We start from the raw sequence: 68,376 nt of genomic DNA on the forward strand, positions 1-68,376 counted from the left end.
TCAGGTTCCGGGATTGTGCCCCTATTAAGACCAGTATTCAAGACAGACGAAGATTCCTCCCAAAGAAAAGGTGCCAGGACAGAAAACGATTGTCCCTTTTCTAGGGGTAATGGGGCCCCATCATTGGCACCTGAGAGCCCAAGGCTGCCGCCTTTTCCCTGTGTGGAAAGCTCGACGGTGCGTGCAAGCAGCGATTCTGGGAATGTGCCCCCTTTCAGCCCAGAATTCAAGATGGACTTAGATTCCTCCCAGGGAAAAGGTGCCAGGATAGAAAGCGAATGTTCCTTTTCTAGGTTTAATGGGGCCCCATCATCGGGACCTGAGAGCCCAAGGCTTCCACCTTTTCCCTGGGCGCAAAGCTCGATGGTGCGTGCCATCTGCGGTTCTGGGATTGTGCCCCCTTTCAGCCCAGAATTCCAGTCGGACGAAGATTCCTCCCAGGGGATAGTTGCCAGGACAGAAAGCAATTCTTCCTTTTCTAGGGTTAATGCGGCCCCATCATTGGCACCTGAGAGTCCAAGGCTCCAACGTTTTCCCTGGGCACAAAGCTCAACGGTGCGTGCCACCTGCGGTTCCGGGAATGTGCCCCTTTTCAGCCCAGAATTCAAGACGGACGAAGATTCCTCCCAGGGAAAACGTGCCGGGACAGAAAACGATTGTCCCTTTTCCAGTGTTAATGGGGCCCCATCACTGGTAGCTGTGATCCCAAGGCTGCCACCTTTTCCCTGGGTGCAAAGCTCGATGGTGCGTGCAACCAGCGGTTCCGAAAAAGTGCCCCCTTTCAGCCCAGAATTCAAGACGAACGAAGATTCCTCCCAGGGAAAAGGTGCAAGGACAGAAAGCGATTGTTCCTTTTCTAGGGTTAATGGGGCCCCATCATTGGCACCTGAGAGTCCAAGGCTGCCACCTTTTCCCTGGGCTGAATGCTCGACGGTACGTGCCACCTGCGGTTCCGGGAATGTGCCCCTTTTCAGCCCAGAGTTCAAGACGAAAGAAGATTCCTCCCAGGGAAAAGGTGCCAGGACAGAAAGCAATTGTTCCTTTTCTAGGGTCAATGGGGCCCCATCATTGGCACCTGAGAGCCCAAGGCTGCCACCTTTTCCCTGGGCGTAAAGCTCTATGGTGTGTGGAATGTCAGGTTCCGGGAATGTGCCCCTACTAAGACCAGTATTCAAGACGGACGAAGATTCCTCCCAAGGAAAAGGTGCCAGGAGAGAAAACGATTGTCCCTTTTCTAGGGGTAATGGGGCCCCATATTTGGCACCAGAGAGCCCAAGGCTTCCAGTTTTCCCTTGAGCGCAAAGCTCTATGGTGCGTGCAATGTCAGGTTCTAGAAAAGTGCCACTTCTCAGCCCAGAGTTCAAGACGGATGAAGATTCCTCCCAGGGGAAAGGTGCCAGGACAGAAAGGGTCTTTTCCTTTTCTAGGGGAAATTGGGCCCCATCATTGGCACCTGAGAGCCCAAGGCTTCCACCTTTTCCCTGGGCGCAAAGCTCGATGGTGCGTGCCACCTGTGCTTCCGGGATTGTGCCCCCTTTCAGACCAGAATTCCAGTCGGACGAAGATTCCTCCCAGGGGAAAGGTGCCAGGACAGAAAGCAATTTTTCCTTTTCTAGGGTTAATGGGGCCCCATCATTGGCACCTGAGAGCCCAAGGCTTCCAGTTTTCCCCTGAGCGCAAAGCTCTATGGTACGTGTAATGTCAGGTTCCAGGAAAGTGCCACTTTTCAGCCCAGAGTTCAAGACGGATGAAGATTCCTCCCAGGAAAAAGGTGCCAGGACAGAAAGGGATTGTTCCTTTTCTAGGGGAAATTGGGCCCCATCATTGGCACCTGAGAACCCAAGGCTGCCACCTTTTCCCTGGGCGCAAAGCTCGATGGTGCGTGCCACCTGCGGTTCCGGGAATCTGCCACTTTTCAGCCCAGAGTTCAAGACGGATTTAGATTCCTCCCAGGAAAAGGCGCCAGGACAGAAAGCGATTGTTCCTTTTCTAGGGGTAATGGGGCCCCATCACTGGCATTTGAGAGCCCAAGGCTGCCACCTTTTCCCTCTGCGCAGAGCTCTACGGTGCGTGCCACCTGCGGGTCCGGGAATGTGCCCCTTTTCAGCCCAGAATTCAAGACGAACGAAGATTCCTCCCAGGGAAAAGGTGCCAGGACAGAAAGCGATTGTTCCTTTTCTAGGGTTAATGGGGCCCCATCATTGGCAGCTGAGAGCCCAAGGCTGCCACCTTTTCCCTGGGCTCAATGCTCGACGGTGCGTGCCACCTGCGGTTCCGGGAATGTGCCCCTTTTCAGCCCAGAGTTCAAGACGAACGAAGATTCCTCCCAGGGAAAAGGTGCCAGGACAGAAAGCAATTGTTCCTTTTCCAGGGTTAATGGAGCCCCATCATTGCCACCAGAGAGTCCAAGGCTGCCACCTTTTCCCTGGGCGCTAAGCTCAACGGTGTGTGCCACCAGCGGTTTCGGGAATGTGACCAGTTTCAGCCCAGAATTCAAGACAGACGAAGATTCCTCCCAGGGAAAAGGTGTCAGGACAGAAAGCAATTGTTCCTTTTCTAGGTTTAATGGGGCCCCATCACTGGCACCTGAGAGCCCAAGGCTGCCATCTCTTCCCTGGACGTAAAGCTCTATGGTGCATGCAAGTCAGGTCCCGGAAATGTGCCCCTATTAAGCCCAGTATTCAAGACGGACGAAGATTCCTCCCAAGGAAAAGGTGCCAGGAAAGAAAGCGATTGTTCCTTTCCTAGGGTTAATGGGGCCCCATCATTGGCACTTTAGAGCCCAAGGTTGCCACATTTTCCCTGTGCGCAAAGCTCGACGGTGCGAGCAACCTGCGGGTCCGGGAATCTGCCACTTTTCAGCCCAGAATTCAAGATGGACGATGATTCCTTCCAGGGAAAAGGTGCCAGGACAGAAAGCAATTGTTCCTTTTCTAGGGTTAATGGGGCCCCATCATTGGCACCTGAGAGCCCAAGGCTGCCACCTTTTCCCTGGGCGTAGAGCTCTATGGTGCTTGCAAAGTCAGGTTCCGGGAATGTGCCCATTTTAAGACCAGTATTCAAGACGGACGAAGGTTCCTCCCAAGGAAAAGGTGCCAGGACAGAAAGCGATTGTCCCTTTTCTAGGGGTAATGGGGCCCCATCATTGGCACCTGAGAGCCCAAGGCTTCCACCTTTTCCCTGGGCGCAAAGCTCGATGGTGCGTGCCACCTGTGCTTCCGGGATTGTGCCCCCTTTCAGACCAGAATTCCAGTCGGACGAAGATTCCTCCCAGGGGAAAGGTGCCAGGACAGAAAGCGATTCTTCCTTTTCTAGGGTTAATCGGGCCCCATCATTGGCACCTGAGAGCCCAAGGCTTCCAGTTTTCCCCTGAGCGCAAAGCTCTATGGTGCGGGTAATGTCAGGTTCCAGGAAAGTGCCACTTTTCAGCCCAGAGTTCAAGACGGATGAAGATTCCTCCCAGGGAAAAGGTGCCAGGACAGAAAGCGATTGTTCCTTTTCTAGGGGAAATTGGGCCCCATCATTGGCACCTGAGAGCCCAAGGCTGCCACCTTTTCCCTGGGCGCAAAGCTCGATGGTGCGTGCAACCAGCGGTTCCGAGAAAGTGCCCCCTTTCAGCCCAGAGTTCAATACGGATTTAGATTCCTCCCAGGAAAAGGCGCCAGGACAGAAAGCGATTGTTCCTTTTCTAGGGGCAATGGGGCACCATCACTGGCATTTGAGAGCCCAAGGCTGCCACCTTTTCCCTCTGCGCAGAGCTCTATGGTGCGTGCCACCAGCGGTTTCGGGAATGTGCCCCTTTTCAGCCCAGAATTCAAGACGAACGAAGATTCCTCCCAGGGAAAAGGTGCCAGGACAGAAAGCGATTGTTCCTTTTCTAGGGTTAATGGGGCCCCATCACTGGCAGCTGAGAGCCCAAGGCTGCCACCTTTTCCCTGGGCTCAATGCTCGACGGTGCGTGCCACCTGCGGTTCCAGGAATGTGCCCCTTTTCAGCCCAGAGTTCAAGACGAACGAAGATTCCTCCCAGGGAAAAGGTGCCAGGACAGAAAGCAATTGTTCCTTTTCCAGGGTTAATGGGGCCCCATCATTGGCACCTGAGAGCCCAAGGCTGCCACCTTTTCCCTGGGCGTAAAGCTCTATGGTGTGTGCAATGTCAGGTTCCGGGAATGTGCCCCTATTAAGACCAGTATTCAAGACGGACGAAGATTCCTCCCAAGGAAAAGGTGCCTGGAGAGAAAACGATTGTCCCTTTTCTAGGGGTAATGGGGCCCCATCATTGGCACCTGAGAGCCCAAGGCTGCCACCTTTTCCCTGTGTGCAAAGCTCGACGATGCATGCAAGCTGCGGTTCTGGGAAAGTGCACCCTTTCGGCCCAGAATTCAAGATGGACTTATATTCCTCCCAGGGAAAAGCTGCCAGGACAGAAAGCGATTGTTCCTTTTCTAGGGTTAATCGGGCCCCATCATTGGCATCTGAGAGCCCAAGGCTTCCAGTTTTCCCCTGAGCGCAAAGCTCTATGGTGCGTGCAATGTCAGGTTCCAGGAAAGTGCCACTTCTCAGCCCAGAGTTCAAGACAGATGAAGATTCCTCCCAGAGCAAAGGTGCCAGGACAGAAAGGGATTGTTCCTTTTTTAGGGGAAATTGGGCCCCATCATTGGCACCTGAGAACCCAAGGCTGCCACCTTTTCCCTGGGCGCAAAGCTCAACGGTGCGTGCAACCTGCGGTTCCGGGAATCTGCCACTTTTCAGCCCAGAATTCAAGACGGATTTAGATTCCTCCTAGGGAAAAGGTGGCAGGACAGAAAGTGATTGTTCCTTTTCTAGGGTTAATGGGGCCCCATAATTAGCACCTGAGAGCCCAAGGCTGCAACCTTTTTTCCCTGGGCGTAAAGCTCTATGGTGCGTGCAAGTCAGGTTTTGGGAATGTGCCCCTATTAAGCCCAGTATTCAAGACGGACGAAGATTCCTCCAAGGAAAAGGTGCCAGGAAAGAAAGCGATTGTTCCTTTTCTAGGGTTAATGGGGCCACATCATTGGCAGCTGAGAGCCCAAGGCTGCCACATTTTCCCTGGGCGCAAAGCTCGAAAGTGCATGCTCGTGCGTTTCTGGGAATGTGCCGCATTCCAGCCCAGAATTCAAGATGGATTTAGATTCGTCCCAGGGAAAAGGTGCCGGGACAGAAAGCGATTGTCTAGTGTTAATGGGGCCCCATCACTGGTAGCTGAGATCCCAAGGCTGCAAGTTTTCCCTGGGTGCAGAGCTCGATGGTGCGTGCAACCAGCGGTTCTGGGAAAGTGCCCCCTTTCAGCGCAGCATTCAAGATGGATTTAGATTCCTCCTAGGAAAAGGCGTCAGGACTGAAAGCGATTGTCTTTTTTCTACTGTTAATGGTGCCCCATCATTGGCACCTGAGAGCCCAAGGCTGCCACCTTTTCCCTGGACGCAGCGCTCTACGGTGCGTGCCACCTGCGGGTCCGGGAATGTGCCCCTTTTCAGCCCAGAATTCAAGACGAACGAAGATTCCTCCCAGGGAAAAGGTGCCAGGACAGAAAGCAATTGTTCCTTTTCTAGGGTTAATGGGGCCCCATCACTGGCAGCTGAGAGCCCAAGGCTGCCACCTTTTCCCTGGGCTCAAAGCTCAACGGTGTGTGCCACCAGTGGTTTCGGGAATGTGACCAGTTTCAGCCCAGAATTCAAGACGAACGAAGATTCTTCCCAGGGAAAAGGTGCCAGGACAGAAAGCAATTGTTCTATTTCTAGGGTTAATGGGGCCCCATCATTGGCACCTGAGAGCCCAAGGCTGCCACCTTTTGCCTGGGTGCAAAGCTCGACGGTGCGAGCAACGTGCGGTTCCGGGTATCTGCCCCTTTTCAGCCCAGAATTCCAGTCGGACGAAGATTCCTCCCAAGGAAAAGGTGCCAGGACAGAAAACGATTGTTCCTTTTCTTGGGGTAATGGGGCCCCATCATTGGCACCTGAGAGCCCAAGGCTGCCACCGTTTCCCTGGGTGCAAAGCTCGATGGTGCGTGCAAGCTGTGGTTCTGGGAAAGTGCACCCTTTCAGCCCAGAATTCAAGATGGACTTAGAATCCTCTCAGGGAAAAGGTGCCAGGACAGAAAGCAATTGTTCCTTTTCTAGGGTTAATGGGGCCCCATCATTGGCACCTGAGAGCCCAAGGCTGCCACCTTTTGCCTGGGTGCAAAGCTCGACGGTGCGAGCAACGTGCGGTTCCGGGTATCTGCCCCTTTTCAGCCCAGAATTCAAGACGGACGAAGATTCCTCCCAGGGAAAAGGTGCCAGGACAGAAAGCAATTGTTCCTTTTCTAGGGGTAAGGGGCCCCATCATTGGCACCTGAGAGCCCAAGGCTGCCACCTTTTCCCTGGGCGTTAAGCTCTATGGTGTGCGCAATGTCAGGTTCCGGGAATGTGCCCCTATTAAGACCAGTATTCAAGACGGACAAAGATTCCTCCCAAGGAAAAGGTGCCAGGAGAGAAAACGATTGTCCCTTTTCTAGGGGTAATGTGGCCCCATCATTGGCACCTGAGAGCCCAAGGCTGCCACCTTTTCACTGTGTGCAAAGCTCGACGGTGCGTGCAAGCTGCGGTTCTGGGAAAATGCACCCTTACGGCCCAGAATTCAAGATGGACTTAGATTCCTCCCAGGGAAAAGGTGCCAGGATAGAAAGCGATTGTTCCTTTTCTATGTTTAATCGGGCCCCATCATTGGCACCTGAGAGCCCAAGGCTTCCACATTTTCCCTGGGCGCAAAGCTCGCAGGTGCGTGACACCTGTGCTTCCGGGATTGTGCCCCCTTTCAGACCAGAATTCCAGTCGGACGAAGATTCCTCCCAGGGGAAAGGTGCCAGGACAGAAAGCAATTCTTCCTTTTCTAGGGTTAATGGGGCCCTAACATTGGCACCTGAGAGTCCAAGGCTTCCAGTTTTCCCCTGAGCGCAAAGCTCTATGGTGCGTGCAATGTCAGGTTCCAGGAAAGTGCCACTTTTCAGCCCAGAGTTCAAGACGGATGAAGATTCCTCCCAGGGGAAAGGTGCCAGGACAGAAAGGGATTGTTCCTTTTCTAGGGTTAATGGGGCCCCATCATTGGCACCTGAGAGCTCAAGGCTGCCACCTTTTCCCTCAGCGCAATGCTCGATTGTGCGTGCCACCAGCGGGTTTCAGGAATGTGCTCCTTTTCAGCCCAGAATTCCAGACGGACGAAGATTCCTCCCAGGGAAAAGGTGTCAGGACAGAAAGCGATTCTTCCTTTTCCAGGGTTAATGGAGCCCCATCATTGGCAGCTGAGAGCCCAAGGCTGCCACCTTATCCCTGGGCGCAAAGCTCAACGGTGAGTGCCCCCAGCGGTTTCGGGAATGTGCCCCTTTTCAGCCCAGAATTCCAGACGAACGGAGATTCCTCCCAGGGAAAAGGTGCCAGGACAGAAAGTGATTGTTCCTTTTCTAGAGTTGATGGGACCCTATCATTGGCACCTGAGAGCCCATGGCTGCCACCTTTTCCTGGGCGAAAATCTTGACGGTGCGTGCCACCTGCGGTTGTGGGAATGTTCCCCTTTTCAGCCCAAAATTCAAGACGGACGAAGATTCCTCCCAGGGAAAAGGTGCCAGGACAGAAAACGATTGTTCTGCTTTTCGGGTTAATGAGGCCCCATCCTTGGAAGCTGAGAGCCCAAGGCTGCCACTATTTCCCTGGGCGCAAAGCTCGACAGTGCATGCCACGTGCGATTCTGGGAATGTGCCCCTATTCAGCCCAGAATTCAAGACGGATTTAGATTCCTTCCAGGGAAAAGGTGCCAGGACAGAAAACGATTGTCTCATGTTAATGGGGCCCCATCACTGGTAGCTGAGATCCCAAGGCTGCAAGTTTTCCCTGGGTGCAAAGGTCGATGGTGCGTGCAAGGTCAGGTTCCGGGAAAGTGCCCATTTTCAGCTCTGTATTCAAGACAGATTTAGATTCGTCCCAGGGAAAAAGTGCCAGGACAGAAAGCGATTGTCCCTTTTCTAGTGTTAATGGTGTCCCATCATTGGCACCTGAGAGCCCAAGGCTGCCACCTTTTCCCTGGGCGCAAAGCTCGATGGCGCGTGCCACCTGCGGTTCAGGGAATGTGCCCTCTTTCAGACCAGAATTCAAGACAGAGGAGGATTCCTCCCAGGGAAAAGGTGCCAGGTCAGAAAGTCCTTGTTCCTTTTCTAGGGGTAATGGGACCCTATTATTGGCAGATGAGAGCCCAAGGCTACCACCTTTTCCCTGGACGCAATGCTTGACGGTGCATGCCACGTGCAGTTCTGGGAATGTTCCGCTATTCAGACCAGTATTCAAGACAGACGAAGATTCCTCCCAGGGAAAAGGTGCCAGGACAGAACGCGATTGTTCTGTTGTAGGGGTAATTGGGCCCCATCATTGGTAGCTGAGAGCCCAAGGCTGCCACCTCTTCCCTGGGCGCAAATTTCGATGGTGCGTGCAAGGTCAGGTTCCGGAAAAGTGCCACTTTTCAGCCCTGTATTGAAGACAGATTTAGATTCCTCCCAGGGAAAAGATGCCAGGACAGAAAGTGATTGTTCCTTTTCTAGGGTTAATGGGACCCTATCATTGGCACCTGAGAGCCCAAGGCTGCCACCTTTTCCTGGGCGCAAATCTTGACGGTGCGTGCCACCTGCGGTTGTGGGAATGTTCCCCTTTTCAGCCCAAAATTCAAGACGGACAAAGATTCCTCCCAGGGAAAAGGTGCCAGGACAGAAAACGATTGTTCCGCTTTTAGGGTTAATGAGGCCCCATCCTTGGAAGCTGAGAGCCCAAGGCTGCCACCTTTTCCCTGGGCGCAAAGCTCGATGGTGCATACCACGTGAGATTCTGGGAATGTGCCCCTATTCAGCCCAGACTTCAAGACGGACAAAGATTCCTCCCAGGGAAAAGGTGCCAGGACAGAAAGCGATTGTTCCTTTTCTAGGGGTAATTGGATCCTATCATTGGCACCTGAGAGCCCAAGGCTGCCACCTTTTCCCTGGGCGCAAAGCTCGACAGTGCGTGTCACCTGCAGTTCCAGGCATATGCCCCTTTTCTGCCCAGAATTCCAGACAAACGAAGATTCCTCCCAGGGAAAAGGTGCCAGGACAGAAAGCGATTGTTCCTTTTCTAGGGGTAATGGGGCCCCATCATTGGCACCTGAGAGCCCAAGCCTGCCACCTTTTCCCGGGTGCAAAGCTCGACGGTGCGTGCCACGTGAGGTTCTAGAAATGTGCTCGAATTCATTCCTGTATTCAAGACGGATGAAGATTCCTCCCAGGGAAGAAATGCTAGGAGAGAAAGCGATTGTTTCTTTTCTAGGGGTAATGGGACCCTATCATTTGCAGCTGAGAGCCCAAGGCTGCCACCTCTTCCTTGGGCGAAAAGCTCGATGGTGCGTGTCACCTGCGGTTCCGGGAAAGTACCCCTTTTCTGCCCAGAATTCCAGACAAACGAAGATTCCTCCCAGGGAAAAGGTGCCAGGACAGAAAGCCAGTGTTCCTTTTCTAGGGGTAATGGGGCCCTATCATTGGCAACTGAGAGCCCAAGGCTGCCACCTCTTCCCTGGCACAAAGCTTGACCATGAGTTCCACGTGCGGTTCCAGAAATGTGCCCATATTCAGCCCTGTATTAAAGATGGACGGACATTCCTCCGAGGGAAAAGGTGCCAGGACAGAAAGCGATTGTTCCTTTTCTAAGGGTAATGGGGCGCCATCATTCGCAGTTGAGAGCCCAAGGCTGCCACCTCTTCCCTGGGCGAAAATCTCGATGGTGCATGTAATGTCAGGTTCCGGGAAAGTGCCCCTTTTCAGCCCAGATTTCAAGACGGACGAAGATTACTCCCAAAGAAAAGGTGCCAGGACAGAAAGCGATTGTTGCTTTTCTAGGGGTAATGGGGCCCCATCACTGGTAGCTGAGATCCCAAGGCTGCCACCTTTTCCCTGGGTGTAAAGCTTGACGGTGCGTGCCATGTGCGGGTTCGGGCAAGTGCCGCTATTCAGCCCATATTTCAAGACGGAAGAAGATTCCTCCCAAAGAAAAAATGCCAGGAGAGAAAGCGATTGTTCCTTTTCTAGGGTTAATGGGGCCCCATCATTGGCACCTGAGAGCCCAAGGCTGCCACCTTTTCCCTGGGCGCAAATCTCGTCGGTGCGTGCCACCTGCGGTTCTGGGAATGTGCCCCCTTTCAGACCAGAATTCAAGACGAACGAAAATTTCTCCCAGGGAAATGGTGCCAGGACAGAAAGGAATTGATACTTTCCTAGCTTTAATGGGGCCCCATCATTGGCAGCTTAGTGCCCAAGGCTGCCACCTTTTCCCTGGGCGCAAAGCTCGACGGTGTGTGCGACTTGACGATCCGGGAATGTGCCCCTATTCAGCCCAGTATTCAAGACGGACGAAGATTCCTCCCAAGGAAAAGGTGCCAGGACAGAAAACGATTGTCCCTTTTCGAGCGTTAATGGAGCTGCATCATTGGCAGCTGAGAGCCCAAGGCTGCCACCTTTTCCCTGGGCGCAGAGCTCGACGGTGTGTGCCAGCTGCGGTTCCGGGATTGTGCCCCTTCTCAGTCCAGAATTCAAGATGGACGAGGATTCCTCCAAGGAAAAAATGATGCCAGGACAGAAAGCGATTGTTCCTTTTTTAGGGTAAATGAAGCCCCATCATTGGCACCTGAGAGACCAAGGCTGCGACCGTTTCCCTGGGCGTAAAGCTCTATGGTGCGTGTAAATTCACGTTCCGGGAATGTGCCCCTATTAAGACCAGTATTTAAGACGGATTTAGATTCCTCCCAGAGAAAAGGTGCCAGGACAGAAAGCGATTGCTCCTTTTCTAAGGGTTAATGGGGCCCCATCATTGGCACCTGAGAGCCCAAGGCTGCCACCTTTTCTCTGGACGCAAAGCTCCATGGTGCGTGCTTGTGCGGTTCTGGGAATGTGCCCCATTTCAGCCCAGAATTCAAGACGGATTTAGATTTCTCCCAGGGAAATGCTGCCAGGACAGAAAGCGATTGTCCCTTTTCTAGGGGTAATGGGGCCCCATCATTGGTAGCTGGGAGTCCAAGGCTGCCACCTTTTCCCTGGGCGCAAAGCTAGACGGTGCGTTCCACCTGCGGTTCCGGGAAAGTGCCCCTTTTCAGCCCAGTATTCAAGACGGATTTAGATTCCTCCCAGGGAAAAGGTGCCAGGACAGAAAGCAATTTTTCCTTTTCTAGGGTTAATGGGGCCCAATCATTGGCACCTGAGAGCCCAAGGCTGCCACCTTTTCCCTGGGTGCAAAGCTTGACAGTGTGTGCCACCTGCGTTTCCAGGAATGTGCCACTTTTCTTCCCAGAATTCCAGACGGACGAAGATTCCTCCCAGGGAAAAGGTGTCAGGACAGAAAACGATTGTCCCTTTTCTAAGGGTAATGGGGACCCATCACTGGTAGCTGAGATCCCAAGTCTGCCACCTTTTCCCTGGGCGCAGAGCTCGACGGTGCGTGCAACCTGCGTTTCCGGGAAAGTGCCCCCTTCCAGCCCAGAGATCAAGATGGATTTAGATTCCTCCCAGGGGAAAGGCGCTAGGACAGAAAGCGATTGTCCCTTTTCTAGGGGTAATGGGGCCCCATCATTGGCACCTGAGATCCCAAGGCTGCCACCTTTTCCCTGGGCGCAGAGCTCGACGGTGCGTGCCACCTGCGGGTCTGGGAAAGTGCCGCTATTCAGCCCAGAGTTCCAGACAAACGAAGATTCCTCCCAGGGTAAAGGTGCCAGGTCAGAAAGCGATTGTCCCTCTTCTAGGGTTAATGGGGCCCCATCATTGGCACCTGAGAGCCCAAGGCTGCCACCTTTACTCTGGGCGCAAAGCTTGGCGGTGCGTGCAATGTCAGGTTCCGGGAAAGTGCCCATTCTCAGCCCAGAATTCAAGATGGACTTAGATTCCTCCCAGGGAAAGGTGCCAGGACAGAAAGCGATTGTTCCTTTTCTTGCGGTTCTGGGGCCCCATTATTGGCACCTGAGACCCCAAGGCTGCCACCTTTACCCTGGGCGCAAAGCTCAATCGTGCGTGCCACCCACGGTTCAGAGAATGTGCCCCTTTTCAGCCCAGAATTCCAGACGGACGATGATTCCTCCCATGGAAAAGGTGCCAGGACAGAAAGCAATTGTTCCTTTTCTAGGGTTAATGGGGCCCCATCATTGGCAGCTGAGAGCCCAAAGCTGCCACCTTTTCCCTGGGCGTAAAGCTCGATGGTGCGTGCAAGGTCAGGTTCCGGGAAAGTGCCCCTATTCAGCCCAGTATTCCAGACGGACGAAGATTCCTCCCAGCGAAAAGGTGCCAGGATAGAAAGCGATTGTTCCTTTTCTAGGGTTAATGGGGCCCCATCATTGGCACCTGAGAGCCCAAGGCTGCCACCTTTTCCCTGGGCGCAAATCTCGACGGTGTGTGCCACCTGCGGGTCCGGGAATCTGTCCCTTTTCAGCCCAGATTTCAAGACGGACGAAGATTCCTCCCAAGGGAAACGTGCCAGGACAGAAAGCGATTATTCCTTTTCTAGGGTTAATGGGGCCCCATCATTGGCACCTGAGAGCCCAAGTCTTCCACCTTTTCCCTTGGCGTAAAGCTCTATGGTGCGTGAAAGTCAGGTTCTGGGAATGTGCCCCTATTAAGCCCAGTATTCAAGACGGATGAAGATTCCTCCCAGGGAAAAGGTGCCAGGACAGAAAGCGATTGTTCTTTTTCTAGGGGTAATGGGGCCCCATCATTGGCACCTGAGAGTCCAAGGCTGCCACGTTTTCCCTGGGTGCAAAGCCTAACGGTGCGTGCAAAGTTCGGTTCCAGGAATGTTCCCCTTTTCAGCCCAGAATTCAAGACGGACGAAGATTCCTCCCAGGGAAAAGGTGCCAGGACAGAAAGCAATTGTTCCTTTTCTAGGGTTAATGGGGCCCCATCATTGGCACCTGAGAGCCCAAGCCTGCCACCTTTTCCCTGGGCACAAAGCTCAACGGTGCGTGCCACCTGCGCTTCTGGGAATGTGCCCCTTTTCAGCCCAGTATTCAAGACGGACGAAGATTCCTCCCAAGGAAAAGGTGCCAGGACAGAAAGCGATTCTTCCTTTGCTAGGGTTAATGGAGCCCCATCATTGGCACCTGAGAGTCCAAGGCTGTCACCTTTCCCCTGGGCGCAAAGCTCGATTATGCGTGCAATGTCAGGTTCCTGGAAAGTGCCACTTTTCAGCCCGGAGTTCAAGACGGACGAAGATTCCTCCCAGGGAAAGGGTGCCAAGACAGAAAGCGATTGTCCCGTTTCTAGGGGCAATAGGACCCTATCATTGGCACCTGAGAGCCCAAGGCTGCCACCTTTTCCCTGGGCGCAAAGCTCGACGGTGCGTGCCACCTGCGGTTCCGGGAATGTGCCGTTTTTCAGCCCAATATTCAAGACGGACGAAGATTCCTCCCAGGGAAAAGGTGCCAGGACAGAAAGTGATTCTTCCTTTGCTAGGGTTAATGGAGCCCCATGATTGGCACTTGAGAGCCTAAGGCTGTCACCTTTTCCCCGGGCGCAAAGCTCGACGTTGCGTCCCACGTGAGGTTCCTGGAAAGTGCCACTTTTCAGCCCAGAGTTCAAGACGGACGAAGATTCCTCCAAGGGAAAAGGTGGCAGGACAGAAAGCAATTGTCCCTTTTCTAGGGGGAATGGGGCCCCATGATTGGCACCTGAGAGCCCAAGGCTGCCACCTTTCCCTGGGCGCAAAGCTCGACGGTGCGTGCCACCTGCGGTTCCGGGAATGTGTTCCTATTCAGCCCAGAATTCAAGATGGACGAAGATTCCTCCCAGGGAAAAGGTGCCAGGACAGAAAGCGATTGTTCCTTTTCTAGGGGTAATGGGGCCCCATCATTTGCAGCTGAGAGCCCAAGGCTGCCACCTTTTCCCTGGGCGCAAATCTCGACGGTGCGTGCCACCTGCCGTTCCGGGAATATGACCCTTTGTGCTGGTTTAAAGGTGGACCAGCAGGGGAAATGAACTCACCACGAGAGAGATTATAAGTCAGACCTAAAATTTAATAATAATATTACAATAACGACACTGACACACAAGGGAAATTGCTTTCAACTCACAAAACCGCAGCAGTACAACTCAGTGTCCTGGGGCACAAACCCAAGGGGGTTTGTTTGCCCTTGTGTTGAGACCCCTGTGGTTCCCCCAAGTCCAGAGCAAAAGGAAAAGAAAAACCTGTTGGTGCAGGCGAGGGCTGTAGTCTGGGCGAGAGCAGTGATCTCCTCCTGTCAAGGTCCTGCTTCTGCTCTGGATCCGACAAGAAGTTCCTGAGGTCTTCTTACCCACCAATTATGTACCCTCAGGGAGCACCCAGTCCCTCCCCCTGGGTGGGGACTCACATAATGGGTGATTAACTCTGGGAGCCAGGGGGTGTTGAACTGTTGATGGCCCATTAGCAGCTCCGCCCCCCTCAGGCTGGGTGTGAAGGTGATAATGGCTCCCTGGGCAGCTGCCGCTAATGGCCCATTGACCTTGGGGAATGAATAGAGGGGGTAGAATACACAGCTTTGATCACCCACACACAGGGTTAGCTGGTCCCTCCTGCTGAACTAGGACATTATCCACCCCTTATTCTACTCCATCTAGTCATTCCCAAATTAATCCCCTTTTACCTACATATATATATATATACACATATATATACAATGAAACATTACAAACTCTTCTCGCTCAAAATTAGGTCCCCTTGTGGTACACAACGTGTTTCTCCAATTTTTTGCATTACCCAGCAAGTGCAACCAGGTCCTTGAGCAAAGACAATTCCTCGGGTGGGTTTGCCTTTGTTTGAGGTGGGACTAACCCAAACAGTCTTTCCTAACATACCTCTCATGTGGACCACAGGGACTTTATCTCCATCTACAGTATTCAAGAGTTCTGATTGGGCTGGGCCAGCTCGATTGATGGAGCCCCGGGTGTTGACCAACCAGGTGGCCTTTGCCAAATGCAGCTCCCAGTGTTTGAAAGTTCCCCCACCCAACGCCTTCAAGGTTGTTTTCAGCAGTCCATTACATCGCTCAACTTTCCCGGCAGCTGGAGCATGGTAGGGGATATGATACACCCACTCAATTCCCTATCCGGGTTCGCTGTGTGATCAGAGCGATCCATTTACTCCATGTGGCATCAGTGGCGTGATGGGTAGAAGGAGCTTTTCCTTTGAACATCCAGCCCAACACTGGTAGTCGGGGTGCCAGGATGAGCTGTGCCTCAGTGCCAATCACTTCTGAGGCAGCTCGAACTCCTTCATAAGCTGCCAGGATCTCTTTCTCAGTTGGGGTATAGCTGGCCTCAGATCCTTTGTATCCCCGACTCCAGAATCCCAGCGGTTGTCCTCGAGTCTCCCCAGGTACTTTCTGCCAGAGGCTCCAGGATGGGCCATTCTCCCCGGCTGCAGTGTAGAGCACATTCTTCACATCCTGTCCTGTCCTGACTGGCCCAAGGGCTACTGCATGGGTAATCTCCTGTTTAATCTGCTCAAAGGCTTGTTGTTGTTCAGGGCCCCACTGGAAATCATTTTTCTTCTGTGTCACAAGGTAGAGAGGGCTTACAATCTGACTGTACTCAGGGATATGCATCCTCCAAAAGCCCACGGCGCCTAGGAAAACCTGAGTTTCCTTCTTGCTGGTCGGTGGGGACATAGCTGCTATTTTGTTGATCACCTCTGTTGGAATCTGGCGACGCCCGTCTTGCCACTTCACTCCTAGGAACTGAATTTCCTGAGCAGGTCCCTTGACCTTACTTCATTTAATGGCAAAACCAGCTCTTAGGAGAATCTGGATTATCTTCTTTCCTTTCTCAAAAACCTCCCCTGCTGTGTTCCCCCATACAATGATGTCATCGATGTACTGTAGATGTTCCGGAGCCTCATCCTTTTCCAATGCAGTCTGGATCAGTCCATGGCAAATGGTGGGACTGTGTTTCCACCCCTGGGGCAGTCGATTCCAGGTGTACTGCACCCCCTTCCAGGTGAAAGCGAACTGCGGCCTGCACTCTGCTGCCAACGGAATGGAGAAAAAGGCATTGGCAATGTCGATGGTGGCATACCACTTGGCTGCCTTGGACTCCAGCTCATACTGAAGCTCCAGCATGTCTGGCACAGCGGCACTCGGGGGGGTGTGACCTCATTGAGACCACAGTAATCCACCGTCAGCCTCCACACTGTTCCTGATCCGGCCCAGGATGCTTTTGGCATTCTTGGCCACCTGGGCACACGCTGTTCATGTCCAGCTGCTGTCAATGAGCACCCCCAGTTCCCTTTCTGCCTGACTGCTCTCCAGCCACTGTCCAGCCTGTGCTGCTGCAGGGGGTTGTTGTGGTCAAAGGGCAGGACCCAGCACTTGCCTTGTTGAACCTCACACCCTTGGACTGGGCCCATCTTTGCAGCCTGTCCACATTCCTCTGCAGAGCCCTCCTGCCCTCCAGCACATCAAGCCTCCCCCCAGCTTGGTGTCATCTGCAAATTTGCTGATGGTGGTTTCAATCCCCTCATGCAGATCATCAGTAAAGACATTAAACAGGACTGGGCCCAGCACTGATCCCTGGGGACACCACCAGTGCCCAGATACCAACTGGATACAGCACCATTGCCAGAACTCTCTGGCCCTGGCCATCAGCTAGCTCTTAACCCAGCAGAGAGTGCTCCTGTCCAAGCCATGGGCTGCAGCTTTTCCAGACTGTGCCTTCAACATTTCTTTCTGGAAGTCTGTCCATCCTTCCTGGACCCCTTTGTTTTCAAGGGCTGCTTCCCAAGGTACTCTCTGAATCAGGCTCCTCATGAGGCCCAAGTCTTCCCTCCAGAAGTCCCAGGCAGAGATTTTGTTGATGCCCCTCTTTGTTTCACCAAGTATTGAAACTCTATCATTTCATGGTCACTGTATCCCAGATGGCCTCCGACCACCACATCTCCCCCTAGCCCTTCTCTGTTTGCAAGCAGCAGGTCCAGCAGGACCCCACCCCTGGCAGACTGCTCACCAGCTAAGACAAGAGAGTCCCCTGCAAACACTCCAGGAAGCTCCCAGATCTCTTCTCTGCTGGGTTGAGTTCCCAGCACACATCTGGCAGACGACAGTCACCCATAAGAACAAGGGCTGATGATCTTGAAACATCTATCAGCTGCTTGTAGAATAATTCCTCCACCTCTTCACTCTGACTGGGTGGTCTAGAACAGACTCCCACCAGGATGTTGGCCTTGTTGGCCTTGCCCTGATTCCCATCCACGGACACTCAACCTTATCAGTGCTGACCTCGAGTTCTAGAGTCAAGAGACTCCTCAACATACAGAGCCACCTGTGCTCCTGTCCCACCAACCGGCTGACCCAGAGCCTCAAAGCCCTTTTTAGTTACCGTGGTACTCCTGTTACCAACCTCACCACTGCCAGCCTGGACAACCAGCAGTGGGTAATAATCAGAGAGCTGAATTAGTTCAGGGGGTCTCCTGGTAATATCCCTCACCCAGATCCCAGGGAGGCAGCAAACCTCCCTGTTGGATGGGTCGAGTCAGCACACAGGGCCCTCAGTTCCCCTCAGAAGGGAGTCACAACTACAACTACCCTTCTTTTCTTCTTTACACCTGAGGCTGTGATCCATCTGACCGATGGATTGCAACTGGGAGACCCTGCAGACAGATTTTCTTCTTGAGTGCCATCTGCCTGACACCCTTGATCCAGGGCCTCGTACCTGTTCTGTAAGGGCCCCTGGGGAGGTGATGGGGGTCCAGCGGGGATTCTTTTACCTCCCCAAGCAGGGACCTGTTTCTGTTCCCCCCATCTACTTGTTCTCCCCCTTCTGCCTGATGGCAAGAGGGGCAGAACTTCTCTGACTCCTGCCGAGCTTCTCTCGGGGTTGGGAGGGTGTGACTCCACCAGTCTGTTTCCCTTTCTCTCTCCCTAATACTCCTCGGCCTTTCCAGTTCTTTCTTAAGCTCTGCCCCCAGACAGAGCAGCTCATTGTCCTGTTCACTGCACAAGGTGTCCTTTGCACTGTCTCCAGTACCAGCGCCAGGCTTAGACACTCCCTGTGCCTGTGCCTGGGACAGCGGCGTCCTTCGAGGGGCTCTGGCTGGGTAGGCACACTCCTACTGGAACCAGCACCAGCAGCTGTGGAGTGTTGGTAAGACATTGCTGGATCTGTTTGAGTTGGGGAACACACCAGAAACAACCCACCACATCCGGCACATCCATCACACCTATCACACCCATCACACCCCTCCCCGAGGAGCCGGGAGCTGCCCGCGCCTTCCCGCTCGCCCCGCGCCCTGCCGGGACACGCTCCTGTTCCCTGGCGTTCCCTGGAGCCCTTGGAATATCTGCGCGCTGTTCTCCCGATCGGCTCCAGGCGACGCGGGCTTGGCGATTTCCCGGGCGGTGCCACAGACAGGAACAAGGTCGGCACGGCGCAGCCAATAGAAAGTCTCAAAATTTTGACGTCATCAGTTGCCAGGCAGAAGAGGCGAGGGCGGGATCTGCCGGGGGCGGGGTGGTGGTCGCAAGTCGCGATCGGTCTCCGTCGATCCCAGCCCGGGGGTCTCCCCCCGGCGCGATGTTCTTCTGTGAGGCTCCAGCGAGGCCATGGTGGTGTCGAGTGAGTTCGGGGGCTCCTGGGGACAGTCCCACCCCTCCGCCAAACACTCCGGAAACGCCCGAACACCCCCCCACCCCAACTCCTGGAGACCCTCCAAAATTCCCTCTGAGATTCCTGGGTCCCCTCCCGGCCTTTCCACCCGAGACCCCTGGAGGATCGCCCCAGGCGCCTCCGAATCTTCGGCAACCCCCCAAGCCCCTCCCTAGAGACCCCCCCAAACACCCCTGGGAATGCTGGGCCCCTTCCAACCTCCCCCCAGCCCCTTCCTGGGGGGCTCCTCTCCATTTCCCCCCCGGGCTCCTCGTGGTCGCCTCAAACAAAAAAAAACCACTGGGACCCCCGCAATGCCCCCAAACTTCTCCTAAGGATCCCCCCGCCCCGGGATTCCTGGGGGTGTCAACATGCCCCACCAAACGCCATCCTGGTCCCAGCTCTCCCCGAGATTCCCGGGGGTTTCCCCGTGTCCCCCCCGGGATTTTGGGATGCTTTCCCTGACCCCTCTGTGCCTCTCCAGCTTTGTGCCCCAGCCCCCCGTAATGGTGGGGGGGCGAGTGCAGGTGATCCCTTGTCTGCAGCAGATCCACCAGGGATGGAAGCTCCTGGGGGAGCTCTGTGGGGGGTCCTTTGTGATTTGAGGTCTCCCGGGATCGGGGTGACCCCTTCGTCCCTCCAGGATATCCCTGAACATGCTGCCGCTGCGTGTTTGCAGCAAAAAAGTTTATACCTAGCACGGTGTCCCCATCTCTGTCACTGGCATCACACTGGACCCCAAAGACCCCCCCAGGACCCGAAAACCCCATCCCAGGAACCCCAAGCCGCAATCCGGCGACCCCCAAAACCACCCCCCGGGGATCCACTGCCGAAATGTAGGAGTGGAGTTGCCCTTTTAAAGGCAGTTATTGTGGGGAGCACTGAAAGGAGATGGTCTTAAAGCAGTGATTGTGTAGGGAACCCCAAAATTCACCCAGGGCGCAAAACACCCCTTAAAGGGGCTTGTGGTGTGGGGTCCCCCTAAAAATCCCCTTAAAGGGGTCAAGATGCCCCCTGAAAAAAGTCTTGTAATGGTGAGGGGACTCCCAAGCACCCTTAAAGGGGGCAAGACCCCCTTAAAAGGGGTTCGTGGGGTAGGCACTTCTGTGACCCCCTTTCACTGACACTGGGGACCCCTGGACCCCCTTTCCTGGGGACAGAAGCCCCTTGGACTGGAACTCCCACCTCCGCCAGTCCCCTTGGCTTGAAACTGGGACCCCTTGAACCTCCATTCTTGGGCACTGGGTACCACCTCTGCCTGCTTTCCATGGCACCGGGACGCCCTGCACCCCCTGATCCTGCACCAACACTCCTCCCTGCATCCTTTCCCGGCCTTCCCACCTCTCCCAGTCCCCAGAGCCTCATGTAAGCCTCTTTCCTCAACAGTGGGGAGACACCGAGTACCCCTGGGACCCCCATTCCATTTCATCCCTGTTCTCCCAGGCTCGTGACGCCCATTTCATTGGCACTGGGAACCCCTGGAGGGCCCTTTCCTGGGCACAAGGACCCCCTGTACTCCCATCCCACCTTTCCCAATCTCTGCATCCCCCTTTCCTTGACCCTCTTGAACTCCCTGGCTCTCCCAGCTCTGCCAGTTCCCTGTTTCCTTGACCTTTGGATCCCTCCAACCCTCCCGGAGGCAGCTCAGAGGTCGGGACCGGGCGGGGCCGCAGCAGAGCAGCGCGATGGCCCCAGTGCTGGGTCTGGGTGCGCTCCTGGGGCTCCTGGGGGCCCCGGGGAGGGCGATGGTGGGTAAGTGGGACCCTCGGAGCGGGGAACTCCTGAACTGGCATTCCTGGGCACCGGGATCCCCTTGAACTTCCGTTCTGGGCACCAGGACGCCACTGAACCCCCATTCCTGGGCATGGGTATCTCCCTGAATCCCCCATTCCTGGGAAGGGACTCGCTCTCAGTCCCCATTCTTGGGTGCAAGCATCCCCTTGAACTGCCGTTCCTGTGCACCAGGACCCCCCTGCAGCCTTTATCCAGCACCGGGATGCCCCTGCACTTCCTTTTCTGAGCTGACACCCCTCTGAGCCCTCCATTTCCATGCGCACGGGGATCCACCTGCACCCCTTTCCCTGGATCCTGGATTCCCGTGCTCCCACTTACACTGCAGTAATTCCCCCCTGCATGCCATTTCCTGGACATCCTGCCTCTCCCAGACTCCCCTTTTCCTTGATCCTGGGACCCCCTCGACCCTCATTCTTGCCTTTTGCAATCCAAAATCCTCCCTTCCTTATAGCCCAGGGTCCCCCTGAACCCCCCGTTCCCAGCCATGGTGGTTCTCTCCACCCTGTGATCCCCCTTTCCTTGCCACTGGGGATGCCTTTCCTGGGCACAGGAATCCCTTGAACCCCCAATCCCAACTTTCCCAGTCCCTCTGTTCCTTGATACTGAGACCCTCTGACCTCCCATTCTCAGGCACTGGAACCCCCTGCACCCCTTTCCCTGGCACTGAGACTCCCCTGAACCCCCTTATCTGGCACATGGACCCCCCTGCATCCACTTCCACTGGAACCAGGAGTCACCTGCATCTCCTTATCCTGCACCAATGCTCCCTGCACTGCCTTTCCCAGCCATCCCACCTCTCCTGGCACCCAGAACCTCACTTTTCCTTGTCCTTGATACCCCCTGGGCCCCCATTCCTGCATTTGCCAGGTCCCGGCTCCCCTTTTCCTCAACAGTGGGTCTCCCAGGACCCCCATTCCTGGCCATCCTGGGTCTCCCCACCCTGTGACCACCTTTCCTCAGTAGTGAGGGGACAGTGAGTACCCCTGCGGCCCACATTCCCAGTCATCCCTTGTTCCCCAGCTCATGACCCCCCTTTTGTTGACACTGGGGACCCTTGATGGTACTTTCCTGGGCAGAGGGATCCCCTGTACCCTCATCCCACCTCTCCCAGTCTCTGCATCCCCCTATCCTTGACTCTGGGACCATCTTACACTTCATTATGGGTTCTTCCAACTCTTCCAATTCGTGTTTCCTTGACCTTTGGATCCCCCCAACCCTCCCAGAGGCAGCTCTGAGGTCGGGGCCGGGTGGGGCCACAGCGGAGCAGCGCGATGGCCCCCGCACTGGGTCTGGGGGCGCTCCTGGGTCTCCTGGGGGGTGGGAGGAGAGGGGTGATGGGACCCCCGTCACAGGGATTCACTGAACCTCCATTCCTGGGCACCAGAACTCCCCTGGTTCCCCTTTCCCAGCCATTCCACCTCTCCCAGCGTCTTGACCCCCCCTTTTCCTTGACCCTGAGATCCCCTGGGCCCCAGTTCCTGCTTTCCCAGCCTGCAGCCCCATCTTTTTCAACATTAAGGACCCCTGTGACCCACATTCCTGGCCATCCTGGGTTTCCCCACCCAATGACCCTCTATTTGTAGTCACATGGACCTCTTGGAACCCTCATCCCACCTCTCCCAGTCCCTGCACCCCTCTTTTCTCGATCCTGGCACCCCCAAACCCCCTTTCTGGCTCTCCCAGCTCTCTCAGTTCCCCATTTCTTTTACCTGTGAGCTCCCCCAGCCCCCCCACTCTCTCACCTTGGGACCACCCCCCCAGATCCCCCAAATGTCTGTGTCCCCCCAGTTCGCCACTCCCTGCATTTCACAACCATGGTGGTGTCAGAGCCTGGCCCAGGGCTCCCCAAGTACGTGGACATGGCATACCTGGATGGGATCCCCACAATGAGCTACAACACTGAGCAGCGCCGGGCGAAGCCGCAGACACCATGGATGAAAGCTGGAACTGAGCCAGGATATTGGGATTACCAAACCCATATCAGTGAGAAGGGCAGGCAAGCATTCACTGCCAACCTGGAGACAGCACAAGATTGGTACAACCACAGTGGGGGTGCGTGAGGAGTGCAGGAAGTTTGCAGGGATCCATGGGGCTGGGTCGGATCTGTGGGAATGGGATCTGTGGGGCTGGGCTCAGTGTCCGTAGGGCTCAGATGGGATGGGCTTAGGATCCCGTTGGCCTCCAGGGGGCAGGGATGAGGCTTAGTGGGTCTCCATCACATTATGAGGCACCATAGAGCTGGAATGGGGCTCCATGGGGCTGTGACATAACTCCCTGGGGCTCCATGCTTTGATCCCAAACCCCCAGGCCTTCACATTCTGCAGCGGATTTATGGCTGTGACCTCCTGTCTGATGGGACCATCCATGGATATGACCGGATTGGCTACGATGGACAAGATTTCATCTCCTTCGAGCTGCGATCCGAGAGCTTCATGGCGGCCGACAGCGTTGCTGAGGTCACCAAGAGGAGATGGGAAACTGAAGGGATTGTGGCGGAAATGCTGACAAAGGAGTTGGGACACACTTGTCCGGATTGGCTCCAGAAATTCCTTGGATATGGGCAGGAGGAGCTGGAGCGCAAAGGTGGAGGCAGAATTCCTTTTGGGAATATGGGATTTCCGAATGGAGGACTTGGGAATGCAGTGATTTCAATGGGAATTTCATGGCTGAATCTCACCCCCGTCCCACTGCCATGAGAATTCCATGGATGGATCCAACTCTTATCTTATTTCAGTGCCCCCTGATGTCTATGTCTCTGGCAAAGAGGAACACGGGATCCTGACGTTGTCCTGCCACGCGTACGGATTCTACCCTAGGATCATCAGCATCAGCTGGATGAAGGGGGATGAAATCTGGTAGCAGATGATGGAGCGGGGCGGGATCGTTCCCAACAGCGATGGCACCTTCCACAGCTGGGCCAGGATCGAGGTGCTGCCAGGGGAACGGGAGCAGTACCGGTGCCGGGTGGAGCATGCCGGGATGCCGGAGCCTGGGATCTTCTCCTGAGGTGAGGCTGGGAAGTGGGAATGTCAGAAGTGGGAATTTGGGAACAAGGAATTCGGAAATGTGAAGAAGTAGGATCAGGGTTCTCCTTCAGTTCCTGACACTCCTGTCCTTCCCCGAGCCAGAATCCATCTGGAATTCCACCTCAGTAGTGGTCGCCCTGTCCGTCATCGCTGCCATCATCATCATCAGCCTCATCGGATTCGGTGTCTGGAGGCTCCAATCCGGTAACTCACGGGATGGGGGTCAGGAAGGGGCACAAATCTGCCCGGCAGTGTTCCAGGGATCCTGTGCCACAGGTGCTGATCCTGCTTTATTTCCATAGGCAGGAGGGAGAGGAATGGATACAACATGACACCCAACAGTAAGTACCAGCACTGTATCTGGATCCAGATCCAGATCCTCTGCATGTGAATTCCATGATGGATAGCAAGATGGATCCAGGTGTGTGATCTAGGCCAGAATCTCATGGATCTTCTCTTTCCACAGAAGACATATAAACCAATGGCTCCCCTGCAGGTATGGAGTGGGATCCAAGTGGATTTCCAGAGGGGAATCAGGGCTTAATGGATGGTGCAGGATTGGGATGGGATTCCACATCAGGGCAGGATTCCGGAGTGCAATCATAAAGAATTTTGGAGCAGGATCAGGGCTGGATTATGGAGCAGGATCAGTCTGGATGGATGGAGTGGGATTGAGGGAGGATTCCAGAGTGGGATTGGGTGGGATGGATGGAGCAAGATGATGATGGATTCCAGAGGAGTTCCTGCTCTCCATGGGTTCCACAGCCAGATCCTTCCTGTGGGATGGGGACAGGAATGGGAATGGGACATGGGGGACTGGGATGGGAACACGGGACAGGGATGAGGACACAAGAAACAGGCTGTGGACAGCATGAACTGGGAATGGGGACATCAGGAATGGAGGAGAACAACAGGAATGGGAATGGGGACACAATGTGGACAGGTATGGGGACATGGGGGACACGTTGGAGACACCAGCAACTGGGAACAGGGATGTCAGGACTGGGATGGGGACACCACAAATGAGAATGAGGGTACTGGAAGCAGGTTGTGGACATCAGGAACTGGGGATGGGAACACCAGGAGACAATGGGGAAAGGGATGGGGACACCAGGAACGGGATGGGAAGAACAGGAAAAGGTTGGGGATGCTAGGAACTAGAAATGGGGCACCAGGACTAGAATGGGAACCACAGGAATGGGAATGGGGACAGGGAATGAGACACCAGGAATGGGAATGGGGACATCAGGAGCATATTGCAAACATCAGGAATGGGAATGGGGGTGACAGGAATTGGAATGGGGACAGGAATGGGAACACAAGGAGACAATGTGACTGGGATGGAAACCAGCACAGTTTCCTTCTTGTCAGTCATTGGAGCCATTGCTACAATCTTGTTGATGACTTCTGTTGGGATCTGTTGCTGTCCATTTTGCCACTTCACCCCCAGGAACTGAATCTCTGTGGTAGGTCCCTTGACCTGCTCCTTTTGATGGCAAAAGCAGCTGTAATGAGAATTTGAATGATTTTCTCTCTTTTTTCAAAAACTTCCTCTGCTGTGTACCCCCGTACAATAAAGTCATCAATGTATTGCAGCTGCTCAGGGGCTTCACCCTTCTCTAGTATAGCCTGAATTAGTCCATGGTAAATGGTAGGACTGTGCTTCCACCCCTGGGGCAGTCAGTTCCAGGTGTACTGCACTCCCCTCCACGTAAAAGCAAACTGTGGCCTGCACTCTGCTGCCAGGGGGATGGAGAAGAATGAATTTGCAATGTCAGTGGTGGCACCACTTTGCTGCTTTGGACTCCAGCTCATACTGGAGCTCCAACATGTCTGGCACAGCGGCACTCAGCGGTGGGGTAACTTCATTCAAGCCACGATAGTCCACAGTCCATCTCCATCCTCCCTCAGACTTAGCACAGACCAGATGGGGCTGTTGAAGGGTGAGTAGGTCTTGCTGACCAACCCTTGACTCTCCAGCTCTCGGATCATCTTATGGATGGGAATCACAGAGTCTCTGTTTGTTTGGTATTGCCATCGATGCACGGTTGTAGAGGCAATTAGCACTTGTTGGTGTTTGGCCCATAACAATCCCACAACAGAGGGATCTTCTGAAAGGCCAGGCAGGGCAGGCAATTTGCTGATGACACCAGGCTGGGAGGGAGTGTCGACCTGCTGGAAGGTAGGAGGGCTCTGCAGAGGGATCTGGATAGACTTGAGAGATGGGCTGAGTCCAATGGGATGAAGTTCAATAAGGCCAAGTGCAGGTCCTGCCCTTTGGCCACAACAACCCCCTGCAGCGCTCCAGGCTGGGCACAGAGTGGCTGGAGAGCAGCCAGGCAGAGGGACCTGGGGGGACTGAGGGACAGGAAGCTCAACAGGAGCCAACAGTGTGCCCAGATGGCCAAGAAGGCCAATGGGATCCTGGCCTGGATCCAAACTAGCGTGGCCAGCAGGCCCAGGGCAGTGACCCTTCCCCTGTACTCTGCCTTGGGGAGGCCACACCTTGAGTGTTGTGTTCATTTCTGGGCCCCTCAGTTCAGGAAAGAGATTGAGGGGCTGGAGCGGGGCCAGAGAAGAGCAACGAGGCTGGAGAAGGGACTGGAGCACAAGTGCTGTGGGGAGAGGCTGAGGGAGCTGGGGGTGTTCAGCCTGGAGGAAGCTCAGAGGTGACCTCAGCACTGTCTACAACTATCTGAAGGGAAGTTCTGGCCAGGTGGTGATTGGTCTCTTCTCCCAGGCACTCAGCAATAGGACAAGGGGGCACGGGCTCAAACTCTGCCAGGGGAAATTTAAGTTGGATATCAGAAAAACACTCTTTCCAGAGAGAGTGCTCAGGCATTGAAATGGCCTGCCCAGAGAGGGGGTGGATTCCTCATCCCTGGAGGTTTTTAAACTGAGATTGGCCGTGGCACTGAGTGCCATGATCTGGTAAAGGGACTGGAGTTGGACCAAGGGTTGGACTCGATGATCTCGGAGGTCTTTTCCAAACCAATCAATTCTATGATTCTATAGATTCTATGATTCTTAAGCCTCTCTGCAGCCACTGTGGCCACACCAAAAGCCCATCAATAGCTCTTTGGATCTTTGAAGTATCCTCTTTTGAGGCAGTCCATGCCAAGAATGCAAGGGGCCTCTGGGCCAGTCACATTGGGATGCCTTTCCCATTTGTCTCCTGTTAAACTCACTTTGGCTTCTACCAACGACAATTCTTGGCTTTCCCCTGTCACTCCAGAGATCCAGACAGGCTCTGTGCTTTTATGCCTTGATGGCATCAATGTGCATTGTGCACCTGTATCTACTGAAGCTTGATATTTTTGTGCGTCAGATGTGGCAGGCCACTGAATCCACAGTCCAATAGACTTGGTTGTCTCTCTGCTCCTCCTGGCTGGAGGCAGGGCCTCTCTATTGCTGCTCCTGGTCAGAGTATTCACCATCTGACCTCAGCGATGTTCTGTCAGAGGCTCCTCCATCAGAATTGATGGAGTTGCTCCTTTTGCGTCTTGGAGATCAATGTCTCTTTTTTGAGGTTTTTGCCTCCACTACGTGGACAGCTTTTTTTACCAGCTATCTTCTGTCTTAATTCTTGTAGCTGTGCTTCAAATTCAGAGGTAGGTTCACCATCCCACTTCTTTGTGTCTTCCCCCAGTTCATGCAGAAAGGACTACAACCTACCACATTCACTACATGGCTTACTCTTGGGGGTTTCCTTTTTCCGTGTGCAGCATCAGGTGACCGAGAATGGGACCCGGACTGAGACTGAGACCGAGACCATGAGCATTCTTCTGTTCTGTCACTGTCAGAGTTCTCATAGGATACCTCTCTCTCAAGGAATCACTGGTGGCGAAAATCGTAGCTGTCCCTAGAATCTGGGTTGTTGGCCTGTGAGATTGAGCCAAATTTCAATCCTTCTCCTATTGCCCATAACTAAGGGCACATTTCACCCATATTTGGGTCTCCACTGTTTCCATCTGTAAGGACTGTTATCAAGCAGCTGAAAAATGATGCAAGGGCACCTTGAATTATTTTTTCCCATATGGTGTGCTGGTTTAAAGGTAAACGGGCAGGAGAAATGAACACAACACAAAAGAGATTATAAGTCAGAGTTACAATTTAGTAACAATATTACAATAAATGCAATGGCACAAAGAGAAAAATTGGTTTTAACCCACAAAACCCCAGAAGTATAACCCAGTAGCCTGGGACACAAGCACAAAAGGGTTTGTTAGCCCTTGTGCTGAACCCTATGTGGTTCCCCCAAGTCCAAAGTAAAAGTCCAAAGTGGAAAACCTGTTGGTGCAGCTGCCAGTTGCAGTCTGCTGGAGAGTGGTGGTCCCAGGCTGGTTGAAAGTGGTGGTCTCCTCCTGTCAAGCTTTTGGTCCTCCTCTTGATCCAACAAGTGACCCCTGAGGTCTCCTTACCCCAAGATATGTACACCCAGGTCCACGTGGGAGCACCCAGTCCCTCCCCAGGGCAGGGAGTCACATAATGGGTGATCTAACTCTGAGTCAGGGGGTATTTTGGAATCACTGATGGCCCATGAGCAGACACGCACCCATCAGGCTGGGTGTGAAGGTGCCAACGACTCCCTGGAGGGGAGTTATCACAGCTCTTAGCTCACAGATGTCTTTCCCACCCAGCTCACAACCTGAGGGGTCAAGTGTGCCCTGGGCAGCTGCTGCAAATGGTCCATTGTTCTTGGGAAATGAATAGAGGGTTTAGAATACACAGCTTTGATCACCCCCACACAGTGATAAACTGGTCCCACCTGCTGAATTAGAACACATGGGCACCGTGCAAGGAACACACTCTGGATCAGTAGTAGTGGGATTGATATTATCAAGTGGTTTGCCATAAAGAAGTTCTAGCAACGCCAATTCTCATAGGTATTGGATGGCTTCATCCACAGTTGTCCACTTTCTTGGGAAACTGCAGATTTTCCTTGTATGGATACACTTCAGCCACACTTCCGAGAAGTCGCATCAAAAGGTCACCTTTGAAGTTTGGCTGGTTCTACAACGACGCAACAGAAACTATATCACATTCACCAGGGTCCACAGGTTTATCACAGTATTAGCTACCAACAACATCATGAATAGTTTGTAACTGGGTTAGTATCAAACACTGGTAGATCTGGTAATTGCGCTATGAGGTCAATTTATATCAAAATCAAAGTCAAATCAAGATCAAAACCAAAATCAAACTCAGGTAAGGAAAAGTAGCTGTACTTATTTTCCTCAAGTCTTGGTACAGGAAAGCTGTCTGAACTCAAAAAGAGTTAATAGAAGGATTAACATGTGCATCCAGCGGGAAACCATATTGTTTATGTTTCAGAATGTACTCAAAACAATGCAGATAAACCAGTGATGTTTACAGAAACAATCTCTGGAAATACTGCCAAGCTCCCGGGAAACTTGCCAAGGTCCTTGGTTTCCCCATATGGGCCACCACCTTATCTGTGTGTTAGGCTGAACTGGCAAAATGCCAACTGCCAAGTACAGAAAGAGTACCCCTCCCCCCTGCCCGAGAGAAAATGAGGGAGACAAAAAAAAGAAGAGAAAAACAAAGCCCAAACCAGCAAGCTTCTTATATTTGTACAAAAGAGAGACAACTAAAATTGGATGTGGGAACCTTCTGGGTAGAAAGGGCAATAGATGAGTTATTAACTTCATGAATAGTCAGCAAGGACATAGCTGCTAACACAAGATCATAACTGCAACTTTGTACGAGAGTGAAACAATGGCCTATGGTTAAGTGAATAATGATCAATGCTTAGGTAGGTGACTAGATCAAAATATAGAGAAACAATGTAGTTACTAAATAAAGATATAAAGATATATACACAAATGTAACACAAATAGTAAGGACCAATCCAAACATGGATTGAGGCTGGTGAGAATCATATGAACAATGTATTAGCCAAACATTAAATTGTGAAACGCGTGTTCAGCAGAAAATAGAGCATAAAAGCAAAGTCTGGATGCATAATAAACTGGACTTCTAGATCATCATATTCATGTGTGAAGTGCCCATTATTCTCGCGACCAGAGGCAAACTCTTACAAATGGAATATGATATAACACATATATACAAATGTGGAAAAAACAACAACCACTTTACCGAATCACTCACCTGAATAATACAGATTCCAACCACCTAGACCCACAAAAACACCCCCAAACGACCCTTCCACAAAAAACTCCCAGCAAGAGAGGAGAAAAATTAACAAGAAAATGTTCAACTTCCTATATAACACAGCAGGAAGGCCTAATCTCAGCAAAGACAGTGCAGCAGGTCCTCCCAGGTACAGGACAAAGACCAAAAGGAGACAGAAGCTCCACCTCCCTCTTTTCTTATACTTGCTGTGATGTCATATGATATGGAATATCTCTTTAGTTGCTTAATTCAGGTGATGCTTGTCCCCTCTTACCTACGTAAAACTGTCTGGGCCTGCTAAATAGAGGTCTACCAAAATTAAAGCCTAAACTACCAAACCCCCTTATTGCCCACTTTCCTCCCCCATTTCCCACCATCCCTCCCTTCTTCACCCCACCCTCCCCTAAGACCTCCTCACCCTCAGCCAGGAGCCTCCCAGCACCACCAGTACGGGCCCAGCTCCCCCTCCACGCCCCATCCCCAGTGCCAGACATTAAAATCAACATATATATAAAAGTGCTCTCCTTAAATCACTCTTAGCCAGCATTTAGCAAAGTTGTCTTAAGGTACTTTTGTAGGAACAGATTGTGTCCTCCAACGGGTGATGGAGTTGAAGCAGCAGACAAAGCTCTTCCCGCAGTCGGGGCACTCGTAAGGCTTCCCTTACTGGTGGCTCAGTTGGTGTCTGGTTAAGTTACAGCTCTGAGTGTAGCTCTTCCCACATTCCTCACATTTGTAAGGCCTCTCCCCGGTGTGGATGCGCTGGTGCCTGATGAGAGTGGAGCTCCGTTTGAAGCTCTCCCCACAGTCGGTGCAGCGGAAGGGCCTCTCCCCCGTGTGCGTCTGCTGATGCATGAGGAGATGTGAGCTGATCTTAAAACTCTTCTCACACTCAGCACACTTGTAAGGCCGTTCCCCAGTGTGGATCTTCTGGTGCTTGACGAGCTGTGAGTTGCAGACAAAGCTCTTCCCACACTCCTTACACTTGTAAGGCCTCTCTCCAGTGTGAGTGCTTCGGTGGGTGATGAGGCTGATGTTCTGTTTGAAGCTCTCCCCGCAGTCAGTGCAGTGGAAGGGCCTCTCCTCTGTGTGTGTCCTCTCATGCTTGAGGAGTTCTGATCTCCTCTGAAACCTCTTCCCACACTCAGAACACTCAAAGGGACGTTCCCCAGTGTGGATCATTTTGTGGTGGAGCAGGTCACAGCTCTGGCCAAAGCCCTTCCCACATTCTGTACATGTGTAAGGCCATTCCCCAGTGTGGATGGGCTGGTGGCAAATCAGGTGGGAGCTTGTCCTAAAGCTCTTCCCACATTCCAAACACTTGTAGCGCTTCTCCCTGGTGTGAAGTTGCTGCTGCACCACCGGGTCAGAGCACTCACTCAATCTCCTCCTCCTGCGGGATCTCTGCGGCTTTTCCTCCCCAGTCACTTCCTGCTCTGTGGGGCCGTTCAAAACAGCCTCTGCCACGAGGTTCTGCCGAGGGGATTTGTCCTCCGTGCTCTCCGTGCTCAGCTCGGGGCCTGGGGCAGGAAGGAACAAGGACAGGCAGGGGATTTGCCTCCGGCCCACAAGGAAGACCAAGGACATCCCCCCAAACCCGGCCCCGGCAGGACGGCGTCGGCAGTGGGGTTGTCCTGCAGCCGGGGCCATGCTGGGCTGGAAGATGCAGCACAAGAGAGGGGCAAAGGGGCACCGACTTCCTCCTCACCTGCCTGAGGGTTCCGGGGCTTCTTCCTCTTCCTCCCAGCCTCCTCCTCCATCCTGCAAGGTTTGGGAAGGAGAAATTCTGGTTTGGAGGGAAAACAATGTGTGAGTGTGTGGTGTTGAAGGTTCCTCCTGCCCAAATCCATCTCCAGAACTCGCTTGGCATCTTGTGTCCATGAAAGCCTCCAAAACACCAAGATTCAGCCTCAAAAAACCCTCTCAGAAGTTCCTCCTCTCTCGCCTCTCCACTTTGAGGTTCTGCGGGTTGCCTCTGTCCAGGCTGCTAAGGGTGTATTTGGGATCCTCCCTCTACAGGGTCCCTGCCCCCTCCAGTCTGCCGGAGCTCCAAGGAACACAAGGGGTCCCCCTCCTCCCATCTCCCTGTTTTCTGGGCCCCCTCTGCTTAGGGATACTGGGGCTTTGAGGGTCTCAGGAGTCCCTTCTGCCCTCACTCTCTGCTTTGGGGAGTTGGGTCACCCATCTCCGACCTTCCCACTTCACTTTCCTGGGGATCCCAAGGGTATCAGCCTTCGAGGCCCCCCTTTTAGGCTTGTGGCCCCCTGGCTGGGCACTCCCACCCCTCTGCGCTCATCTCAGGAGTCTCCACATCTTAGAGGGGGGAATATAGACATGCATGGGAGATCCCAAGGCATTTGGGGGCAACAGGAGGTCTTGTGGGACCACCTTCTACTGCCTGGGTTGGCTCTGGGGGGCATTCCCTATTTCTCCACTTTGGGCCTGAGAGCACAGGATTCTCCCAGTTTTCCTAAAATTAAGGAATGGGACACAGAGGATTTCCATCTCCCAATTTTGGGTCTGGGGGCACATCATTCTCCCCATTTACCCAAAACTGAGGACATAGAGCATTTCCAGTTTCCCCAGTTTGGATCTCAGGGCTGTAGTGGTTCCTGTGAGCAGGGTTTGGGTAGTGGGGGGCTCCAGGGGTGGCTTCTGTGAGCAGCTGCCAGAAACTTCCCCAGGGCTGGAGGATTCAATGCCACACGGATCCAGGATGGGCTTCCTGCCGCTGGCCAACGCCGAGCCCATGGGGAATGCCGGGAACGGCTCCAGAACGTATTTCAGAAGGGAGAGAAGTACCTGATGGGAAGTTCTGGCCAGGTGGGGGTTGGTCTCTTCTCCCAGGCACTCAGCAATAGGACAAGAGGGCATGATGGGCTCAAGCTCTGCCAGGGGAAATTGAAGTTGCAGATCAGAAAAAAATTCTTTGCAGAGAGAGCACTCAGGCATTAGAATGGGCTGCCCAGAGAGGGGGTGGATTCCCCATTCCTGGAGGGTTTGAACCTGAGCTTGGCCGTGGCACTGAGTGCCATGATCTGGTAAAGGGACTGGAGTTGGACCAAGGGTTGGACTTGATGATCTCGGAGGTCTTTTCCAACCCAATCGATTCTACGATTCCTATGCAGGGGAACGTTGCAGACAGAGGAGAGTGGAGGCAGAAGGTGGGCACAGCCCTGCAGACCCCACAGGCAGGGCAGGAGAAGGGGCAGGAGGTGCTGCAGGCGCCGCAGCTGAGAGTCCCCTGCAGCCCGTGGGGAAGGGCCTGGGGAAGCAGCTGTGCCCCTGCAGCCCAGGGAGGAGCAGGGCAGGGCAGGGCAGAGAGGCACCTGCAGCCCAGGGAGGAGCAAGGCAGAGAGGCACCCGCAGCCCAGGGAGGAGCAGGGCAGGGCACAGAGGCACCCGCAGCCCAGGGAGGAGCAGGGCAGGGCACAGAGGCACCCGCAGCCCAGGGAGGAGCAGGGCAGGGCAGAGAGGCACCCGCAGCCCAGGGAGGAGCAGGGCAGGGCACAGAGGCACCCGCAGCCCAGGGAGGAGCAGGGCAAGGCACAGAGGCACCTGCAACCCAGCGAGGAGCAGGGCAGGGCAGGGCAGAGAGGCACCTGCAGCCCAGGGAGGAGCAGGGCACAGGGGCACCTACAGCCCAGAAAGGAGCAAGGCAGGGCAGGGCAGAGAGGCACCCGCAGCCCAGGGAGGAGCAGGGCAGGGCAGGGCAGAGAGGCACCAGCAGCCCAGGGAGGAGCAGGGCACAGAGGCACCTACAGCCCAGGGAGGAGCAGGGCACAGAGGCACCTACAGCCCAGGGAGGAGCAAGGCAGGGCAGGGCAGAGAGGCACCTGCAGCCCAGGGAGGAGCAGGGCAGGGCACAAAGGCACCCGCAGCCCAGGGAGGAGCAGGGCAGGGCACAGAGGCACCCGCAGCCCAGGGAGGAGCAGGGCAGGGCACAGAGGCACCCCCAGCCCAGGGAGGAGCAGGGCAGGGCAGAGAGGCACCCGCAGCCCAGGGAGGAGCAGGGCAGGGCACAGAGGCACCCGCAGCCCAGGGAGGAGCAGGGCAGGGCACAGAGGCACCCGCAGCCAAGGGAGGAGCAGGGCAGGGCACAGAGGAACCCGCAGCCCAGGGAGGAGCAGGGCAAGGCACAGAGGCACCTGCAACCCAGCGAGGAGCAGGGCAGGGCAGGGCAGAGAGGCACCTGCAGCCCAGGGAGGAGCAGGGCACAGGGGCACCTACAGCCCAGAAAGGAGCAAGGCAGGGCAGGGCAGAGAGGCACCCGCAGCCCAGGGAGGAGCAGGGCAGGGCAGGGCAGAGAGGCACCAGCAGCCCAGGGAGGAGCAGGGCACAGAGGCACCTACAGCCCAGCGAGGAGCAAGGCAGGGCAGGGCACAGAGGCACCCGCAGCCAAGGGAGGAGCAGGGCAGGGCACAGAGGCACCCGCAGCCCAGGGAGGAGCAGGGCAAGGCACAGAGGCACCTGCAACCCAGCGAGGAGCAGGGCAGGGCAGGGCAGAGAGGCACCTGCAGCCCAGGGAGGAGCAGGGCACAGGGGCACCTACAGCCCAGAAAGGAGCAAGGCAGGGCAGGGCAGAGAGGCACCCGCAGCCCAGGGAGGAGCAGGGCAGGGCAGGGCAGAGAGGCACCAGCAGCCCAGGGAGGAGCAGGGCACAGAGGCACCTACAGCCCAGGGAGGAGCAAGGCAGGGCAGGGCAGAGAGGCACCTGCAGCCCAGGGAGGAGCAGGGCAGGGCACAGAGGCACCCGCAGCCCAGGGAGGAGCAGGGCAGGCCACAGAGGCACCCGCAGCCCAGGGAGGAGCAGGGCAGGCCACAGAGGCACCCGCAGCCCAGGGAGGAGCAGGGCAGGGCACAGAGGCACCCGCAGCCCAGGGAGGAGCAGGGCAGGGCACAGAGGCACCCGCAGCCCAGGGAGGAGCAGGGCAGGGCACAGAGGCACCCGCAGCCCAGGGAGGAGCAGGGCAGGGCAGAGAGGCACCCGCAGCCCAGGGAGGAGCAGGGCAGGGCACAGAGGCACCCGCAGCCAAGGGAGGAGCAGGGCAGGGCACAGAGGCACCCGCAGCCCAGGGAGGAGCAGGGCAAGGCACAGAGGCACCTGCAACCCAGCGAGGAGCAGGGCAGGGCAGGGCAGAGAGGCACCTGCAGCCCAGGGAGGAGCAGGGCACAGGGGCACCTACAGCCCAGAAAGGAGCAAGGCAGGGCAGGGCAGAGAGGCACCCGCAGCCCAGGGAGGAGCAGGGCAGGGCAGGGCAGAGGCACCAGCAGCCCAGGGAGGAGCAGGGCACAGAGGCACCTACAGCCCAGGGAGGAGCAAGGCAGGGCAGGGCAGAGAGGCACCCGCAGCCCAGGGAGGAGCAGGGCAGGGCACAGAGGCACCCGCAGCCCAGGGAGGAGCAGGGCAGGGCACAGAGGCACCCGCAGCCCAGGGAGGAGCAGGGCAGGGCACAGAGGCACCCGCAGCCCAGGGAGGAGCAGGGCAGGGCACAGAGGCACCCGCAGCCCAGGGAGGAGCAGGGCAGGGCACAGAGGCACCCGCAGCCCAGGGAGGAGCAGGGCAGGGCACAGAGGCACCCGCAGCCCAGGGAGGAGCAGGGCAGGCCACAGAGGCACCCCCAGCCCAGGGAGGAGCAGGGCAGGGCACAGAGGCACCCGCAGCCCAGGGAGGAGCAGGGCAGGGCACAGAGGCACCCGCAGCCCAGGGAGGAGCAGGGCAGGGCACAGAGGCACCCGCAGCCCAGGGAGGAGCAGGGCAGGGAACAGAGGCACCCGCAGCCCAGGGAGGAGCAGGGCAGGGCACAGAGGCACCCGCAGCCCAGGGAGGAGCAGGGCAGGGCACAGAGGCACCCGCAGCCCAGGGAGGAGCAGGGCAGGGCACAGAGGCACCCGCAGCCCAGGGAGGAGCAGGGCAGGGCACAGAGGCACCCGCAGCCCAGGGAGGAGCAGGGCAGGGCACAGAGGCACCCGCAGCCCAGGGAGGAACAGGGCAGGGCACAGAGGAACCCGCAGCCCAGGGAGGAGCAGAGCAGGGCACAGAGGCACCTGCAACCAAGGGAGGAGCAGGGCAGGGCAGGGCAGAGAGGCACCTGCAGCCCAGGGAGGAGCAGGGCACAGGGGCACCTACAGCCCAGGGAGGAGCAAGGCAGGGCAGGGCAGAGAGGAACCCGCAGCCCAGGGAGGAGCAAGGCAGGGCAGGGCAGAGAGGCACCCGCAGCCCAGGGAGGAGCAAGGCAGAGAGGCACCCGCAGCCCAGGGAGGAGCAGGACAGGGCACAGAGGCACCCGCAGCCCAGGGAAGAGCAGGGCAGGGCACAGAGGCACCCGCAGCCCAGGGAGGAGCAGGGCAGGGCACAGAGGCACCCGCAGCCCAGGGAGGAGCAGGGCAGGGCACAGAGGCATCCGCAGCCCAGGGAGGAGCAGGGCAGGGCACAGAGGCACCCGCAGCCCAAGGAGGAGCAGGGCAGGGCACAAAGGCACCCGCAGCCCAGGGAGGAGCAGGGCAGGGCACAGAGGCACCCGCAGCCCTGGGAGGAGCAGGGCAGGGCACAGAGGCACCCGCAGCCCAGGGAGGAGAAGGGCAGGGCAGAGAGGCACCTGCAACCCAGGGAGGAGCAGGGCAGGGCAGGGCAGACAGACACCTGCAGACCAGGGAGGAGCAAGGCAGGGCAGAGGCACCTGCAACCCAGGGAGGAGCAGGGCAGGGCAGGGCAGAGAGGCACCTGCAGCCCAGGGAGCAGCAGGGCACAGGGGCACCTACAGCCCAGGGAGGAGCAAGGCAGGGCAGGGCATAGAGGAACCCGCAGCCCAGGGAGGAGCAGGGCAGGGCAGGGCAGAGAGGCACTAGCAGCCCAGGGAGGAGCAAGGCATAGAGGCACCCGGAGCCCAGGGAGGAGCAAGGCACAGAGGCACCCGGAGCCCAGGGAGGAGCAGGGCAGGGCACAGAGGCACCCGGAGCCCAGGGAGGAGCAGGGCAGGGCACAGAGGCACCCGCAGCCCAGGGAGGAGCAGGGCAGGGCACAGAGGCACCCGCAGCCCAGGGAGGAGCAGGGCAGGGCACAGAGGCACGCCCAGCCCAGGGAGGAGCAGAGCAGGGTACAGAGGCACCCGCAGCCCAGGGAGGAGCAGGGCAGGGCACAGAGGCACCCGCAGCCCAGGGAGGAGCAGGGCAGGGCACAGAGGCACCCGCAGCCCAGGGAGGAGCAGGGCAGGGCACAGAGGCACCCGCAGCCCAGGGAGGAGCAGGGCAGGGCACAGAGGCATCCGCAGCCCAGGGAGGAGCAGGGCAGGGCACAGAGGCACCTGCAGCCCAGGGAGGAGCAGGGCAGGCCACATAGGCACCCGCAGCCCAGGGAGGAGCAGGGCAGGCCACAGAGGCACCCGCAGCCCAGGGAGGAGCAGGGCAGGGCACAGAGGCACCAGTAGCACAGGGAGGAGCAGGGCAGGGCACAGAGGAACCCGCAGCCCAGGGAGGAGCAGGGCAGGGCACAGAGGAACCCGCAGCCCAGGGAGGAGCAGGGCAGGGCACAGAGGCACCTGCAACCAAGGGAGGAGCAGGGCAGGGCAGGGCAGAGAGGCACCTGCAGCCCAGGGAGGAGCAGGGCACAGGGGCACCTACAGCCCAGGGAGGAGCAAGGCAGGGCAGGGCAGAGAGGCACCTGCAGCCCAGGGAGGAGCAAGGCAGGGCAGGGCAGAGAGGCACCCGCAGCCCAGGGAGGAGCAAGGCAGAAAGGCACAGAGGCACCCGCAGCCCAGGGAGGAGCAGGGCAGGCCACAGAGGCATCCGCAGCCCAGGGAGGAGCAGGGCAGGGCACAGAGGCACCTGTAGCCTAGGGAGGAGCAAGGCAGGGCAGGGCAGAGAGGCACCTGTAGCTCAGGGAGGAGCAGGGCAGGGCAGGGCAGAGAGGAACCTGCAGTCCAGGGAGGAGCAAGGCAGGGCAGGGCAGAGAGGCACCTGCAGCCCAGGGAGGAGCAAGGCAGAGAAGCAGCCGCAGTCCAGGGAGGAGCAGGATAGGGCACAGAGGCACCCGCAGCCCAGGGAGGAGCAGGGCAGGGCACAGAGGCACCCGCAGCCCAGGGAGGAGCAGGGCAGGGCACAGAGGCACCCGCAGCCCAGGGAGGAGCAGGGCAGGGCACAGAGGCACCCGCAGCCCAGGGAGGAGCAGGGCAGGGCACAGAGGCACCCGCAGCCCAGGGAGGAGCAGGGCAGGGCACAGAGGCACCCGCAGCCCAGGGAGGAGCAGGGCAGGGCACAGAGGCACCCGCAGCCCAGGGAGGAGCAGGGCAGGGCACAGAGGCACCCGCAGCCCAGGGAGGAGCAGGGCACAGAGGCACCTACAGCCCAGGGAGGAGCAAGGCAGGGCAGGGCAGAGAGGCACCTGCAGCCCAGGGAGGAGCAGGGCAGGGCAGGGCAGAGAGGCACCTGCAGCCCAGGGAGGAGCAGGGCACAGAGGCACCTACAGCCCAGGGAGGAGCAAGGCAGGGCAGGGCAGAGAGGCACCTGCAGCCCAGGGAGGAGCAGGGCAGGGCAGGGCAGAGAGGCACCTGCAGCCCAGGGAGGAGCAGGGCACAGAGGCACCTACAGCCCAGGGAGGAGCAAGGCAGGGCAGGGCAGAGAGACACCTGCAGCCCAGGGAGGAGCAAGGCAGAGAGGCACCCGCAGCCCAGGGGGGAGCAGGGCAGGGCACAAAGGCACCCGCAGCCCAGGGAGGAGCAGGGCAGGGCACAGAGGCACCCGCAGCCCAGGGAGGAGCAGGGCAGGGCACAGAGGCACCCGCAGCCCAGGGAGGAGCAGGGCAGGGCATAGAGGCACCCGCAGCCTAGGGAGGAGCAGGGCAGGGCACAGAGGCATCCGCAGCCCAGGGAGGAGCAGGGCAGGGCACAGAGGCACCTGTAGCCCAGGGAGGAGCAAGGCAGGGCAGGGCAGAGAGGCACCTGCAGCCCAGGGAGGAGGAGGGCAGGGCAGGGCAGAGAGGCACCTGCAGTCCAGGGAGGAGCAAGGCAGGGCAGGGCAGAGAGGCACCTGCAGCCCAGGGAGGAGCAAGGCAGAGAGGCACCCGCAGCCCAGGGAGGAGCAGGGCACAGAGGCACCTGTAGTCCAGGGAGGAGCAAGGCAGGGCAGGGCAGAGAGGCACCTGCAGCCCAGGGAGGAGCAAGGCAGAGAGGCACCCGCAGCCCAGGGAGGAGCAGGGCAGGGCACAGAGGCACCCACAGCCCAGGCAGGAGCAGCGCAGGGCACAGAGGCACCCGCAGCCCAGGGAGCAGCAGGGAACGGCACAGAGGCACCCGCAGCCCAGGGAGGAGCAAGGCAGGGCAGGGCAGAGAGGCACCTGCAGCCCAGGGAGGAGCAGGGCAGGGCAGGGCAGAGAGGCACCTGCAGCCCAGGGAGGAGCAGGGCACAGAGGCACCTACAGCCCAGGGAGGAGCAAGGCAGGGCAGGGCACAGAGGCACCCGCAGCCCAGGGAGGAGCAAGGCAGAGAGGCACCCGCAGCCCAGGGAGGAGCAGGGAAGGCCACAGAGGCACCCGCAGCCCGGGGAGGAGCAGGGCAGGACACAGAGGCACCCGCAGCCCAGGGAGGAGCAGGGCAGGGCACAGAGGAACCCGCAGCCTAGGGAGGAGCAGGGCAGGGCACAGAGGCATCCGCAGCAGAGGGAGGAGCAGGGCAGGGCACAGAGGCACCTGTAGCCCAGGGAGGAGCAAGGCAGGGCAGGGCAGAGAGGAACCTACAGCCCAGGGAGGATCAGGGCAGGGCAGGGCAGAGAGGCACCTGCAGTCCAGGGAGGAGGAAGGCAGGGCAGGGCAGAGAGGCACCTGCAGCCCAGGGAGGAGCAGGGCAGGGCACAGAGGCACCCGCAGCCCAGGTAGGAGCAGGGCAGGGCACAGAGGCACCCGCAGCCCAGGGAGGAGCAGGGCAGGGCACAGAGGCACCCGCAGCACAGGGAGGAGCAGGGCAGGGCACAGAGGCACCCGCAGCACAGGGAGGAGCAGGGAAGGGCACAGAGGCACCCGCAGCCCAGGGAGGAGCAGGGCAGGGCACAGAGGCACCCGCAGCCCAGGGAGGAGCAGGGCAGGGCACAGAGGCACCCGCAGCCCAGGGAGGAGCAGGGCAGGCCACAGAGGCACCCGCAGCCCAGGGAGGAGCAGGGCAGGGCACAGAGGCACCCGCAGCCCAGGGAGGAGCAGGGCAGGGCACAGAGGCACCCGCAGCCCAGGGAGGAGCAAGGCAGGGCACAGAGGCACCTGTAGCCCAGGGAGGAGCAAGGCAGGGCAGGGCAGAGAGGCACCTGCAGCCCAGGGAGGAGCAGGGCAGGGCAGGGCAGAGAGGCACCTGCAGTCCAGGGAGGAGCAAGGCAGGGAAGGGCAGAGAGGCACCTGCAGCCCAGGGAGGAGCAAGACAGAGAAGCAGCCGCAGCCCAGGGAGGAGCAGGACAGGGCACAGAGGCACCCGCAGCCCAGGGAGGAGCAGGGCAGGGCAATGAGGCACCCGCAGCCCTGGGAGGAGCAGGGCAGGGCACAGAGGCACCCGCAGCCCAGGGAGGAGCAGGGCAGGGCACAGAGGCACCCGCAGCCCAGAGAGGAGCAAGGCAGGGCAGGGCAGAGAGGCACCTGCAGCCCAGGGAGGAGGAGGGCAGGGCAGGGCAGAGAGGCACCTGCAGTCCAGGGAGGAGCAAGGCAGGGCAGGGCAGAGAGGCACCTGCAGCCCAGGGAGGAGCAAGTCAGAGAAGCACCCGCAGCCCAGGGAGGAGCAAGGCAGGGCAGGGCAGAGAGGCACCTGCAGCCCAGCGAGGAGGAGGGCAGGGCAGGGCAGAGAGGCACCTGCAGTCCAGGGAGGAGCAAGGCAGGGCAGGGCAGAGAGGCACCTGCAGCCCAGGGAGGAGCAAGGCAGAGAGGCACCCGCAGCCCAGGGAGGAGTAGGGCAGGGCACAGAGGCACCCACAGCCCAGGCAGGAGCAGCGGAGGGCACAGAGGCACCCGCAGGCCAGGGAGCAGCAGGGCAGGGCACAGAGGCACCCGCAGCCCAGGGAGGAGCAAGGCAGGGCAGGGCAGAGAGGCACCTGCAGCCCAAAGAGGAGCAGGGCAGGGCAGGGCAGAGAGGCACCTGCAGCCCAGGGAGGAGCAGGGCAGAGAGGCACCTACAGGCCAGGGAGGAGCAAGGCAGGGCAGGGCACAGAGGTACCCGCAGGCCAGGGAGGAGCAAGGCAGAGAGGCACCCGCAGCCCAGGGAGGAGCAGGATAGGGCACAGAGGCACCCGCAGTCCAGGGAGGAGCAGGGCAGGGCACAGAGGCACCCACAGCCCAGGGAGGAGCAGGGCAGGGCACAGAGGCACCCGCAGCCCAGGGAGGAGCAGGGCAGGGCACAGAGGCACCCGCAGCCCAGGGAGGAGCAGGGCAGGGCACAGAGGCACCCGCAGCCCAGGGAGGAGCAGGGCAGGGCACAGAGGCACCCGCAGCCCAGGGAGGAGCAGGGCAGGGCACAGAGGCACCCGCAGCCCAGGGAGGAGCAGGGCAGGGCACAGAGGCACCCGCAGCCCAGGGAGGAGCAGGGCACAGAGGCACCTACAGCCCAGGGAGGAGCAGGGCAGGGCACAGAGGCACCTGCAACCCAGGGAGGAGCAGGGCAGGGCATGGCAGAGAGGCACCTGCAGCCCAGGGAGGAGCAGGACACAGAGGCACCTACAGCCCAAGGAGGAGCAAGGCAGGGCAGGGCAGAGAGGCACCTGCAGCCCAGGGAGGAGCAGGGCAGGGCAGGGCAGAGAGGCACCCGCAGCCCAGGGAGGAGCAGGGCAGGGCACAGAGGCATCCGCAGCCCAGGGAGGAGCAGGGCAGGGCACAGAGGCACCTGTAGCCCAGGGAGGAGCAAGGCAGGGCAGGGCAGAGAGGCACCTGTAGCCCAGGGAGGAGGAGGGCAGGGCAGGGCAGAGAGGCACCTACAGCCCAGGGAGGAGCAAGGCAGGGCAGGGCAGAGAGGCACCTGCAGCCCAGGGAGGAGCAAGGCAGAGAGGCACCCGCAGCCCAGGGAGGAGCAGGGCAGGGCACAGAGGCACCCACAGCCCAGGCAGGAGCAGCGCAGGGCACAGAGGCACCCGCAGCCCAGGGAGCAGCAGGGCACGGCACAGAGGCACCCGCAGCCCAGGGAGGAGCAAGGCAGGGCAGGGCAGAGAGGAACCTGCAGCCCAGGGAGGAGCAGGGCAGGGCAGGGCAGACAGGCACCTGCAGCCCAGGGAGGAGCAGGGCACAGAGGCACCTACAGCCCAGGGAGGAGCAAGGCAGGGCAGGGCACAGAGGCACCCGCAGCCCAGGGAGGAGCAAGGCAGAGAGGCACCCGCAGCCCAGGGAGGAGCAGGGAAGGCCACAGAGGCACCCGCAGCCCGGGGAGGAGCAGGGCAGGACACAGAGGCACCCGCAGCCCAGGGAGGAGCAGGGCAGGGCACAGAGGAACCCGCAGCCTAGGGAGGAGCAGGGCAGGGCACAGAGGCATCCGCAGCAGAGGGAGGAGCAGGGCAGGGCACAGAGGCACCCGCAGCCCAGGGAGGAGCAAGGCAGGGCAGGGCAGAGAGGAACCTACAGCCCAGGGAGGATCAGGGCAGGGCAGGGCACAGAGGCACCTGCAGTCCAGGGAGGAGCAAGGCAGGGCAGGGCAGAGAGGCACCCGCAGCCCAGGGAGGAGCAGGGCAGGGCACAGAGGCACCCGCAGCCCAGGGAGGAGCAAAGCAGGGCACAGAGGCACCCGCAGCCCAGGGAGGAGCAGGGCAGGGCACAGAGGCACCCGCAGCCCAGGGAGGAGCAGGGCAGGGCACAGAGGCACCCGCAGCCCAGGGAGGAGCAGGGCAGGGCACAGAGGCACCCGCAGCCCAGGGAGGAGCAGGGCAGGGCACAGAGGCACCCGCAGCCCAGGGAGGAGCAGGGCAGGGCACAGAGGCACCCGCAGCCCAGGGAGGAGCAGGGCAGGGCACAGAGGCACCCGCAGCCCAGGGAGGAGCAGGGCAGGGCACAGAGGCACCCGCAGCATAGGGAGGAGCAGGGCAGGGCACAGAGGTACCCGCAGCCCAGGGAGGAGCAGGGCAGGGCACAGAGGCACCCGCAGCCCAGGGAGGAGCAGGGCAGGCCACAGAGGCACCCGCAGCCCAGGGAGGAGCAGGGCAGGCCACAGAGGCATCCGCAGCCCAGGGAGGAGCAGGGCAGGGCAGAGAGGCACCTGTAGCCCAGGGAGGAGCAAGGCAGGGCAGGGCAGAGAGGCACCTGCAGCCCAGGGAGGAGCAGGGCAGGGCAGGGCAGAGAGGCACCTGTAGTCCAGGGAGGAGCAAGGCAGGGCAGGGCAGAGAGGCACCTGCAGCCCAGGGAGGAGCAAGGCAGAGAAGCAGCCGCAGCCGAGGGAGGAGCAGGACAGGGCACAGAGGCACCCGCAGCCCAGGGAGGAGCAGGGCAGGGCATAGAGGCACCTGTAGCCCAGGGAGGAGCAAGGCCAGGCAGGGCAGAGAGGCACCTGCAGCCCAGGGAGGAGCAGGGCAGGGCAGGGCAGAGAGGCACCTGCAGTCCAGGGTAGAGCAAGGCAGGGCAGGGCAGAGAGGCACCTGCAGCCCAGGGAGGAGCAAGGCAGAGAAGCAGCCGCAGCCCAGGGAGGAGCAGGACAGGGCACAGAGGCACCTGCAGCCCAGGGAGGAGCAGGGCAGGGCACAGAGGCACCCGCAGCCCTGGGAGGAGCAGGGCAGGGCACAGAGGCACCCGCAGCCCAGGGAGGAGCAGGGCAGGGCACAGAGGCACCCGCAGCCCAGGGAGGAGCAAGGCAGGCCAGGGCAGAGAGGCACCTGCAGCCCAGGGATGAGGAGGGCAGGGCAGGGCAGAGAGGCACCTGCAGTCCAGGGAGGAGCAAGGCAGGGCAGAGGCACCTGCAACCCAGGGAGGAGCAGGGCAGGGCAGGGCAGAGAGGCACCTGCAGCCCAGGGATGAGGAGGGCAGGGCAGGGCAGAGAGGCACCTGCAGTCCAGGGAGGAGCAAGGCAGGGCAGAGGCACCTGCAACCCAGGGAGGAGCAGGGCAGGGCAGGGCAGAGAGGCACCTGCAGCCCAGAGAGCAGCAGGGCACAGGGGCACCTACAGCCCAGGGAGGAGCAAGGCAGGGCAGGGCATAGAGGAACCCGCAGCCCAGGCAGGAGCAGGGCAGGGCAGGGCAGAGAGGCAACAGCAGCCCACGGAGGAGCAGGGCACAGAGGCACCTACAGCCCAGGGAGGAGCAGGGCAGGGCAGGGCACAGAGGCACCTGCAGCCCAGGGAGGAGCAAGGCACAGGGGCACCCAGAGCCCAGGGAGGAGCAGGGCAGGGCACAGAGGCACCCGGAGCCCAGGGAGGAGCAGGGCAGGGCACAGAGGCGCCCGCAGCCCAGGGAGGAGCAGGGCAGGGCACAGAGGCACCCGCAGCCCAGGGAGGAGCAGGGCAGGGAACAGAGGCACCCGCAGCCCAGGGAGGAGCAGGGCAGGGCACAGAGGCACGCCCAGCCCAGGGAGGAGCAGAGCAGGGTACAGAGGCACCCGCAGCACAGGGAGGAGCAGGGCAGGGCAGAGAGGCACCCGCAGCCCAGGGAGGAGCAGGGCAGGGCACAGAGGCACCCGCAGCCCAGGGAGGAGCAGGGCAGGGCACAGAGGCACCCGCAGCCCAGGGAGGAGCAGGGCAGGGCACAGAGGCACCCGCAGCCCAGGGAGGAGCAGGGCAGGGCACAGAGGCACCCGCAGCCCAGGGAGGAGCAGGGCAGGGCACAGAGGCATCCGCAGCCCAGGGAGGAGCAGGGCAGGGCACAGAGGCACCCGCAGCCCAGGGAGGAGCAGGGCAGGCCACATAGGCACCCGCAGCCCAGGGAGGAGCAGGGCAGGCCACAGAGGCACCCGCAGCCCAGGGAGGAGCAGGGTAGGGCACAGAGGCACCCGTAGCCCAGGGAGGAGCAGGGCAGGGCACAGAGGCACCCGCAGCCCAGGGAGGAGCAGGGCAGGGCACAGAGGCACCTGCAACCAAGGGAGGAGCAGGGCAGGGCAGAGAGGCACCTGCAGCCCAGGGAGGAGCAGGGCAGGGCACAGAGGCACCTGCAACCAAGGGAGGAGCAGGGCAGGGCAGGGCAGAGAGGCACCTGCAGCCCAGGGAGGAGCAGGGCACAGGGGCACCTACAGCCCAGGGAGGAGGAAGGCAGGGCAGGGCAGAGAGGCACCTGCAGCCCAGGGAGGAGCAAGGCAGGGCAGGGCAGAGAGGCACCCGCTGCCCAGGGAGGAGCAAGGCAGAGAGGCACAGAGGCACCCGCAGCCCAGGGAGGAGCAGGGCAGGCCACGGAGGCATCCGCAGCCCAGGGAGGAGCAGGGCAGGGCACAGAGGCACCTGTAGCCTAGGGAGGAGCAAGGCAGGGCAGGGCAGAGAGGCACCTGTAGCTCAGGGAGGAGCAGGGCAGGGCAGGGCAGAGAGGAACCTGCAGTCCAGGGAGGAGCAAGGCAGGGCAGGGCACAGAGGCACCTGCAGCCCAGGGAGGAGCAAGGCAGAGAAGCAGCCGCAGCCCAGGGAGGAGCAGGATAGGGCACAGAGGCACCCGCAGCCCAGGGAGGAGCAGGGCAGGGCACAGAGGCACCCGCAGCCCAGGGAGGAGCAGGGCAGGGCACAGAGGCACCCGCAGCCCAGGGAGGAGCAGGGCAGGGCACAGAGGCACCCGCAGCCCAGGGAGGAGCAGGGCAGGGCACAGAGGCACCCGCAGCCCAGGGAGGAGCAGGGCACAGAGGCACCTACAGCCCAGGGAGGAGCAGGGCAGTGCACAGAGGCACCTGCAACCCAGGGAGGAGGGGAGGGCAGGGCAGAGAGGCACCTGCAGCCCAGGGAGGAGCAGGACACAGAGGCACCTACAGCCCAGGGAGGAGCAAGGCAGGGTAGGGCAGAGAGGCACCTGCAGCCCAGGGAGGAGCAGGGCAGGGCAGGGCAGAGAGGCACCTGCAGCCGAGGGAGGAGCAGGGCACAGAGGCACCTACAGCCCAGGGAGGAGCAAGGCAGGGCAGGGCAGAGAGGCACCTGCAGCCCAGGGAGGAGCAAGGCAGAGAGGCACCCGCAGCCCAGGGGGGAGCAGGGCAGGGCACAGAGGCACCCGCAGCCCAGGGAGGAGCAGGGCAGGGCACAGAGGCACCCGCAGCCCAGGGAGGAGCAGGGCAGGGCACAGAGGCACACGCAGCCCAGGGAGGAGCAGGGCAGGGCACAGAGGCACCCGCAGCCTAGGGAGGAGCAGGGCAGGGCACAGAGGCATCCGCAGCCCAGGGAGGAGCAGGGCAGGGCACAGAGGCACCTGTAGCCCAGGGAGGAGCAAGGCAGGGCAGGGCAGAGAGGCACCTGCAGCCCAGGGAGGAGGAGGGCAGGGCAGGCCAGAGAGGCACCTGCAGTCCAGGGAGGAGCAAGGCAGGGCAGGGCAGAGAGGCACCTGCAGCCCAGGGAGGAGCAAGGCAGAGAGGCACCCGCAGCCCAGGGAGGAGCAGGGCAGGGCACAGAGGCACCCACAGCCCAGGCAGGAGCAGCGCAGGGCACAGAGGCACCCGCAGCCCAGGGAGCAGCAGGGAACGGCACAGAGGCACCCGCAGCCCAGGGAGGAGCAAGGCAGGGCAGGACAGAGAGGCACCTGCAGCCCAGGGAGGAGCAGGGCAGGGCAGGGCAGAGAGGCACCTGCAGCTCAGGGAGGAGCAGGGCACAGAGGCACCTATAGCCCAGGGAGGAGCAAGGCAGGGCAGGGCACAGAGGCACCCGCAGCCCAGGGAGGAGCAAGGCAGAGAGGCACCCGCAGCCCAGGGAGGAGCAGGGAAGGCCACAGAGGCACCCGCAGCCCGGGGAGGAGCAGGGCAGGACACAGAGGCACCCGCAGCCCAGGGAGGAGCAGGGCAGGGCACAGAGGAACCCGCAGCCTAAGGAGGAGCAGGGCAGGGCACAGAGGCATCCGCAGCAGAGGGAGGAGCAGGGCAGGGCACAGAGGCACCTGTAGCCCAGGGAGGAGCAAGGCAGGGCAGGGCACAGAGGAACCTACAGCCCAGGGAGGATCAGGGCAGGGCAGGGCAGAGAGGCACCTGCACTCCAGGGAGGAGCAAGGCAGGGCAGGGCAGAGAGGCACCTGCAGCCCAGGGAGGAGCAGGGCAGGGCACAGAGGCACCCGCAGCCCAGGTAGGAGCAGGGCAGGGCACAGAGGCACCCGCAGCCCAGGGAGGAGCAGGGCAGGGCACAGAGGCACCCGCAGCCCAGGGAGGAGCAGGGAAGGGCACAGAGGCACCCGCAGCCCAGGGAGGAGCAGGGCAGGGCACAGAGGCACCCGCAGCCCAGGGAGGAGCAGGGCAGGGCACAGAGGCACCCGCAGCCCAGGGAGGAGCAGGGCAGGCCACAGAGGCACCCGCAGCCCAGGGAGGAGCAGGGCAGGGCACAGAGGCACCCGCAGCCCAGGGAGGAGCAGGGCAGGGCACAGAGGCACCCGCAGCCCAGGGAGGAGCAGGGCAGGCACAGAGGCACCCGCAGCCCAGGGAGGAGCAGGGCAGGCCACAGAGGCACCCGCAGCCCAGGGAGGAGCAGGGCAGGGCACAGAGGCACCTGTAGCCCAGGGAGGAGCAAGGCAGGGCAGGGCAGAGAGGCACCTGCAGCCCAGGGAGGAGCAGGGCAGGGCAGGGCAGAGAGGCACCTGCAGTCCAGGGAGGAGCAAGGCAGGGCAGGGCAGAGAGGCACCTGCAGCCCAGGGAGGAGCAAGACAGAGAAGCAGCCGCAGCCCAGGGAGCAGCAGGACAGGGCACAGAGGCACCCGCAGCCCAGGGAGGAGCAGGGCAGGGCACAGAGGCACCCGCAGCCCTGGGAGGAGCAGGGCAGGGCACAGAGGCACCCGCAGCCCAGGGAGGAGCAGGGCAGGGCACAGAGGCACCCGCAGCCCAGAGAGGAGCAAGGCAGGGCAGGGCAGAGAGGCACCTGCAGCCCAGGGAGGAGGAGGGCAGGGCAGGGCAGAGAGGCACCTGCAGTCCAGGGAGGAGCAAGGCAGGGCAGGGCAGAGAGGCACCTGCAGCCCAGGGAGGAGCAAGGCAGAGAGGCACCCGCAGCCCAGGGAGGAGCAAGGCAGGGCAGGGCAGAGAGGCACCTGCAGCCCAGGGAGGAGGAGGGCAGGGCAGGGCAGAGAGGCACCTGCAGTCCAGGGAGGAGCAAGGCAGGGCAGGGCAGAGAGGCACCTGCAGCCCAGGGAGGAGCAAGGCAGAGAGGCACCCGCAGTCCAGGGAGGAGTAGGGCAGGGCACAGAGGTACCCACAGCCCAGGCAGGAGCAGCGCAGGGCACAGAGGCACCCGCAGGCCAGGGAGCAGCAGGGCAGAGCACAGAGGAACCTGCAGCCTAGGGAGGAGCAGGGCAGGGCACAGAGGCATCCGCAGCAGAGGGAGGAGCAGGGCAGGGCACAGAGGCACCTGTAGACCAGGGAGGAGCAAGGCAGGGCAGGGCAGAGAGGAACCTACAGCCCAGGCAGGATCAGGGCAGGGCAGGGCACAGAGGCACCTGCAGTCCAGGGAGGAGCAAGGCAGGGCAGGGCAGAGAGGCACCTGCAGCCCAGGGAGGAGCACGGCACGGCACAGAGGCACCCGCAGCCCAGGGAAAAGCAGGGCAGGGCACAGAGGCACCCGCAGCCCAGGGAGGAGCCGGGCAGGGCACAGAGGCACCCGCAGCCCAGGGAGGAGCAGGGCAGGGCACAGAGGCACCCGCAGCCCAGGGAGGAGCAGGGCAGGCCACAGAGGCACCCGCAGCCCAGGGAGGAGCAGGGCAGGCCACAGAGGCACCCGCAGCCTAGGGAGGAACAGGGCAGGGCACAGAGGAACCCGCAGCCCAGGGAGGAGCAGGGCAGGGCACAGAGGCACCTGCAACCAAGGGAGGAGCAGGGCAGGGCAGGGCAGAGAGGCACCTGCAGCCGAGGGAGGAGCAGGGCACAGGGGCACCTACAGCCCAGGGAGGAGCAAGGCAGGGCAGGGCAGAGAGGCACCTGCAGCCCAGGGAGGAGCAGGGCAGGGCAGGGCACAGAGGCACCTGCAGCCCAGGGAGGAGCAAGGCAGGGCAGGGCAGAGAGGCACCCGCAGCCCAGGGAGGAGCAAGGCAGAGAGGCACCCGCAGCCCAGGGAGGAGCAGGACAGGGCACAGAGGCACCCGCAGCCCAGGGAAGAGCAGGGCAGGGCAGAGAGGCACCCGCAGCCCAGGGAAGAGCAGGGCAGGGCACAGAGGAACCCGCAGCCCAGGGAGGAGCAGGGCAGGGCACAGAGGAACCCGCAGCCCAGGGAGGAGCAGGGCAGGGCACAGAGGCACCCGCAGCCCAGGGAGGAGCAGGGCCGGGCACAGAGGCACCCGCAGCCCAGGGAGGAGCAGGGCAGGCCACAGAGGCACCCGCAGCCCAGGGAGGAGCAGGGCAGGCCACAGAGGCACCCGCAGCCCAGGGAGGAGCAGGGCAGGCCACAGATGCATCCGCAGCCCAGGGAGGAGCAGGGCAGGGCACAGAGGCACCTGTAGCCCAGGGAGGAGCAAGGCAGGGCAGGGCAGAGAGGCACCTGCAGCCCAGGGAGGAGCAGGGCAGGGCAGGGCAGAGAGGCACCTGCAGTCCAGGGAGGAGCAAGGCAGGGCAGGGCAGAGAGGCACCTGCAGCCCAGGGAGGAGCAAGGCACAGAAGCAGCCGCAGCCCAGGGAGGAGCAGGACAGGGCACAGAGGCACCCGCAGCCCAGAGAGGAGCAGGGCAGGGCACAGAGGCACCCGCAGCCCTGGGAGGAGCAGGGCAGGGCACAGAGGCACCCGCAGCCCAGGGAGGAGCAGGGCAGGGCACAGAGGCACCCGCAGCCCAGGGAGGAGCAAGGCAGGGCAGGGCAGAGAGGCACCTGCAGCCCAGGGATGAGGAGGGCAGGTCAGGGCAGAGAGGCACCTGCAGTCCAGGGAGGAGCAGGGCAGGGCAGGGCAGAGAGGCACCTGCAGCCCAGGGAGGAGCAAGGCAGGGCAGGGCAGAGAGGCACCTGCAGCCCAGGGATGAGGAGGGCAGGGCAGGGCAGAGAGGCACCTGCAGTCCAGGGAGGAGCAAGGCAGGGCAGGGCAGAGAGGCACCTGCAGCCCAGGGAGGAGCAAGGCAGGGCAGGGCAGAGAGGCACCTGCAGCCCAGGGAGGAGCAAGGCAGAGAGGCACCCGCAGCCCAGGGAGGAGCAGGGCACAGAGGCACCTACAGCCCAGGGAGGAGCAAGGCAGGGCAGGGCAGAGAGGCACCTGCAGCCCAGGGAGGAGCAAGGCAGAGAGGCACCTGCAGCCCAGGGTGGAGCAGGGCAGGGCACAGAGGCACCCGCAGCCCAGGCAGGAGCAGGGCAGGGCACAGAGGCACCCGCAGCCCAGGGAGGAGCAGGGCAGGGCACAAAGGCACCCGCAGCCCAGGGAGGAGCAAGGCAGGGCAGGGCAGAGAGGCACTTGCAGCCCAGGGAGGAGCAAGGCTGAGAGGCACCTGCAGCCCAGGGTGGAGCAGGGCAGGGCACAGAGGCACCCGCAGCCCAGGCAGGAGCAGGGCAGGGCACAGAGGCACCCGCAGCCCAGGCAGGAGCAGGGCAGGGCACAGAGGCACCCGCAGCCCAGGCAGGAGCAGGGCAGGGCACAGAGGAACCCGCAGCCCAGGGAGGAGCAAGGCAGGGCAGGGCAGAGAGGCACCTGCAGCCCAGGGAGGAGCAGGGCAGGGCAGGGCAGAGAGGCACCTGCAGCCCAGGGAGGAGCAGGGCACAGAGGCACCTACAGCCGAGGGAGGAGCAAGGCAGGGCAGGGCACAGAGGCACCCGCAGCCCAGGGAGGAGCAGGGCAGGGCACAGAGGCACCCGCAGCCCAGGGAGGAGCAGGGCAGGGCACAGAGGCACCCGCAGCCCAGGGAGGAGCAGGGCAGGGCACAGAGGCACCCGCAGCCTAGGGAGGAGCAGGGCAGGGCACAGAGGCACCCGCAGCCCAGGGAGGAGCAGGGCAGGGCACAGAGGCACCCGTAGCCCAGGGAGGAGCAGGGCAGGGCACAGAAGAACCCGCAGCAAAGGGAGGAGCAGGGTAGGGCACAGAGGCACCTGTAGCCCAGGGAGGAGCAAGGCAGGGCAGGGCAGAGAGGCACCTGCAGCCCAGGGAGGAGCAGGGCAGGGCAGGGCAGAGAGGCACCTGCAGCCCAGGGAGGAGCAGGGCAGGGCAGGGCAGAGAGGCACCTGCAGTCCAGGGAGGAGGAAGGCAGGGCAGGGCAGAGAGGCACCTGCAGCCCAGGGAGGAGCAAGGCAGAGAAGCAGCCGCAGCCCAGGGAGGAGCAGGACAGGGCACAGAGGCACCCGCAGCCCAGGGAGGAGCAGGGCAGGGCACAGAGGCACCCGCAGCCCTGGGAGGAGCAGGGCAGAGCACAGAGGCACCCGCAGCCCTGGGAGGAGCAGGGCAGGGCACAGAGGCACCCGCAGCCCAGGGAGGAGCAGGGCAGGGCACAGAGGCACCCGCAGCCCAGGGAGGAGCAAGGCAGTGCAGGGCAGAGAGGCACCTGCAGCCCAGGGATGAGGAGGGCAGGGCAGGGCAGAGAGGCACCTGCAGCCCAGGGAGGAGCAAGGCAGAGAGGCACCCGCAGCCCAGGGAGGAGCAGGGCACAGAGGCACCTAGAGACCAGGGAGGAGCAAGGCAGGGCAGGGCAGAGAGGCACCTGCAGCCCAGGGAGGAGCAAGGCAGAGAGGCACCTGCACCCCAGGGTGGAGCAGGGCAGGGCACAGAGGCACCCGCAGCCCAGGGAGGAGGAGGGCACAGAGGCACCTACAGCCTAGGGAGGAGCAAGGCAGGGCAGGGCAGAGAGGCACCTGCAGCCCAGGGAGGAGCAGGGCAGGGCAGGGCAGAGAGGCACCCGCAGCCCAGGGAGGAGCAGGGCAGGGCACAGAGGCACCCGCAGCCCAGGGAGGAGCAGGGCAGGGCACAGAGGCACCCGCAGCTCAGGGAGGAGCAGGGCAGGGCACAGAGGCACCCGCAGCCCAGGGAGGAGCAGGGCAGGGCACAGAGGCACCCGCAGCCCAGGGAGGAGCAGGGCAGGGCACAGAGGCACCCGCAGCCCAGGGAGGAGCAGGGCAGGGCACAGAGGCACCCGCAGCCCAGGGAGGAGCAGGGCAGGGCACAGAGGCACCCGCAGCCCAGGGTGGAGCAGGGCAGGGCACAGAGGCACCTGCAGCCCAGGGAGGAGCAGGGCAGGGCACAGAGGCACCCGCAGCCCAGGGAGGAGCAGGGCAGGGCTCAGAGGCACCCGCAGCCCAGGGAGGAGCAGGGCAGGGCAGAGGCACTTGCAACCCAAGGAGGAGCAGGGCAGGGCAGGGCAGAGAGGCACCTGCAGCCCAGGGAGGAGCAGACCACAGGCGCACATACAGCCCAGGGAGGAGCAAGGCAGGGCAGGGCATAGAGCCACTCGCAGCCCAGGGAGGAGCAGGGCAGGGCAGGGCAGAGAGGCACCAGCAGCCCAGGGAGGAGCAGGGCACAGAGGCACCTACAGCCCAGGGAGGAGCAGGGCAGGGCAGGGCAGAGAGGCACCCGCAGCCCAGGGAGGAGCAAAGCACAGAGTCACCCGCAGCCCAGGGAGGAGCAGGGCAGGGCACAGAGGCACCCGCAGCCCAGGGAGGAGCAGGGCAGGGCACAGAGGCACCCGCAGCCCAGGGAGGAGCAGGGCAGGGCACAGAGGCACCCGCAGCCCAGGGAGGAGCAGGGCAGGGCACAGAGGCACTCGCAGCCCAGGGAGGAGCAGGGCAGGGCACAGAGGCACCCGCAGCCCAGGGAGGAGCAGGGCAGGGCACAGAGGCACCCGCAGCCCAGGGAAAAGCAGGGCAGGGCACAGAGGCACCCGCAGCCCAGGGAGGAGCCGGGCAGGGCACAGAGGCACCCGCAGCCCAGGGAGGAGCAGGGCAGGGCACAGAGGCACCCGCAGCCCAGGGAGGAGCAGGGCAGGCCACAGAGGCACCCGCAGCCCAGGGAGGAGCAGGGCAGGCCACAGAGGCACCCGCAGCCTAGGGAGGAACAGGGCAGGGCACAGAGGAACCCGCAGCCCAGGGAGGAGCAGGGCAGGGCACAGAGGCACCTGCAACCAAGGGAGGAGCAGGGCAGGGCAGGGCAGAGAGGCACCTGCAGCCGAGGGAGGAGCAGGGCACAGGGGCACCTACAGCCCAGGGAGGAGCAAGGCAGGGCAGGGCAGAGAGGCACCTGCAGCCCAGGGAGGAGCAGGGCAGGGCAGGGCACAGAGGCACCTGCAGCCCAGGGAGGAGCAAGGCAGGGCAGGGCAGAGAGGCACCCGCAGCCCAGGGAGGAGCAAGGCAGAGAGGCACCCGCAGCCCAGGGAGGAGCAGGACAGGGCACAGAGGCACCCGCAGCCCAGGGAAGAGCAGGGCAGGGCAGAGAGGCACCCGCAGCCCAGGGAAGAGCAGGGCAGGGCACAGAGGCACCCGCAGCCCAGGGAGGAGCAGGGCAGGGCACAGAGGCACCCGCAGCCCAGGGAGGAGAAGGGCAGGGCAGAGAGGCACCTGCAACCCAGGGAGGAGCAGGGCAGGGCACAGAGGCACGCGCAGCCGAGGGAAGAGAAGGGCAGGGCAGAGAGGCACCTGCAACCCAGGGAGGAGCAGGGCAGGGCAGGGCAGACAGGCACCTGCAGCCCAGGGAGGAGCAGGGCACAGAGGCACCTGCAGCCCAGGGAGGAGCAGGGCAGGGCAGGGCAGAGCAGAGAGGCACCTGCAGCCCAGGGAGGAGCAGGGCACAGAGGCACCTACAGCCCAGGGAGGAGCAAGGCAGGGCAGGGCAGAGAGGCACCTGGAGCCCAGGGAGGAGCAGGGCAGGGCAGGGCACAGAGGCACCTGCAGCCCAGGGAGGACCAGGGCGCAGAGGCACCTACAGCCCAGGGAGGAGCAGGGCAGGGCAGGGCAGAGAGGCACCTGCAGCCCAGGGAGGAGCAAGGCACAGAGGCACCCGCAGCCCAGGGAGGAGCAGGGCAGGGCACAGAGGCACCCGCAGCCCAGGGAGGAGCAGGGCAGGGAACAGAGGCACCCGCAGCCCAGGGAGGAGCAGGGCAGGGCACAGAGGTACCCCCAGCCCAGGGAGGAGCAGAGCAGGGCACAGAGGCACCCGCAGCCCAGGGAGGAGCAAGGTAGGGCACAGAGGCACCCGCAGCCCAGGGAGGAGCAGGGCAGGGCACAGAGGCACCCGCAGCCCAGGGAGGAGCAGGGCAGGGCACAGAGGCACCCGCAGCCCAGGGAGGAGCAGGGCAGGGCACAGAGGCACCCGCAGCCCAGGGAGGAGCAGGGCAGGGCACAGAGGCACCCGCAGCCCAGGGAGGAGCAGGGCAGGGCACAGAGGCACCCGCAGCCCAGGGAGGAGCAGGGCAGGGCACAGAGGAACCCGCAGCCCAGGGAGGAGCAGGGCAGGGCACAGAGGAACCCGTAGCCCAGGGAGGAGCAGGGCAGGGCACAGAGGAACCCGCAGCCCAGGGAGGAGCAGGGCAGGCCACAGAGGCACCCGCAGCCCAGGGAGGAGCAGGGCAGGCCACAGAGGCACCCGCAGCCCAGGGAGGAGCAGGGCAGGGCACAGAGGCACCCGCAGCCCAGGGAGGAGCAGGGCAGGGCACAGAGGAACCCGCAGCCCAGGGAGGAGCAGGGCAGGGCACAGAGGAACCCGCAGCCCAGGGAGGAGCAGGGCAGGGCACAGAGGCACCTGCAACCAAGGGAGGAGCAGGGCAGGGCAGGGCAGAGAGGCACCTGCAGCCCAGGGAGTGGCAGGGCACAGGGGCACCTACAGCCCAGGGAGGAGTAAGGCAGGGCAGGGCAGAGAGGCACCTGCAGCCCAGGGAGGAGCAAGGCAGGGCAGGGCAGAGAAGCACCCGCAGCCCAGGGAGGAGCAAGGCAGAGAGGCACAGAGGCACCCGCAGCCCAGGGAGGAGCAGGGCAGGCCACAGAGGCATCCGCAGCCCAGGGAGGAGCAGGGGAGGGAACAGAGGCACCTGTAGCCTAGGGAGGAGCAAGGCAGGGCAGGGCAGAGAGGCACCTGTAGCTCAGGGAGGAGCAGGGCAGGGCAGGGCAGAGAGGAACCTGCAGTCCAGGGAGGAGCAAGGCAGGGCAGGGCAGAGAGTCACCTGCAGCCCAGGGAGGAGCAAGGCAGAGAAGCAGCCGCAGCCCAGGGAGGAGCAGGATAGGGCACAGAGGCACCCGCAGCCCAGGGAGGAGCAGGGCAGGGCACAGAGGCACCCGCAGCCCAGGGAGGAGCAGGGCAGGGCACAGAGGCACCCGCAGCCCTGGGAGGAGCAGGGCAGGGCACAGAGGCACCCGCAGCCCAGGGAGGAGCAGGGCAGGGCACAGAGGCACCCGCAGCCCAGGGCGGAGCAGGGCAGGGCACAGAGGCACCCGCAGCCCAGGGAGGAGCAGGGCAGGGCACAGAGGCACCCGCAGCCCAGGGAGGAGCAGGGCAGGGCACAGAGGCACCCGCAGCCCAGGGAGGAGCAGGGCAGAGAGGCACCTACAGCCCAGGGAGGAGCAGGGTAGGGCACAGAGGCACCTGCAACCCAGGGAGGAGCAAGGCAGGGCAGGGCAGAGAGGCACCAGCAGCCCAGGGAGGAGCAGGACACAGAGGCACCTACAGCCCAGAGAGGAGCAAGGCAGGGCAGGGCAGAGAGGCACCTGCAGCCCAGGGAGGAGCAGGGCAGGGCAGGGCAGAGAGGCACCTGCAGCCCAGGGAGGAGCAGGGCACAGAGGCACCTACAGCCCAGGGAGGAGCAAGGCAGGGCAGGGCAGAGAGGCAACTGCAGCCCAGGGAGGAGCAAGGCAGAGAGGCACCCGCAGCCCAGGGAGGAGCAGGGCAGGGCACAGAGGCACCCGCAGCCCAGGGAGGAGCAGGGCAGGGCACAGAGGCACCCGCAGCCCAGGGAGGAGCAGGGCAGGGCACAGAGGCACCCGCAGCCCAGGGAGGAGCAGGGCAGGGCACAGAGGCATCCGCAGTCCAGGGAGGAGCAGGGCAGGACACAGAGGCACCTGTAGCCCAGGGAGGAGCAAGGCAGGGCAGGGCAGAGAGGCACCTGCAGCCCAGGGAGGAGGAGGGCAGGGCAGGGCAGAGAGGCACCTGCAGTCCAGGGAGGAGCAAGGCAGGGCAGGGCAGAGAGGCACCTGCAGCCCAGGGAGGAGCAAGGCAGAGAGGCACCCGCAGCCCAGGGAGGAGCAGGGCACAGAGGCACCTACAGCCCAGGGAGGAGCAAGGCAGGGCAGGGCAGAGAGGCACCTGCAGCCCAGGGAGGAGCAAGGCAGGACAGAGCAGAGAGGCAACCGCAGCCCAGGGAGGAGCAGGGCAGGGCACAGAGGCAACCACAGCCCAGGCAGGAGCAGCGCAGGGCACAGAGGCACCCGCAGCCCAGGGAGGAGCAGGGCAGGGCACAGAGGCACCCCCAGCCCAGGGAGGAGCAGAGCAAGGCACAGAGGCACCCGCAACCCAGGGAGGAGCAGGGCAGGGCACAGAGGCACCCGCAGCCCAGGGAGGAGCAGAGCAGGGCACAGAGGCACTCGCAGCCCATGGAGGAGCAGGGCAGGGCACAGAGGCACCCGCAGCCCAGGGAGTAGCAGGGCAGGGCACAGAGGCACTCGCAGCCCAGGGAGGAGCAGGGCAGGGCACAGAGGCACCCGCAGCCCAGGGAGGAGAAGGGCAGGGCACAGAGGCACCCGCAGCCCCGGGAGGAGCAGGGCAGGGCACAGAGGCACCCGCAGCCCAGGGAGGAGCCGGGCAGGGCACAGAGACACCCGCAGCCCAGGGAGGAGCAGGGCAGGGCACAGAGGCACCCGCAGCCCAGGGAGGAGCAGGGCAGGGCACAGAGGCACCCGCAGCCCAGGGAGGAGCAGGGCAGGGCACAGAGGCACCCGCAGCCCAGGGAGGAGCAGGGCAGGGCACGGAGGCACCCGCAGCCCAGGGAGGAACAGGGCAGGGCACAGAGGAACCCGCAGCCCAGGGAGGAGCAGGGCAGGGCACAGAGGCACCTGCAACCAAGGGAGGAGCAGGGCAGGGCAGGGCAGAGAGACACCTGCAGCCCAGGGAGGAGCAGGGCACAGGGGCACCTACAGCCCAGGGAGGAGCAAGGCAGGGCAGGGCAGAGAGGCACCTGCAGCCCAGGGAGGAGCAAGGGAGAGAGGCACCCGCAGCCCAGGGAGGAGCCGGACAGGGCACAGAGGTACCCGCAGCCCAGGGAAGAGCAGGGCAGGGCACAGAGTCACCCACAGACCAGGGAGGAGCAGGGCAGGGCACAGAGGCACCCGCAGCCCAGGGAGGAGCAGGGCAGGGCACAGAGGCACCCGCAGCCCTGGGAGGAGCAGGGCAGGGCACAGAGGCACCCGCAGCCCAGGGAGGAGCAGGGCAGGGCACACAGGCACCCGCAGCCCAGGGAGGAGCAGGGCAGGGCACAGAGGCACCCGCAGACCAGGGAGGAGCAGGGCAGGGCACAGAGGCACCCGCAGCCCAGGGAGGAGCAGGGCAGGGCGCAGAGGCACCCGCAGCCCAGGGAGGAGCAGGGCAGAGAGGCACCTACAGCCCAGGGAGGAGCAGGGTAGGGCACAGAGGCACCTGCAACCCAGGGAGGAGCAAGGCAGGGCAGGGCAGAGAGGCACCTGCAGCCCAGGGAGGAGCAGGACACAGAGGCACCTACAGCCCAGAGAGGAGCAAGGCAGGGCAGGGCAGAGAGGCACCTGCAGCCCAGGGAGGAGCAAGGCAGAGAGGCACCCGCAGCCCAGGGAGGAGCAGGACAGGGCACAGAGGCACCCGCAGCCCAGGGAAGAGCAGGGCAGGGCAGAGAGGCACCCGCAGCCCAAGGAAGAGCAGGGCAGGGCACAGAGGAACCCGCAGCCCAGGGAGGAGCAGGGCAGGGCACAGAGGAACCCGCAGCCCAGGGAGGAGCAGGGCAGGGCACAGAGGCACCCGCAGCCCAGGGAGGAGCAGGGCAGGGCACAGAGGCACCCGCAGCCCAGGGAGGAGCAGGGCAGGCCACAGAGGCACCCGCAGCCCAGGGAGGAGCAGGGCAGGCCACAGAGGCACCCGCAGCCCAGGGAGGAGCAGGGCAGGCCACAGATGCATCCGCAGCCCAGGGAGGAGCAGGGCAGGGCACAGAGGCACCTGTAGCCCAGGGAGGAGCAAGGCAGGGCAGGGCAGAGAGGCACCTGCAGCCCAGGGAGGAGCAGGGCAGGGCAGGGCAGAGAGGCACCTGCAGTCCAGGGAGGAGCAAGGCAGGGCAGGGCAGAGAGGCACCTGCAGCCCAGGGAGGAGCAAGGCACAGAAGCAGCCGCAGCCCAGGGAGGAGCAGGACAGGGCACAGAGGCACCCGCAGCCCAGAGAGGAGCAGGGCAGGGCACAGAGGCACCCGCAGCCCTGGGAGGAGCAGGGCAGGGCACAGAGGCACCCGCAGCCCAGGGAGGAGCAGGGCAGGGCACAGAGGCACCCGCAGCCCAGGGAGGAGCAAGGCAGGGCAGGGCAGAGAGGCACCTGCAGCCCAGGGATGAGGAGGGCAGGGCAGGGCAGAGAGGCACCTGCAGTCCAGGGAGGAGCAGGGCAGGGCAGGGCAGAGAGGCACCTGCAGCCCAGGGAGGAGCAAGGCAGGGCAGGGCAGAGAGGCACCTGCAGCCCAGGGATGAGGAGGGCAGGGCAGGGCAGAGAGGCACCTGCAGTCCAGGGAGGAGCAAGGCAGGGCAGGGCAGAGAGGCACCTGCAGCCCAGGGAGGAGCAGGACACAGAGGCACCTACAGCCCAGAGAGGAGCAAGGCAGGGCAGGGCAGAGAGGCACCTGCAGCCCAGGGAGGAGCAGGGCAGGGCAGGGCAGAGAGGCACCTGCAGCCCAGGGAGGAGCAGGGCACAGAGGCACCTACAGCCCAGGGAGGAGCAAGGCAGGGCAGGGCAGAGAGGCAACTGCAGCCCAGGGAGGAGCAAGGCAGAGAGGCACCCGCAGCCCAGGGAGGAGCAGAGCAGGGCACAGAGGCACCCGCAGCCCAGGGAGGAGCAGGGCAGGGCACAGAGGCACCCGCAGCCCAGGGAGGAGCAGGGCAGGGCACAGAGGCACCCGCAGCCCAGGGAGGAGCAGGGCAGGGCACAGAGGCATCCGCAGCCCAGGGAGGAGCAGGGCAGGGCACAGAGGCACCTGTAGCCCAGGGAGGAGCAAGGCAGGGCAGGGCAGAGAGGCACCTGCAGTCCAGGGAGGAGCAAGGCAGGGCAGGGCAGAGAGGCACCTGCAGCCCAGGGAGGAGCAAGGCAGAGAGGCACCCGCAGCCCAGGGAGGAGCAGGGCACAGAGGCACCTACAGCCAAGGGAGGAGCAAGGCAGGGCAGGGCAGAGAGGCACCTGCAGCCCAGGGAGGAGCAAGGCAGGGCAGAGCAGAGAGGCAACCGCAGCCCAGGGAGGAGCAGGGCAGGGCACAGAGGCAACCACAGCCCAGGCAGGAGCAGCGCAGGGCACAGAGGCACCCGCAGCCCAGGGAGGAGCAGGGCAGGGCACAGAGGCACCCCCAGCCCAGGGAGGAGCAGAGCAAGGCACAGAGGCACCCGCAACCCAGGGAGGAGCAGGGCAGGGCACAGAGGCACCCGCAGCCCAGGGAGGAGCAGAGCAGGGCACAGAGGCACTCGCAGCCCATGGAGGAGCAGGGCAGGGCACAGAGGCACCCGCAGTCCAGGGAGTAGCAGGGCAGGGCACAGAGGCACCCGCAGCCCAGGGAGGAGCAGGGCAGGGCACAGAGGCACCCGCAGCCCAGGGAGGAGAAGGGCAGGGCACAGAGGCACCCGCAGCCCCGGGAGGAGCAGGGCAGGGCACAGAGGCACCCGCAGCCCAGGGAGGAGCCGGGCAGGGCACAGAGACACCCGCAGCCCAGGGAGGAGCAGGGCAGGGCACAGAGGCACCCGCAGCCCAGGGAGGAGCAGGGCAGGGCACAGAGGCACCCGCAGCCCAGGGAGGAGCAGGGCAGGGCACAGAGGCACCCGCAGCCCAGGGAGGAGCAGGGCAGGGCACGGAGGCACCCGCAGCCCAGGGAGGAGCAGGGCAGGGCAGGGCACAGAGACACCTGCAGCCCAGGGAGGAGCAGGGCACAGGGGCACCTACAGCCCAGGGAGGAGCAAGGCAGGGCAGGGCAGAGAGGCACCTGCAGCCCAGGGAGGAGCAAGGCAGAGAGGCACCCGCAGCCCAGGGAGGAGCCGGACAGGGCACAGAGGTACCCGCAGCCCAGGGAAGAGCAGGGCAGGGCACAGAGGCACCCGCAGCCCTGGGAGGAGCAGGGCAGGGCACAGAGGCACCCGCAGCCCAGGGAGGAGCAGGGCAGGGCACACAGGCACCCGCAGCCCAGGGAGGAGCAGGGCAGGGCACAGAGGCACCCGCAGACCAGGGAGGAGCAGGGCAGGGCACAGAGGCACCCGCAGCCCAGGGAGGAGCAGGGCAGGGCACAGAGGCACCAGCAGCCCAGGGAGGAGCAGGGCAGAGAGGCACCTACAGCCCAGGGAGGAGCAGGGTAGGGCACAGAGGCACCTGCAACCCAGGGAGGAGCAAGGCAGGGCAGGGCAGAGAGGCACCTGCAGCCCAGGGAGGAGCAGGACACAGAGGCACCTACAGCCCAGAGAGGAGCAAGGCAGGGCAGGGCAGAGAGGCACCTGCAGCCCAGGGAGGAGCAAGGCAGAGAGGCACCCGCAGCCCAGGGAGGAGCAGGACAGGGCACAGAGGCACCCGCAGCCCAGGGAAGAGCAGGGCAGGGCAGAGAGGCACCCGCAGCCCAGGGAAGAGCAGGGCAGGGCACAGAGGAACCCGCAGCCCAGGGAGGAGCAGGGCAGGGCACAGAGGAACCCGCAGCCCAGGGAGGAGCAGGGCAGGGCACAGAGGCACCCGCAGCCCAGGGAGGAGCAGGGCAGGGCACAGAGGCACCCGCAGCCCAGGGAGGAGCAGGGCAGGCCACAGAGGCACCCGCAGCCCAGGGAGGAGCAGGGCAGGCCACAGAGGCACCCGCAGCCCAGGGAGGAGCAAGGCAGGCCACAGATGCATCCGCAGCCCAGGGAGGAGCAGGGCAGGGCACAGAGGCACCTGTAGCCCAGGGAGGAGCAAGGCAGGGCAGGGCAGAGAAGCACCTGCAGCCCAGGGAGGAGCAGGGCAGGGCAGGGCAGAGAGGCACCTGCAGTCCAGGGAGGAGCAAGGCAGGGCAGGGCAGAGAGGCACCTGCAGCCCAGGGAGGAGCAAGGCACAGAAGCAGCCGCAGCCCAGGGAGGAGCAGGACAGGGCACAGAGGCACCCGCAGCCCAGAGAGGAGCAGGGCAGGGCACAGAGGCACCCGCAGCCCTGGGAGGAGCAGGGCAGGGCACAGAGGCACCCGCAGCCCAGGGAGGAGCAGGGCAGGGCACAGAGGCACCCGCAGCCCAGGGAGGAGCAAGGCAGGGCAGGGCAGAGAGGCACCTGCAGCCCAGGGATGAGGAGGGCAGGGCAGGGCAGAGAGGCACCTGCAGTCCAGGGAGGAGCAGGGCAGGGCAGGGCAGAGAGGCACCTGCAGCCCAGGGAGGAGCAAGGCAGGGCAGGGCAGAGAGGCACCTGCAGCCCAGGGATGAGGAGGGCAGGGCAAGGCAGAGAGGCACCTGCAGTCCAGGGAGGAGCAAGGCAGGGCAGGGCAGAGAGGCACCTGCAGCCCAGGGAGGAGCAAGGCAGGGCAGGGCAGAGAGGCACCTGCAGCCCAGGGAGGAGCAAGGCAGAGAGGCACCCGCAGCCCAGGGAGGAGCAGGGCACAGAGGCACCTACAGCCCAGGGAGGAGCAAGGCAGGGCAGGGCAGAGAGGCACCTGCAGCCCAGGGAGGAGCAAGGCAGAGAGGCACCTGCAGCCCAGGGTGGAGCAGGGCAGGGCACAGAGGCACCCGCAGCCCAGGCAGGAGCAGGGCAGGGCACAGAGGCACCCGCAACCCAGGGAGGAGCAGGGCAGGGCACAAAGGCACCCGCAGCCCAGGGAGGAGCAAGGCAGGGCAGGGCAGAGAGGCACTTGCAGCCCAGGGAGGAGCAAGGCTGAGAGGCACCTGCAGCCCAGGGTGGAGCAGGGCAGGGCACAGAGGCACCCGCAGCCCAGGCAGGAGCAGGGCAGGGCACAGAGGCACCCGCAGCCCAGGCAGGAGCAGGGCAGGGCACAGAGGCACCCGCAGCCCAGGCAGGAGCAGGGCAGGGCACAGAGGCACCCGCAGCCCAGGGAGAAGCAAGGCAGGGCAGGGCAGAGAGGCACCTGCAGCCCAGGGAGGAGCAGGGCAGGGCAGGGCAGAGAGGCACCTGCAGCCCAGGGAGGAGCAGGGCACAGAGGCACCTACAGCCGAGGGAGGAGCAAGGCAGGGCAGGGCACAGAGGCACCCGCAGCCCAGGGAGGAGCAGGGCAGGGCACAGAGGCACCCGCAGCCCAGGGAGGAGCAGGGCAGGGCACAGAGGCACCCGCAGCCCAGGGAGGAGCAGGGCAGGGCACAGAGGCACCCGCAGCCCAGGGAGGAGCAGGGCAGGGCACAGAGGCACCCGTAGCCCAGGGAGGAGCAGGGCAGGGCACAGAAGAACCCGCAGCAAAGGGAGGAGCAGGGTAGGGCACAGAGGCACCTGTAGCCCAGGGAGGAGCAAGGCAGGGCAGGGCAGAGAGGCACCTGCAGCCCAGGGAGGAGCAGGGCAGGGCAGGGCAGAGAGGCACCTGCAGCCCAGGGAGGAGCAGGGCAGGGCAGGGCAGAGAGGCACCTGCAGTCCAGGGAGGAGGAAGGCAGGGCAGGGCAGAGAGGCACCTGCAGCCCAGGGAGGAGCAAGGCAGAGAAGCAGCCGCAGCCCAGGGAGGAGCAGGACAGGGCACAGAGGCACCCGCAGCCCAGGGAGGAGCAGGGCAGGGCACAGAGGCACCCGCAGCCCTGGGAGGAGCAGGGCAGGGCACAGAGGCACCCGCAGCCCTGGGAGGAGCAGGGCAGGGCACAGAGGCACCCGCAGCCCAGGGAGGAGCAGGGCAGGGCACAGAGGCACCCGCAGCCCAGGGAGGAGCAAGGCAGTGCAGGGCAGAGAGGCACCTGCAGCCCAGGGATGAGGAGGGCAGGGCAGGGCAGAGAGGCACCTGCAGTCCAGGGAGGAGCAAGGCAGGGCAGGGCAGAGAGGCACCTGCAGCCCAGGGAGGAGCAAGGCAGGGCAGGGCAGAGAGGCACCTGCAGCCCAGGGAGGAGCAAGGCAGAGAGGCACCCGCAGCCCAGGGAGGAGCAGGGCACAGAGGCACCTAGAGACCAGGGAGGAGCAAGGCATGGCAGGGCAGAGAGGCACCTGCAGCCCAGGGAGGAGCAAGGCAGAGAGGCACCTGCAGCCCAGGGTGGAGCAGGGCAGGGCACAGAGGCACCCGCAGCCCAGGGAGGAGGAGGGCACAGAGGCACCTACAGCCCAGGGAGGAGCAAGGCAGGGCAGGGCAGAGAGGCACCTGCAGCCCAGGGAGGAGCAGGGCAGGGCAGGGCAGAGAGGCACCCGCAGCCCAGGGAGGAGCAGGGCAGGGCACAGAGGCACCCGCAGCCCAGGGAGGAGCAGGGCAGGGCACAGAGGCACCCGCAGCTCAGGGAGGAGCAGGGCAGGGCACAGAGGCACCCGCAGCCCAGGGAGGAGCAGGGCAGGGCACAGAGGCACCCGCAGCCCAGGGAGGAGCAGGGCAGGGCACAGAGGCACCCGCAGCCCAGGGAGGAGCAGGGCAGGGCACAGAGGCACCCGCAGCCCAGGGAGGAGCAGGGCAGGGCACAGAGGCACCCGCAGCCCAGGGTGGAGCAGGGCAGGGCACAGAGGCACCTGCAGCCCAGGGAGGAGCAGGGCAGGGCACAGAGGCACCCGCAGCCCAGGGAGGAGCAGGGCAGGGCTCAGAGGCACCCGCAGCCCAGGGAGGAGCAGGGCAGGGCAGAGGCACTTGCAACCCAAGGAGGAGCAGGGCAGGGCAGGGCAGAGAGGCACCTGCAGCCCAGGGAGGAGCAGAGCACAGGCGCACATACAGCCCAGGGAGAAGCAAGGCAGGGCAGGGCATAGAGCCACTCGCAGCCCAGGGAGGAGCAGGGCAGGGCAGGGCAGAGAGGCACCAGCAGCCCAGGGAGGAGCAGGGCACAGAGGCACCTACAGCCCAGGGAGGAGCAGGGCAGGGCAGGGCAGAGAGGCACCCGCAGCCCAGGGAGGAGCAAAGCACAGAGTCACCCGCAGCCCAGGGAGGAGCAGGGCAGGGCACAGAGGCACCCGCAGCCCAGGGAGGAGCAGGGCAGGGCACAGAGGCACCCGCAGCCCAGGGAGGAGGAGGGCAGGGCACAGAGGCACCCGCAGCCCAGGGAGGAGCAGGGCAGGGCACAGAGGCACTCGCAGCCCAGGGAGGAGCAGGGCAGGGCACAGAGGCACCCGCAGCCCAGGGAGGAGCAGGGCAGGGCACAGAGGCACCCGCAGCCCAGGGAAAAGCAGGGCAGGGCACAGAGGCACCCGCAGCCCAGGGAGGAGCCGGGCAGGGCACAGAGGCACCCGCAGCCCAGGGAGGAGCAGGGCAGGGCACAGAGGCACCCGCAGCCCAGGGAGGAGCAGGGCAGGCCACAGAGGCACCCGCAGCCCAGGGAGGAGCAGGGCAGGCCACAGAGGCACCCGCAGCCTAGGGAGGAACAGGGCAGGGCACAGAGGAACCCGCAGCCCAGGGAGGAGTAGGGCAGGGCACAGAGGCACCTGCAACCAAGGGAGGAGCAGGGCAGGGCAGGGCAGAGAGGCACCTGCAGCCGAGGGAGGAGCAGGGCACAGGGGCACCTACAGCCCAGGGAGGAGCAAGGCAGGGCAGGGCAGAGAGGCACCTGCAGCCCAGGGAGGAGCAGGGCAGGGCAGGGCACAGAGGCACCTGCAGCCCAGGGAGGAGCAAGGCAGGGCAGGGCAGAGAGGCACCCGCAGCCCAGGGAGGAGCAAGGCAGAGAGGCACCCGCAGCCCAGGGAGGAGCAGGGCAGGGCACAGAGGCACCCGCAGCCCAGGGAAGAGCAGGGCAGGGCAGAGAGGCACCCGCAGCCCAGGGAAGAGCAGGGCAGGGCACAGAGGCACCCGCAGCCCAGGGAGGAGCAGGGCAGGGCACAGAGGCACCCGCAGCCCAGGGAGGAGAAGGGCAGGGCAGAGAGGCACCTGCAACCCAGGGAGGAGCAGGGCAGGGCACAGAGGCACCCGCAGCCGAGGGAGGAGAAGGGCAGGGCAGAGAGGCACCTGCAACCCAGGGAGGAGCAGGGCAGGGCAGGGCAGACAGGCACCTGCAGCCCAGGGAGGAGCAGGGCACAGAGGCACCTGCAGCCCAGGGAGGAGCAGGGCAGGGCAGGGCAGAGCAGAGAGGCACCTGCAGCCCAGGGAGGAGCAGGGCACAGAGGCACCTACAGCCCAGGGAGGAGCAAGGCAGGGCAGGGCAGAGAGGCACCTGGAGCCCAGGGAGGAGCAGGGCAGGGCAGGGCACAGAGGCACCTGCAGCCCAGGGAGGACCAGGGCGCAGAGGCACCTACAGCCCAGGGAGGAGCAGGGCAGGGCAGGGCAGAGAGGCACCTGCAGCCCAGGGAGGAGCAAGGCACAGAGGCACCCGCAGCCCAGGGAGGAGCAGGGCAGGGCACAGAGGCACCCGCAGCCCAGGGAGGAGCAGGGCAGGGCACAGAGGCACCCGCAGCCCAGGGAGGAGCAGGGCAGGGCACAGAGGTACCCCCAGCCCAGGGAGGAGCAGAGCAGGGCACAGAGGCACCCGCAGCCCAGGGAGGAGCAAGGTAGGGCACAGAGGCACCCGCAGCCCAGGGAGGAGCAGGGCAGGGCACAGAGGCACCCGCAGCCCAGGGAGGAGCAGGGCAGGGCACAGAGGCACCCGCAGCCCAGGGAGGAGCAGGGCAGGGCACAGAGGCACCCGCAGCCCAGGGAGGAGCAGGGCAGGGCACAGAGGCACCCGCAGCCCAGGGAGGAGCAGGGCAGGGCACAGAGGCACCCGCAGCCCAGGGAGGAGCAGGGCAGGGCACAGAGGAACCCGCAGCCCAGGGAGGAGCAGAGCAGGGCACAGAGGCACCCGCAGCCCAGGGAGGAGCAAGGTAGGGCACAGAGGCACCCGCAGCCCAGGGAGGAGCAGGGCAGGGCACAGAGGCACCCGCAGCCCAGGGAGGAGCAGGGCAGGGCACAGAGGCACCCGCAGCCCAGGGAGGAGCAGGGCAGGGCACAGAGGCACCCGCAGCCCAGGGAGGAGCAGGGCAGGGCACAGAGGCACCCGCAGCCCAGGGAGGAGCAGGGCAGGGCACAGAGGCACCCGCAGCCCAGGGAGGAGCAGGGCAGGGCACAGAGGAACCCGCAGCCCAGGGAGGAGCAGGGCAGGGCACAGAGGAACCCGTAGCCCAGGGAGGAGCAGGGCAGGGCACAGAGGAACCCGCAGCCCAGGGAGGAGCAGGGCAGGGCACAGAGGCACCCGCAGCCCAGGGAGGAGCAGGGCAGGGCACAGAGGCACCCGCAGCCCAGGGAGGAGCAGGGCAGGGCACAGAGGCACCCGCAGCCCAGGGAGGAGCAGGGCAGGGCACAGAGGAACCCGCAGCCCAGGGAGGAGCAGGGCAGGGCAGAGAGGAACCCGCAGCCCAGGGAGGAGCAGGGCAGGGCACAGAGGCACCTGCAACCAAGGGAGGAGCAGGGCAGGGCAGGGCAGAGAGGCACCTGCAGCCCAGGGAGGAGCAGGGCACAGGGGCACCTACAGCCCAGGGAGGAGTAAGGCAGGGCAGGGCAGAGAGGCACCTGCAGCCCAGGGAGGAGCAAGGCAGGGCAGGGCAGAGAGGCACCCGCAGCCCAGGGAGGAGCAAGGCAGAGAGGCACAGAGGCACCCGCAGCCCAGGGAGGAGCAGGGCAGGCCACAGAGGCATCCGCAGCCCAGGGAGGAGCAGGGGAGGGAACAGAGGCACCTGTAGCCTAGGGAGGAGCAAGGCAGGGCAGGGCAGAGAGGCACCTGTAGCTCAGGGAGGAGCAGGGCAGGGCAGGGCAGAGAGGAACCTGCAGTCCAGGGAGGAGCAAGGCAGGGCAGGGCAGAGAGTCACCTGCAGCCCAGGGAGGAGCAAGGCAGAGAAGCAGCCGCAGCCCAGGGAGGAGCAGGATAGGGCACAGAGGCACCCGCAGCCCAGGGAGGAGCAGGGCAGGGCACAGAGGCACCCGCAGCCCAGGGAGGAGCAGGGCAGGGCACAGAGGCACCCGCAGCCCTGGGAGGAGCAGGGCAGGGCACAGAGGCACCCGCAGCCCAGGGAGGAGCAGGGCAGGGCACAGAGGCACTCGCAGCCCAGGGAGGAGCAGGGCAGGGCACAGAGGCACCCGCAGCCCAGGGAGGAGCAGGGCAGGGCACAGAGGCACCCGCAGCCCAGGGAAAAGCAGGGCAGGGCACAGAGGCACCCGCAGCCCAGGGAGGAGCCGGGCAGGGCACAGAGGCACCCGCAGCCCAGGGAGGAGCAGGGCAGGGCACAGAGGCACCCGCAGCCCAGGGAGGAGCAGGGCAGGCCACAGAGGCACCCGCAGCCCAGGGAGGAGCAGGGCAGGCCACAGAGGCACCCGCAGCCTAGGGAGGAACAGGGCAGGGCACAGAGGAACCCGCAGCCCAGGGAGGAGCAGGGCAGGGCACAGAGGCACCTGCAACCAAGGGAGGAGCAGGGCAGGGCAGGGCAGAGAGGCACCTGCAGCCGAGGGAGGAGCAGGGCACAGGGGCACCTACAGCCCAGGGAGGAGCAAGGCAGGGCAGGGCAGAGAGGCACCTGCAGCCCAGGGAGGAGCAGGGCAGGGCAGGGCACAGAGGCACCTGCAGCCCAGGGAGGAGCAAGGCAGGGCAGGGCAGAGAGGCACCCGCAGCCCAGGGAGGAGCAAGGCAGAGAGGCACCCGCAGCCCAGGGAGGAGCAGGACAGGGCACAGAGGCACCCGCAGCCCAGGGAAGAGCAGGGCAGGGCAGAGAGGCACCCGCAGCCCAGGGAAGAGCAGGGCAGGGCACAGAGGCACCCGCAGCCCAGGGAGGAGCAGGGCAGGGCACAGAGGCACCCGCAGCCCAGGGAGGAGAAGGGCAGGGCAGAGAGGCACCCGCAACCCAGGGAGGAGCAGGGCAGGGCACAGAGGCACCCGCAGCCGAGGGAGGAGAAGGGCAGGGCAGAGAGGCACCTGCAACCCAGGGAGGAGCAGGGCAGGGCAGGGCAGACAGGCACCTGCAGCCCAGGGAGGAGCAGGGCACAGAGGCACCTGCAGCCCAGGGAGGAGCAGGGCAGGGCAGGGCAGAGCAGAGAGGCACCTGCAGCCCAGGGAGGAGCAGGGCACAGAGGCACCTACAGCCCAGGGAGGAGCAAGGCAGGGCAGGGCAGAGAGGCACCTGGAGCCCAGGGAGGAGCAGGGCAGGGCAGGGCACAGAGGCACCTGCAGCCCAGGGAGGACCAGGGCGCAGAGGCACCTACAGCCCAGGGAGGAGCAGGGCAGGGCAGGGCAGAGAGGCACCTGCAGCCCAGGGAGGAGCAAGGCACAGAGGCACCCGCAGCCCAGGGAGGAGCAGGGCAGGGCACAGAGGCACCCGCAGCCCAGGGAGGAGCAGGGCAGGGAACAGAGGCACCCGCAGCCCAGGGAGGAGCAGGGCAGGGCACAGAGGTACCCCCAGCCCAGGGAGGAGCAGAGCAGGGCACAGAGGCACCCGCAGCCCAGGGAGGAGCAAGGTAGGGCACAGAGGCACCCGCAGCCCAGGGAGGAGCAGGGCAGGGCACAGAGGCACCCGCAGCCCAGG

General features: G+C 62.8%; 1 protein-coding gene and 1 pseudogene across 1 annotated transcript; one reads left to right on the top strand and one right to left on the bottom strand.

The window, feature by feature from the left end:
- The first annotated feature begins 20,345 nt into the window (after positions 1-20,345).
- On the top strand, positions 20,346-23,871 carry LOC139673565 (class I histocompatibility antigen, F10 alpha chain-like; annotated as a pseudogene).
- A 6,186-nt stretch (positions 23,872-30,057) lies between these two features.
- Positions 30,058-32,527, bottom strand: LOC139673518 (zinc finger protein 189-like). The gene is made up of 3 exons (XM_071559263.1): positions 32,439-32,527; positions 31,345-31,422; positions 30,058-31,156 (listed from the first exon to the last, which is right to left on the bottom strand). Exons 2-3 carry the CDS (start codon positions 31,394-31,396, stop codon positions 30,300-30,302), a joined length of 909 nt encoding a protein of 302 aa, XP_071415364.1. The 5' UTR covers positions 31,397-31,422; positions 32,439-32,527; the 3' UTR covers positions 30,058-30,299.
- Positions 32,528-68,376: the final 35,849 nt, after the last annotated feature.

Source organism: Pithys albifrons, chromosome 6 (assembly GCF_047495875.1).
Source record: "Pithys albifrons albifrons isolate INPA30051 chromosome 6, PitAlb_v1, whole genome shotgun sequence".
Classification (NCBI taxonomy): Eukaryota; Metazoa; Chordata; class Aves; order Passeriformes; family Thamnophilidae; genus Pithys; species Pithys albifrons.

Excerpts from the sequence above, each read along its gene's own strand:
- LOC139673518 (XM_071559263.1), bottom strand. The coding sequence starts at position 31,396 with ATGGAGGAGGAGGCTGGGAGGAAGAGGAAGAAGCCCCGGAACCCTCAG. Across the intron at positions 31,157-31,344 it reads GCCCCGGAACCCTCAGGCAG|GCCCCGAGCTGAGCACGGAG; the intron begins GTGAGGAGGAAG and ends TTCCTGCCCCAG.